General features: G+C 57.3%; 2 protein-coding genes across 10 annotated transcripts; both read left to right on the top strand.

The window, feature by feature from the left end:
• Positions 1-22,178: 22,178 nt before the first annotated feature.
• Positions 22,179-43,098, top strand: LOC122476481 (SLAM family member 9-like). Of its 6 annotated transcripts, none has more exons than XR_006295506.1 (6): positions 22,179-22,538; positions 23,795-24,193; positions 24,563-26,326; positions 26,523-26,605; positions 42,533-42,589; positions 42,728-43,098. XR_006295506.1 is itself a non-coding variant. In XM_043569228.1 (6 exons), exons 1-5 carry the CDS (start codon positions 22,466-22,468, stop codon positions 26,569-26,571), a joined length of 960 nt encoding a protein of 319 aa, XP_043425163.1. In that variant the 5' UTR covers positions 22,182-22,465; the 3' UTR covers positions 26,572-26,605; positions 42,533-43,098. The 6 variants fall into 6 exon arrangements, 2 of the variants coding, with proteins under 2 accessions (XP_043425163.1, XP_043425164.1); XM_043569228.1 differs by having other exon boundaries at positions 22,182-22,538; positions 24,563-24,859; positions 26,185-26,326; positions 42,533-43,098; XM_043569229.1 differs by lacking the exons at positions 42,533-42,589; positions 42,728-43,098 and adding an exon at positions 26,862-27,433 and having other exon boundaries at positions 22,182-22,538; positions 24,563-24,859; positions 26,185-26,326.
• Positions 35,246-57,805, top strand: LOC122476482 (SLAM family member 9-like). Of its 4 annotated transcripts, none has more exons than XM_043569232.1 (6): positions 35,246-35,438; positions 39,485-39,877; positions 55,882-56,178; positions 56,971-57,105; positions 57,309-57,385; positions 57,625-57,805. In XM_043569232.1, exons 1-6 carry the CDS (start codon positions 35,366-35,368, stop codon positions 57,715-57,717), a joined length of 1,068 nt encoding a protein of 355 aa, XP_043425167.1. In that variant the 5' UTR covers positions 35,246-35,365; the 3' UTR covers positions 57,718-57,805. The 4 variants fall into 4 exon arrangements, with proteins under 4 accessions (XP_043425167.1, XP_043425168.1, XP_043425169.1 ...); XM_043569231.1 differs by lacking the exons at positions 35,246-35,438; positions 39,485-39,877 and adding exons at positions 50,644-51,082; positions 55,122-55,514; XM_043569233.1 differs by lacking the exons at positions 35,246-35,438; positions 39,485-39,877; positions 57,309-57,385 and adding exons at positions 50,635-51,082; positions 55,122-55,514 and having other exon boundaries at positions 56,971-57,109; positions 57,625-57,732.
• Positions 57,806-67,643: the final 9,838 nt, after the last annotated feature.

Raw genomic sequence — 67,643 nt, 5'->3', positions numbered from 1 at the left:
GAATCTCCTCACTGGCCTCAAACTCAAACGGGAAGATTTGGGTTTGATAAAAAACAAATCTTGGGAAGCCTCTAACAATTACTGGGTCCAGATGAAAAAGTTTTGCATTGGCAACCTCCTTGGGTGGTAGAAGCCGGGGAGATGGGGACGGTTTGAGACCCCTTGCCCAGCACCCTCAAGGTCCCCGTCCTCTACGCCTTCACCGTGGCACCCAGTCTTCTTCTCCAGACAGGCTTCCACAAGGTGGGGGTCCTTGTTTCTGAGACACACACAGCACGAGCTTTCTGAAAGCGTGGGGGTGGAGACACTTGGGCATAGTCTGAGGAGTCAAGGCAGGTTGTGACCTCTCTCGAATTTCCACTTGCTCAAGGCCCTCTTTGTCCACTGCCCCCGCCTCCCTGCTTCCCCATCTCTGTAGCTGTTCCATAGGCCTGGGACAAGTTCTGCTCTAAATCCCGCGCTCTCCCCTCTGCTCTTGCCATGACCCCGCCACACCGTTGTTTCTTCCCCTTCAAAGAAGAGAAAAGGAACTCCTCAGGTTTATTTTTCCTTCCGAGAAACCCTTCCCGGATTGGTGCGTGCATTTGCTTGTGTACGTGTGTTTCTTCTTTGCCCGGCTTGCTCTCTTTTATGGTTCCCGTTTTTATTTGTGCCCTTCAATTCTCTACATCCCAAACCGATCTGGGCGTGTGTATGCTACAGATGCTTTCCCCTCTACCCTTGTAGGGGATTAACACGGCAGATCTGTCACTGCAGTAGATGCCATCTATGTGTCGTGAGCATGTTTGTTCTCCTCGGTGTGTTGGTGTTAGATTGCAGGCCTTCAGAAGCCAGAGCTGCGGGAGACGTCACGGTGCCCAGAGCAGTTCTGTGTCATCACTTGAAATGCCTGGTGACGGTAATCTTTGCCAACACACGGGCTGGGGTGCTGCCGGGACTAGCTTCTTCCCACCTTCCCTTAATCTCTTCTAGGTCTCCCAGTAAAAACTAGGCGGCCTCTCCCCCCCCCCGCAAAGGGCGTTCTCGCTGAACTTGGATACGGAAGGCCTGAGTTTCAGTCCCAGTTCTGCCCTTTGCTAACCGGGTCCTCTGACAAGCCGCTAAACGAGTCCTGGCCTCCTCGTCTGTAAAAGGGACGCTGTTGACGTCCTTGATGAGGACAGAGCGTGATGGCAGCTGCACATTCGCACGCTGTAAACTCGTTTTTACATTTATTTATTTTTTGAGAGACAGAGAGCACAAGTCGGGGCGGGGCAGAGAGCGAAGGAGACACACAATCCGAAGCAGGCTCCAGGCTCCGAGCTGTCGGCACAGAGCCCGACGCGGGGCTCGAACTCACGAACCGCGAGATCAGGACCTGAGCTGAAGTCGGACGCTCAACCGACTGAGCCCCCCAGGCGCCCCCGTACACTCTAAACTCTTTACGAAGGTCATGGACCGTGATGCCTCTTGCTACCAGCCCCAGACCCCGCACTGTTCTTGGTATCCAGAACTTGAACTAGACAGCCGTAATCACCTTTCACAAACCTCAAGTGAACTTAATGCTTCAGACCTGGGTGGCAATCTAACGGAAAAGAATTTTGCTTTGAGAATTTGGGTTCTTGAGTTTCTCATCCAGGCACGATATTTTTTGTCAGGCTTGCCTTGAGACAGTCCATTTCAGCCACTCTGAGCCTCAGCATCGGTATCCCCACCCGTAAAATGACCACGACAAGAAGTTTCAGAAAGAAAAATACTACACTGTTAGAACGTTATTTATATCAATAGAGCCAAAAGCTGGAGGGTGTACATGGAATAAACTTACTTCCTCTCTTTGTGACTCAGGTTCCCTTTCAGTGAAGTGAAGACAAGTGATTATGAAAGAATAAACTTCGGCTATGGATTATTTGTATTTTACCACATTGGACTCAAGCAGATCATAAGATTTTCGTGTTTTGGTTTATTTTTCCCATCAACCCAGGGTTGTTGTAAAGATAGAGGAGTTAATGTCAGTAACTTGAGTGGGGATCCCCAGATTAAAGGTTAAGTGAGCCCAAAGGAGAAGTAACTTGGCCCAGAGTCACAGCTCAGCCAGGAGGGGCAAAGCCTGTGTGTTTGTTTAGCAGTGACTCGGGGACTCAAGGACTCTCCCCGACTCCACATCTATCACAGTCCACAAATACCCCTTCCTCTCATTTCCCCTTTTCAGGTCTTGGTTCCCCCATCTCAGATCAGCACGGGGGAGACGGTAGTGAGAGATCACGAAGGAACAGAACAGGAGAACAGGGTTGACGTGAGGAACCAGCCACTCAGGCTATCTTGACTTTTTTCTTTTTCTTTTTCCTGGCAGCCCGGGACAAAGGTTCCCCTAACCAAATGTACGATTGCCAGAATCTAGATCGTTCTGAAAATTCGCTTCACCCAGGAAGCCCACTGAAGTTAACTGGAGCAGAGGGCTAGCTCCTGATCTTGACCCACCCAGGGCACACTTCCCAAGGTCCTTGCGTACCTAGTCCCCTCTCCTGTAAGCCTGAAACCTTGCCCTGTTTGCTACGTGAACCTTTTTGCTATCTTTTGTATTTGTTCACTGTTCGTGTCCGGCTCTTACTGTATACTCTTTACATCATTTGTTGTCCTAAGAGGGCAGACACTGTGTCTATCTAATTCTCATTACACAATGGCAATAAACCAGATAATCGCTGTAACAGAGACTTGGGATCATAGTCTAGCAAACGCCCGTACTAATTGCGGCAAACAATGGAACGAGGCCTCGACTCAACGTTAATTGAAAGGCAATCATCTTAAAAATACTTTTGAAAAGCTTCCCTTTAATAATTGCCCACGTATTTTCGGATGTGTAGAATCTTAGAGATGGACTGAATGTCAGAGGTCATTACCCCATCCCCTCGCTATCAGCCTCTGCCTGGACCCTTACTACTTTGTAGCTCACCACTTTGCCTAGCACCTAGTCAACCTAGTTTTCTCATTGTAAAACATATCAGACCTGCAGAAGAGTATATGGAAATCTACGTGTCAGTTGAAACACCATAATAAAACAAAGGTGCTTAAGTACCTACCATGCAGGGAAAGAAGCTACCACACCCTGGGATTTTCTTTGCTTCTCCCGTTTTCATCCACGTTCAGCGTTTAGATCACCCTAACTGTGGAAGGCTCTTCCTTATATGGAGCTGAAATGTGTCGCCCTGACATGACTACCCATGACTCCTAGCTCTGGGCACTGGGGCTGTGCAGATTAAGTGGAATGTTTCTTCCATGTGACAACCCACCAGTTCTTTGAAGGCAAGTATTAGGCCTTTTGTAAGGAATTAACTGGAAGAAACATCCTTATTTCCTTTCCTCTTCAAATGTGGCTTCAGTAACTAAACACAGCCCTCCTCTGATTAGCAAAGTATGGAGTGGGGCTGTTCTCTCTTTGTTTGGACACTCTCATTCCCTCTCTTTTCTCCCTTTCTCTCTCTCCCTCCTCTCTCCCTCTCTCCCTCTCCCTCCACCCCCCACCTTAAAATGGCCTTGGATAAGATTGACTGTTTCAGAGGCCATAGCCTACTGCTGAGTAGATAGTCAAAATCTCTATGGCTTTCTTACGAGAACTGTCGAGGTCTCCTGTTAAGTCGTCTCGAAGTCTAAATGCCAGAGTTTACATGAATTACATTACTTCTTGTCAACTTTATATGGTTGGTTTTGATCTGTTATTCATTCCAGCCTCCTGTCTATATCATCTGGATTTATTGGAATATATTATTGTATGATGTCCTGGTAGAGAGACTCTACTTAGAGCAAGCATGAGGCAGACTTCTGCAGAATGCATTAAAACGTCGACGTGAACCTACTCCAAACACAATCAAATATTTTCTGACGGGTTCAGAAGTCACTGCAGGATCCCGTAGTGTGTCCTCAATTATCATACCTTTGATCTGCAGGATGCGTTAGTGGAGTTGGAGGTGATGGGATTCCAAATAGCAGAGTGCTTAGAGCAGGAGACTCTGGTAGAGAATTAAAGCCACTGTGGAAAGTAAGAACATCAAAGGAAAAGTACTGGTGATGCTGGCCGCAGGGAGAGGGGAGTGGGGGTTCGTGTCAAGTAGTTGGACATCGTAAGGAACTGGAAATCTATCATATTTTGGCATCAATTAAGAAGGCGGAACTTCTCGATGCATGTGCCGCCAGGACATTTTTGTCTGAACAATAGATTCTTGCAATGGGCTGGGTTAATGCGCTTGCAAGAATGCCTCAACACCAGGTTCCTTGGCACAATTAAACAAACCAAAACGAAGCACCGTCATTATAAAAACAAGTCTTGATTTTGCAGCAGAAGTCTGGGCTGCTAATATTTGAAGGAGAGAAGAAAAACTCGAAACGCGGAGGGAAAACAGCCTGGCGTGCACGTCCTCCTCCTGGCTGTTGGGAAAACACCCCGGGCGCAGAGAAGGGCGCTGGAGACGCGCAAACACACACGCGCAAGTGCCGTCTTGTCCGGCTTCGACGCTGTGCAGACCGAGCCCTCTCCTGCCCCTACATGCCAAGCTGGTCCCGAACCGGGTTACTTTCTCTCAAGTTCCTCGTGGAAAATATTTTGCCCTGAGACGCTAATTGAGCCCGAACGTTTTAATTGAACCTCGTTACTTGAGCCCTGTGAAGGAGGTGTGGGTCCCCCGGGTCTGCAAAGGGTGGGAGGGGACAGCTCTGGGCGACTCGGTGGCCTCTGGGCGCGACACGCCCCGCCTCTGGGAGCCCGGTTGCTTGTGGCAACTTTCTGCGTCCCTGGTCCTCGTTTATTTCACGTACTTCACGCCTTGGCCAACGGAGGCCTTCACCTGGATGCAGAGAGGGAAGTAGCAATTACATGGGAGCCACGAGAGGCTCTCTACCGTTGGGGAGGCCAGAATTTGGGGAACCTCCACCCGATCCGCCACGTACCCCCACGGCTGATGCCGTTCATTAGTTAGGTGCTCGGTTCTTCCCTATTCTGCGGAACACGAAAGGTCAGACACGTGGAACAGTGGAGCAGTCTGTTCTGTGGAACAGAACTGGCGTCCGGCGGCCAGCACGCTTTGTGCAGCCCAGCCCGGTGGTATTCCTCCCGGGACCGCGCCGAGCCAGAGTCCCAGCCACTCACAACAGCTCAGCTGCTCAGGTTGCTGGCGTAGCCTCACTTCTCGGATGAAATAGCTCTGATATCGTGGGCCTGTTGGCCGAGATCGCGAGGACCGTTCTTTACCAGTGGAATAAAAATAGGTGACGTAGGGGTGCCTGGGTGGCTCAGTCGGTTGAGCGTCCGACTTCGGCTCAGGTCGTGATCTCGCGGTCCGTGGGTTCGAGCCCCGCGTCGGGCTCTGGGCTGACGGCTCGGAGCCTGGAGCCCGCTTCGGATTCTGTGTCTCCCTCTCTCTGCCCCTCCCCTGCATACAGTCTGTCTCTCTCTCTCTCAAAAATAAATAAACATTAAAAAGAATAGGTGCTATAAATGCCTGACGTGATAGCCCCTTTACAAGTGCTGACAGAGCAGAATGCATGCCTGGTTCTGGAAGACATTTTGTCCAGAAAATATGGTAACTCTTTAAATTTGTAGGACGATATTTTTCAAAGAGTTTTTAAAATGTATTTATTTTAAGAGAGACAGAGCGGGCGCGGGGGAGGGCAAGAGAAAGAGAGGGAGAGAGAGAATCCCAAGCAGCCTCTGTGTCGTCGGCACAGAGCACGACGTGGGGGCTTGAACCCACAAACCGTGAGCCGAAATCAAGAGTCGGTCGCTTAACCGACTGAGTCACCCAGGTGCCCCTTTCCAAAGCATTTTTTTTTTTTTTTTTTTTTTTAGTAATCTCTATGCACAATGCGGGTCTTGAACTCACGACCCCGAGACCGAGCGTCTCACGCTCTACCAATTGAACCAGCTGGGTGCCCCAGCTTCTGTACTTTAATTTTCATGTATCCATTCTTCGTCCCACAACAAGTCCTGCATCAGGTGCCAGGACACACCCTCTGCCAGACTCGGGAGGGACGCGGCTCACCGAGCTTGGTTTCCTCCGACTGTAGAAACAGTTCCGTTAGCAATACTCCCTACGGTCTTTCAAAGGTGTGAACCACAGGCTATGTGAGGCAAGCGTAGGGACAGAGGTTAATATCCTAATCGAGTGTCACATAAACAGGCTCATCTGGTTCATTAAATTCTACGTGTTCGTTGCTTCGATAGATATTGGCTGAGCACCTGTTGTGAACCAGGCACTGTGCTAGGCATTGAGGGCACACAGATGATCGCAACCCCGGTTTCTGTGTCAAAGGGCTGAGAACCCAACGGGAGAGGTGGACGCGTAAGCAGGCAGCTCGAAGCGGTGTGGCACAAGGTGCCAGAGCCCGGCAGCCCGCCCCACACGGTGCTTCCCGACACTTTCCTTCCGGCTGTCAGAGCTCTCTTCCCGTTACAAAGTGCAAATGCTTTCCCAGCTTCCCTTGTAACTAGGAAAAGGGCATGTTACCAAATCCTGCCCTGTAAATTTACTGGAAGGATTCTGGCAAAGATTTTCCCTTGAAGAGAGAGATTCCCAGAGAGGGATTTCCGACCCTGCATCTCCCACTGTTAGGACTGAATTGTCCGCCCTCTTCCCTCCTCGTTATGTGGAAGTCATAACTCCCAGAACCTCAGAACGTGACCATGACTGTAGTTGGAGATAGGGTGTCTACAGAGGGAAGTAAATTACAATGAGGCCTTGAGGGCCAAGAGCCTTGCAGACACGCTAACTTAGAACCTTGGCATCACTGGATCAACTCTGGAACCATCCGCTGTCGCGTTTGTCGTGAAGAGACAGTAAAGCCCCTGGTGTCTGAGCTGCGTTAGATGTGGGAGTCCTGAACCACGAGCATCCTGACTGATGACGCAAGGACGGAGGCCGTGTCGTACGGAGGTGGGTATGGCAGGGACACCCAGAAGAAGTGTCCAGTAGCAACTCAGCCTGGGTTTTTAAAGACACGTAGAGGGTGCCTGGGTGGCTCAGTCAGTTAAGCACCTGACTCTTGGTTTCGGCTCGAGTCATGATCTCACGGCCTCGCGGGTTCGAGCCTCACGTCGGGTTCTGCGCTGGCAGCGTGGATGGAACCCGCCTGGGATTCTCTCCCTCCCTCCCTCTCTCTGCCCTTCCCCCACTCATTGCTGGCTCTGTCTCTCCCAAAATAAATAAGCTTGATTACAAAAACCAAAAAAGTAAAGATACGCAGAAAGTCATCAAGTGAGAGGCTGGACAAAGGGCGTTTCAGAAACGCAGGGTCACCCCAAGAGCAGAAGCCACCAGCTTTTCGAGAGACATGAGGTAGCTATGAGTCTTTGGTGTCGTAGGAGGGGGTGGGCAGGGCTTGGGTTGAGGAGTGAGGCCTTGACCCCCTATGAAGGGTGTGCCTTCCCTCTGGGAGAGCCTGACTGTTCCCTCCGGGAGAGTTTGCTGTTCCTTCTGTGGCCTTGGCCAGACTGCCATGAGCAGAGGCAGGGATCCCAATCAGGAGTTTCAGGAGAGCTCAGGAGAGAGGAGGGAGCAGAATTCAGGTGGAATAGAGAGGGGGAGGGAAAACTGACAGCAGGAAGTTGAACTGTATCCCAAATGCCAAACGTTGTCCCTCTGTGTCACTTTTTATGAAAAATCTAAAAAAGGACCACGTACTTCCCTGTCTTTTTTCAACAGAGTTGGCTAGATTTCAAGTAGCCTTTTCTTGCTGACTCATGGTCGCCACTAGGGAAGAGAGGCGTCACGGCACAGGAGAAGGGTGTGCTAGACATCGTAAGATCTGCCTTTACTCCCAGCCCCACGCTCGCTAACCCGTGTGGTCAGGGAAAAGGTCACTTCGCCTCTCTACTTCTCTTCTCCTTGGCCACCTACTTCACAGGCTTGCTGTGGGCATAGACTCAGAGAATCCGTGTGGAAGGGCTGGGCCAGCCACCAGACACCGTCTTCGGAGGCATTGTGACCCTTTTTCTGGAGCCAAGCGGCCTATGACACAACGCTGCGTCCGCCCTCGACTCCTACTGTCTTTTGCTGTTGGGTTGTTGGCTTTCTCTTCCCCGACCAGACGCTTGCCTTGCTAGAAGGCCTTTTGCCCACGCCCCACCTTGACCTCCCCGGACCACGGGCTGGGAAATCAGAGGCCAGCCTCTGAATACTTTGTCCGGCGTGGCTCAGTAAGTAAGGCTCTTGTGTGGAGGCCTGAGCACCTGGCTTTCGTTCAAGAGCTTTGTGTCAGCTATTTTGGGGGCCTAAAGGCCTGGATTGGCTGCTGCATTCCGCAGAACCGAGCTCGCTGGGGCCGGGCCTCCGGGGTGCTGGGACGACCGAATGAGGTGTCCAGTGTTATCCGTCCTGCTCAGTCGGTTCTCTTTGTCTGTCGTGAGGCCGGGTGCGGATTTATCCCCACCACGGATGCACCATGACGTGGAATCGGTCCCAAACCATGGCTGCAGCTGCTCCTTGGATTTCCTTCTTGAAGGATTTAGGGTCCCCGAGTTCCCTCCTTACCGCCTTTGCCGTCTAAGGGGTCCTTGATCAGCACGTTGAGGGGCTTGCAGCCTCTCCCACTGACAGGGAACTTGGGATGTAAGGCCCAGGCATGGGACGTGGGTGGTCTGTTGAAATAGAGAATTCAGTGAGTCGGTGTATGGAGAGTGTTCAACGCCTGGTGCTCGTAGCTTAGGTGTGTTTGCATCATCTGAGTCTCAGTTTCCTTACCTGGAGTGCGCGGCCAACGCCTCGTTGCAAGGAGCCACCGTCATGAAGCTTCTAAAGCCCTTAGCACAGACCCTGGTGTGAAGTCTGCCCACGAAACGGAAGGGGGTGATGCTGGTCTGAGAAACTAGTCCTGGGAGACAGTGAGGCCGAGGGGCACAGAGTCTGAGCTCCTTAGGACAGAAGGGGAGCACGGGAGCTGTTAGGACACAGGGAGGGGTGTTCAGAGAGGAGGGCTCGGTGTCTGTGTCGGGCGGGCTCGAGACCACAGTCTGGATTTCGAATCATCCAGTGAGGTAACTCCTGGGGTCTGGGCAGGTTGGGTTCAGGGTGCAGAGAAGAAACATCCGGGAGGCTGAGGTGTTTGGGGACCATGGCCAAGTCTGAAGGTTTCACTTTGTATCAAGGAGCTCTCTGTGGCCTTTTGCATCCTGGGTGTCCTCCCCCACATCTTTCCTGCCTGGTTGCCCTGTGTGCCCGATTGCAGGTTGCCATCAGGCAGCCCTGTGTGCCCGATTGCAGACGGCCGAGCGTTCTCCCACGCTCCTCTCTGCAGAGGTGGGAGCTATTTCCACTGCTCCTGAATCTCGGCTGGTCTTCGGCTGCTCTGACCGACAAAGGACAGCCGTAGCGACTCGGAGTGAGTCCTGGCTGAGCCTTCAAGAGGCTTTGCAGCTTCTACCTGTTTCTCTCGTGGCCCGGAGCCACCGCCCGCCAGAGAAAGCACACACAGAGACCCCAGACTGCACGGACAGGGACAAGCACCAGCCTTTCCCCCATCTCAGGCAAGACACCACACACATGAGGGAAATCATCTTGGACCCCCCAGCCTAGCTGAGCCACCAGCTGAAACCACCGGGTAACTCCAGTCTGAGCAACAGGAAGCACAAGTATCGCCCCGCCGGGTCCTGTCCAAACTCCTGACCCACAAAATCATCCAATCTAGTAAAACAGCTCTTGTCTTAGGCGGCTAAATTTTGGGGTGGTTTCCTACGCAGCAATAGAAAACAGAACCAAAGAAAATAAGGCTTATTTGCAATATTTTGAATGGGAACAAGGAGTTTCAGGGGTCAGAAGGACTCCTCATGGTGTCTCCATCAAAGTATTCCCACAGATAACGATTAGCATATGGCAGGCTGTCAACCCCATCATTGTTGCTAATCATGGACTGAAGCTCACTGACCAGAGAAAGCCAATGATGGATTCGTCTCATGCCTGCTACTCAAATGATCTCACGTGTAGACGGCAGAATTTGGGAGAGAATCAGGGCATATTTGGGAGAGGAGGCCTGCCCCTCGCCTCCCACTGAATATGGGAAGAGGGTGGAAGGCATCTGGGCAGAAAGGACGGGACTCAGTTTCCAGAACTCGCCAGCTCTGTTTTCCTTCAGTCCTAAGCGGACAAATACAAACTCAGCCCTCGGAGGGCCAGCCGTAGGCACAGCCTGCGATTGGTGGGGACCACTCCGTCCCTGCACTCAGAGCCCCAAGTCGCGGACGGCTGAGTCACGGAGAAGTTCTGTGCTCGGGTCACCCAGCACGTCGGTGGGAGAGCTGGACGTGGGGTCCTGGCTCTCCTGGGCTCTCTTCCAGGGGGATTTTCTAGGCACCGTGATGCTTCCTTCACTCCCGTTGGTGAGCACAGGAGCACACTTCAGTAATAATCATCCGGCAGTTTTCTAGAATCCTGATTCCCAGAAGGTCAGCCCTCTTTTCTAAGCGTCACCTTCCGTCACTCTGAGGAGGTAGGTGGGGCGGGCGTTGGTCCTTGGTTCGCCGTCTTTGACAGGCAGTGGGCTTGCACGGAGCTCAGAGCTCAGCAAGAGGCGGCTGGGTGCCGTGGGGAGAATTTCGAAGGGGTCAGTCCAGTCCTGGGATATGGCATCTGCTTCCTCCGAGTGGGTGGGGGGAGGCAGGGAGCCGTGAGTAAGCAGGCTAAGCAATTAGAGTGTAGTGTCGCTCCTGGAACCGGGCAGGGAAGGAGGGCAGACGTGCTGGTCACAGGAGGCCTCTCGGAGGAGGTGACAGGCACGGATCGGGAAGGAGGAGTGACAGTGGGTATCTAGGAGCAAACGTTTTGTGCAAAGTTGCAGAAGCAGAGACAAGCACGCTCATGTGCGAGGCCTGATAAGAAAATCGCCCGAGACAGAGCACAGGCTGAGGAAGCAGAGACACGGCGGGAGGTCTGGACTCTGAGGAGCCCGTCCTCTGATCTGGGGGGCCCCAGGTATGAGGCATCTGGTCCCAAGGCCAAACCTCCATCCACGCCCCCGACTTCCCTCTGCGGCTTTAGGCCTCCCGCTAATCCCGCTAATCCCGCAGCATTTGCCCAGAGCCCAGAGCCGCTCCCTGCCTGAAGCCCCGTGCGCACTTCTCCTGTGACCGAGGGGAGTCTGCGCTTGGTCCGCAGGAGGCCGGAGCACGACAGCGCTGGGAGATAGGGTGACACAGGCTCGGCACCCTGCCATGCGGAGCCCTCCTTGTTCACGGTGGCAGGGGCAGGGCGGGGAAGGGGCCCAGGCTGCCGTGGCCCCCTTGGCATGGGAGGGATGGCCTGCCTAGGGCGGGCTGCCTCATTTGTGGGGCCCGGGGCTCAAACATCACTTCGGGATGGAGACGGCGAGTCCCCGTCCTCCTGAGTGAGGGACCCAGCGCCACGGTCTGGATTGCGGCCCTGGAACACAGAGGAGGGTCGCTGTGGAGACGAAGGAGGGCCAGACCTGGGTTAGCGGTTACTCAACGCTGTGCTCAGGAGATCGCTCAGCGCCCTCCTTCAGGGAGGGCGGGTGGCGGGCAGGGACCTGGTGCTACCAGATGGGAGCCGAGGGCAAGGCCGTCGTCTGGCAGACCGTCCTCAGAGGACCTGTAGCTCCTGGAAACGCGGGGGGGGGGGCTCCCCCCCGTTGAGGCTGGCCGTGCACCCAGCCGGAGTCTCACGCTGTGTGCGGGCGCGTGCGTGCCCGGGACCCGAACGCGGGAGAGCATCTGGGCACTTCTGTGAGCCCCTCTCCATTTAAGGAGCCCTTGTGGTGCGTCTAGCCCTGTGCTCAGTAAGGAGGCCAGGAGGCAGAGACCCAAGGGAACGGACAGTCAGCGTTCCTGGCCTCAAGGGATGTTTGCTCTCTGATCGTGGATATAAGGGTTCTAAACATTAAATGATTAGAAGACGATGCCAAATAACGTGTAATTACGCTGTCGGTTAAACACGACAAAGCCCCAGAGTACGGGCCACCAGGGTTACTTGCTGAGCGTGTCTGTAGAGGACAGGCCAGGTGGCTCTGACGAATCAGCGAGAGGGCTTCCTGAGCAGTGCAGCCCGGAAGGACTCTGAAAAGTGGCCGGGGCCGCTCAGAGCTGGCGTGGGAAGCGGGTGGGAGCGTTCACAGCTCGGGAAGGGAGTGCCGCGTGAGCCCTGCAGGTGACAAGACAGGCGGGGAGGGTACCAGGCAGAAGAGAAAGCTCCCAGGAGGCACAGACTTCTGGGAACCAGGTGCGTGGCCTTCGGCATCATGGCACCTCTGTGAGCCTTGACTTTCTCCTAAGATGGTAATATCTGCTGTTCAAGGGTGTTCTAAGGATTGGACAATCAACATAGAGCCTGGCACAGAGCTGGGGAAAAAAAAAAAAACCCAACAGGTTGACTGCGATGACAATTATTTTGAAGACACAGTGAGTAGGGTCAGGTTATGGAACGGTGCCCTGCATCAAATCCTGGCTCCGATCCCCGTCAGCTGGGCTCATGTGCATAATCTACTTAACCTCTGAGTCTGTTTCTTCATCTAAAGCCAGAGTCGAGAGCGTGCCCATCTTGTTGGGGGAGTAAGTGTAGAACTCTACGTCACAAAGAAACACTTAGGAGGGCGCCTGGTTCCTGGTGACCAAGAAACGTCAGCTCTCGTGATGGTTCATCCCAGCCGCACGGCGAGGCTCCAGTTGTCGAGGAGGAAACGAAGGCTCGGAGGTTAAGTGACTTGTCCAAGGGGACCCAGGCAGCTTCATCCCTTCTAGGATGAGAAGACAGAAACAGTCCACACTGCCTTCCTCCTGCCCCAGATGGAAGCAGCGATCTGTGCTGCCCAGGTGATGCTCAGTACAGTCTGACCCGCAACACGGTGACTCCCTCCAGGGTGACTGCCTGTGTCTTACTCATCCTTTGTGAACCGGCACCTGATGTCAGCCGGCCCCCCGAAGGTGCCGTTGACTTGAAAAGAAAGGAGGTGCCCGGGGTTGGAGCCCCGGAGCGGAAAGGGCCTCATGTGTATCTGGGGTGTCAGAGGAAAGAGTCAAAGGCAACTCCCAGGGACCGAGTCCAGGTCGGGAGGACAAGGGCGGAGCTGTTGGCACAGAACCAGAAGTTGGGGGAAGCTGACGGCTTGGGTCAGAGAGGAAAGTGAGGAAAGGGAGACACAAAGGTCAGGTTGAGACAGGTGGTGATGGAGAGACCAGGGCCATTCACTTAGGATTCTGGGCTATGAAAGTCCACTGTTAGCTGCCCACCCCCTCCCTGAGGACCGGCGTGTGACCTGGCCTCAAGGTCCGTGCCTTGGAGTTGTTCCTACAGGAGAGCCCTGAGACACATCCAGGAAACCACAGTGTCTAGAACACTTGCACAGCCTCCTGTCAGCGCCCAGAAAAGGAAAGGGAGTTGGTCACTCCGAGGAGAGGACGAGGAGCTGTGCATAGGGGGTGGGGAAGGGCTGGTCTAGAAGAGCTTCCCGGAGGAGGAGGGACAGGAGGAAGAGGAGGGGGAGGAAGGCAGGGCTCAGTTTTGGCCTGGAGGCAACTGCGAAGGAGGAGAGAATCAGGGGGAGATGCTTTTGGAGGGAGGATGGAGCTTCCTGCCTGTGGCTGGGACTCTGGGCATGGTCCCCAGGCCCATCCATCCCGGGGGGGGGGCATTGCTGGAGGAGGAGCCCATCACAGCTGTCGTGAGGGGGCCCCAAGGAGATCTCTAGGGCAACAGGGACAAGAATAACCATTGTAACGCACCGTTCCAGCTCAGCTTGGCTGCCTTCGCTCCCTGTGGGGGCTTTGCTTTCAGACTGGAGGACACCCGCACTCCCTCTGCCTCCCCCCCCACTTCTCTCTACTCCCCACCTCTCCACCTGGCTCCCAGTGTGCGGGATGGCTGGCCTTACCAGCTGTTTGCGCCCTCACCTCAGCCCATCACGGTCCCTTCCTCCGATCCCCTCCTCCGTGGCTGCCAAGATGGGCGTCCCACCCTCTCCCCCTCCCCAGCTCTGACTCTCTCCCTGGTTCGCTGAGAGCCACATCAGCCCCATGTCCATGAAGTGAAGGCCTGGAAGAGGCCACCTCTCTGTCCCTCTTGGGCTGCTGGCCCTGGTCCGTACCTGGGTATCTCCCAGGCCCTTCGCCCTCCTGCCACTCCCCCCCCCCCCCCCCCCCCCCCCCGCCGACTTTGCCTCAGCACCACCCTCTTCCCCAAGCCCGCGACTGTGCTGTCAGGGACACACAGCAGCTCCCTGCCCCTGGCCCAGGCCAGCTGTGAGTCCCTGGGGGATAAGGGCAGTTCAGCTTCTGGGATTTCCCCAGCCTGGGCCAGCAGGAAGTCTGCATGGAAAGGGAAACCTTATTCTTGGCCTCAGGCCAACTACGAAGCCAGACCAAAGTTCAGGCCAAGAGCCTGTTTCCCTGCTCAGCAGGGAACTCCCACTGACCCCTCCTCTTTAGGTCTGGAGGTGAGGCCTCAAGGCTCAGAGGGCAAGATAGGGTGGGGGCAGGAGAGAGAGGAGGCGCTGGGCTCATGGGTGGGAGAGACCCCGTGCTGACCTCCGCCTGCATCGCCCTGTCCTGCCCGTCCCTGTCGTCAGCTGTCCAGCAGTGAGGTGGACGAGGTGTGGGCTGCCTCTGCTCGCCCAGCAGGTGTGTGCAGGCGGGTGTGGCCCTGACCAACAGCCGTGTACAGGGGGGTGTGGCAGCAGCAATCCCCCCCTCCACCCCAGAAACCCTGTGTGTCCACAGAGCAGGACCGGAGGGGGGCATCCTCCACATGACTCTCATCCAGGACACCCAGGAATGAGGGGCAGGAGAGGAGGGCGCCTGGCAACCGGCCCTTTCCTGTGGTGCCTCAGTTTCCCCTTCCTGGGCTGTTGTCTTTGAGAGGGACAAGCCCTGTGAGTGGGGGTGGGGCCATGGCACCTTTCCCAGTGTTTCTGGCAGGTTAAGGGCCGCCTGTCACCCCACTCTTCCCTGCTCTCTACTCTGCCCTCACCCCCAGCCCCTCCACCCTGTTCCCTGGCTCCCAATGAGGCCCCGGGGACCCGCAGCAGCAAACACAAGAGGGACAGACAAGGGCCAGCCCCAGGGAGCACGGGGGACAAGCTGACTGTGCACCCTGCACCTGCCCAGGCCGCCCTGGGGACGCCCTTCCTCATCCCCCTCCCCGCTCCGCCCTGCAAACCAGGCTGGCTGCCCTCAGGCCTCTTCCCGGGGCCCAACCGGAGGCAGACACGGAGACCCGGGCAGCGAGGCTGGGAAGGGCCCTGCGCACGGGCTGGGCTGCGGTCAGGGTCAGGGTCAGGGCGCGGGCCAGGGGCGCCCCTGAGTCTCAGCCCCAGCAGGTGCAGGGCCTGCGGGCAAAGCTGTGCCGGCAGCGCCCCCTGGCGGAAGGAGCTGCAGCGGCGGCCGCGCGCGGCCCGGTCTCCCAGCCCCGCCTGCAGGGCCCAGGGAACAGGTCTCTCCTGGACCCTGAAGGTGGACGGCACAGCCCTGCACCGGGCCAGGCCAGGTCAGCTCCGGCCAGACCCGGGTCTGAGCAAGGCGTTCAGGGGACAAGTTCTCTCCGGGTGCCTCGGGCCGTGCGTCCCTCCTGTTCCCTGGTTCCTCAGCCGTCCAGCGGCTGGTGGGTTATGGGGCAGCTCCGAGGCCCTTCTGGCCCTGGGATCCCAGGATTCTAGGTCAGGATGGACCCGATCTGGCTCCCTGATACCTGTCTGATCCCAATCTCCCAACTGTCCTGTCTGGGCTCACGTATGCTCTGGGCACCTGACCTCTGGCTCCTGGAACACAACAGCCCAGGTCCCGCCTGAGGCCATGACACGGGCTGTCACCTCTGCCCGGAGAGCAGCTCCGCAGATGTCCACGGTCACTCCTCACCTCCTCTGGTCTCCTCTCAGAGGCGTCGTGGGGAGGCCGCTCCGACCTCCTGGTGTGACCTCAAAACCACATTCCCAGGCCCTGAGCCTCCCCCAACCTGCTCTTTTCTCCAGAGCCCCTCCCCCTCTGTGTTGTGGGCACCGCCCACTGCCTTTCTCCTGCCAGTACGGTGAGGGGGGCAGAGCCCGGGCTGGGTGCTTCCTGCAGGGGTCTGTGCACCCAGTAGGAGCTCAGGAGCAGGCGCAGGCGTGGAAGGAACGAGTCCACCGTGGGAGGGTCCGGTTGGGGGCAGACGGTGCACCCTGGACAGCTCGCGGTCGGTGCCTGCACGTGGTCCTGCCGCTGAGACCAAACAGGGGTCACCAGACAGGAGCGGGGGGGGGAGGGGGGGCGTCCAGGAGCTGCCCTGTGGGGACAGAGAGAAGGGGCTGGAGGGAGAGCCGGCCCCGGCCAGGCCGCTGTGGCTCAGCGTGTCCACACGCCGGCACCCGGGTTACCTGCATCGGGGACTCCGGGTGCGAGCGGGGAGGGTGAGTTCTGCGGGAGGCTCCTCAGAGTGGGGGCGGGGCACGAGGTCAGAGAAATGGGGGAGACGCAGCAGACGGGTCCCTGCTGACCTGTTCAGGGTCCGACTCCAGCGGGAACGGCGGCAATGCGCTCATCCGGGTTTCCCGTCATGGGGGGCGCGGAATTCTCACTCCTGTCTTTTGGAGCAGAGGTGCTATGGGCTCCTGCTACGCCAGCGTCCGCTCGTCGCCTGCCTGGGAGACGCCACTTTCAGGACAAAGCTCCGCGCTGAGCCGGGCACCAGGCCTTCGGGGTCGCTTCCCGTCTCTCCAATCTAGCACCCCCCCCTCCCCCCAATGGCGATGCTTCTCCTTCCCGGGGATTCTCTGTGAGTCCCTGGACCTTTCCGCCCCTCCCACCCCGGAGCCAAACTCAGCTCTCACCCCCTTTCTGCACCCCTGCCTGTATGCTGTCTCCCCCATCCCTCTGCTTACTCCCCCTGCGTGAGGTGTGTATTTGTTCCGTTGCCCCCCACCCCGTGCACCTGCTCCTGCCCCCGGGGTGGGGGGCAGGGAGGGGCTGGCTCCGGGTCCCGGTGGCACAGGAGCTGCTGCTGTGGAGCAGGACGAGTGGCCCCAAACGGAAGGACGTGCACGGCTCCTCGTCCGCAGGGACAGCAGGTCCTCACAGGCTCTGGAAGAAGGGGGCCGTGGCCCCTCCGGTTCCCCCAGGCCCCCCTGAGTCCTTGGTAGTTTCTCCCTCAGGGACCCTCCCTCCGCAAAACGTAGTGGTCTCACTACCCAAATATGACGGGATTTTCCAGTGGATCATGTTCAGGGATGAGTGTAGAAAATCAGAAAAGAGAAAATACAAGCAGCTCGGAAACCTGGGCTCATGTTCCGAGTTGCTGGTGTTCTAGACACACAAGGGCGGTGAGTAGGGAGAAGTGTGAATTGTTCCCAGTATGTTCCTTGTCACTCACATCTATGAGTAAATCGCAAAAGGAGGAAAACAAAAATCTTGGTAACAGGACAGGGATGCCCCGGCCACCCAGGAGTCTCCCTGTGTCCTCAAGAATCCCAAAGTCCCCGTCCCCAGACATAAGCCCTTGCCCGCCTCTCTCCAGTGGGACCACCTCCACAGGAGCATGAACGGGATGGTTGAGTTGGCCTGTCACTTCCCGGGATTTCTCTTGAAGAGAATTCTTGTGTTTCATCATTTTGGCTAGTTTTCTGTCCCTTATGAGATTGAAAAGTTTGTTATGTGCTCTGCACCTGTGAGCACTGCTATATTAAAGGGGTGGGTCATACACTGTCCAGGGCCTGACCCTTCCGGAGGTGTTTTTTGGAGAGGGTTACTTGCTCTCTGTTGTTGTGACTTTGGCTATTTTATTTCCCTGCTCGTAGTGATGTTTTGGACCTTCCACCAGATGTGCTTTGATTTTTTTCCTTGAAGTAGCCCTGGAAAGGAACACAAACAGACAGACAAACAGGAAACAAAAACATGCAGATTCACAAACAAACAAACAAACACAGAAAACTAAAAACAATCCAAAAGCAAAAAAAACAGAAACCCCAGCTACAATAAAGAAGAGGGTGGAGGCGGTGCTGATGGAAGAGCACATACAACAAGAGAAATGACGGGGGCAGAGGGAAAAGGAGAAAATAAACATTGGCCAGGCAGAGAGACCAAAACGCTTAATTCAGAGAGAGATAAAGGAGAATAAGGAAGGAGCCGGGGAGGGGGGGGGGGCTCTCCAGAGAGAGAGAAAGGAGCGTAAAGAAGGAGGTGTAGAACATGTGCCAAGAGAATGGATTAAATAGGTCTGTTTAGACAAACCACTAACCAGAGTCACCAGCCTAGAGGAAGGAAGAGATAAAGAGGAGAAATGGGGGGGGGGGAGAATATATGTCTGTAACAAGAATTGTCCTAGAATTAATCCAGGCACCGCTGTAGCGCTGGCCTGGAGCGGGGGGGGGGGGGGGGGGGGGGGGGCGGGGCATCTGGTTCCACACCGTCTATCCCGGTCCGGTGGATACGCAGTTATCCAACACGGAGGAGTGTGGTTTAGTGCAGGCTGGTCCCGCCTCCACAGTGGGCCCTGAGAACCAATCCCTGAGGCCCCGCCTTGGTAGTGGTGGGGAGAAAAATGGTGATCCCCCCCCCACCGCCTTTTCTCCATGACCCGGTGTCCCAAATCACTCCTTAGGAGCCATCGTCACTGTGCTGCGGGTGCAGACAAGGCTGTCTGTCTCACTCCCACAACTCTTTTGCCCTGGTGCTTGGCTGGGAATTAAACTCCTGCTCTGTGTGCCCTGGTACTGGGGAAGTGCCTCCCGGGGTGAGGTCTTGGCTGGTTTTGTCCTGTGCCGCAGCACTTCAGGGGAGGGGACCAGTTTCTCCTGCTGTGGACTGCGCCCCTGATCTATCACCGAACCCAGAGGTGGCTCCCCTCCTCCCCAGGTGTGCGAACAGGGCAGCCGGCCCCAGTCTGAAGGTGGGATCTGCAATTAGAGATCCTCTAACCTGCAGTTAGAGGTGGGATCCCTCTCCGTCCTCGTCCGAGATTTTATTCCCTTTTCCAGATACAGTTCTACGCTTCCCCAGCCACTCTTTCTCTTCCCTTTGTCTCTCCACAAAAGGGCATCCCTCCCCTCTGTACCTACACGGGCCCGTTTTATCTCCCCCAGTTTGCAATCACCCACCTGTTGTCCATCAGGTTGTCCCAGTTTCTCCCTGGTAGACTCAGTCTCTTTTCCTCCCAGACTCTTGGGGTTCAAAGTCCTTTGGCTTCAGCCCTTCTTTGAGAGATGTGGGAAGTATGGATCCCCCTACTTCTCTGCCATGTTGGCCCCTCCAGCGGTGACTGTAACTTTATAGGAGGTCTTGAAGGAGGGGGTGTCGGTTGTCCACCTTTGCTCTTCTGTAACATGGTGTGGGCTCCTCTGGGTCATTTTCTCTCCACGCAAACTGTACAATGACGTGGTCAATACCTACAACATAACTTGCTGGGATGTAGATTGCCGTTGACCAAATGTATAGATCAAGTTAGGAAGAATGGACATCTAGACAATATTGAGCATTCTTATCCATGAACATGGTCTATCTCTGCATGTATTTAGTCTTCTCTGATTTTGTTTATCAGGTCTTGTAGTTTTCCTCACAAAGATCTTGTGCATATTTTATTAGATTTGTACCTAAATAGTTCACTTTTGCATTGTCAGTGTAAACGGTACTGTGTTTTCAGAATCAAATTCCATTTCTTCATTGCTGGTGTGTAAGTGAGTAATTGAGTATCATGTAGGAAGCTCGTGTTTCCTGCAACCGTGCTATCATCCCTTGTCAGATCTAAGAGTGCTTCTTATTCTCGTGTTGTGTAGATTCTTTTGGATTTCATACATAGAAATCCATATCACTCGTTCATCAAGTTAGTTTTATTTCTTCCTACCTGTCAGTATTCCTCTTATTGAATGCTCTTGTCTTATTGTATGAGCCTAGACTTCAGGTACAACCCTAAAAAAGGGCGGTGATAAGGCCATCCTTGCCTCGTTTCTGGTCTTAGAAGGAGCACTTCCAGTCTCTCGTGGTTACCTATGATGTTAGCTGTGGTGTTTTTGATTTAATTTTTTTAAATGTTTTTATTTATTTTTGAGACAGAGAGAGACAGAGCATAAGCGGGGAAGGGGCAGAGAGATAGGGAGACACAGAATCTGAAGCAGGCTCCAGGCTCCCAGCTGTCAGCACAGAGCCCGACGCGGGGCTTGAACTCAGAGACAGTGAGATCGTGACCTGTGCTGAAGTCGGACGCTTAACTGACTGAGCCACCCAGGCGCCCAGCTGTGGTGTTTTTGGAGATGATCTTTATCAAGTTAAAGAAGTTCCCTCCAATTCCTAGTTTACTGTAAGTGTATTATCATGAGTGAGTGTTGGGCTCAGTCACATTTGGAGTCAAAGAAAACAATAAAGAAACTTAATTTTGTAGAGGAACACCACCTAGGGAGTTAATACTAATACTTATCTGCCCAGGTAGACCCTGTCTTCCCCGCTTACTGAGACACAGAGTAAAGCGGAGATTCTATTCCACTCGGACAAATAGCATATATACCTTCCAAGCCACCAAAAATAATTTAGAACAAACTAGTTTATTCATTTTAATTTTTTTAAAGTTTATTTATTTATTTTGAGAGAGAGAGAGAGCGAGAGAGCGAGCACAAGCCTGGCAGCAGGGAGGGGGAGAGGGGGAGGGAGAGAGGGAGAGAGAATCCCAAGGAGGCTCCCTGCTGTTAGCACAGAACCCGATTCAGGGCTTGATCTCATGAACCCTGAAATCATGACGGAGCTCATATCGGGAGGTGGATGCTTAACCGACTGAGCTACCCAGACGTCCCAATAGGCTGCCTTTTTGATTTGTTGATTTTCTTTGCTGTGCAGAAGGTTTTTATGTTGATGGGGTCCCAATAGTTCATTTTTGCTTTTGTTTCCCTTGCCTTCGGCAACGTGTCTAGTAAGAAGTTGCTCTGGCCGAGGTCAAAGAGGTTGCTGCCTGTGTTCTCCTCTAGGATTTTGATGGTTTCCTGTTTCAGTTTAAGTTTTTCATCCATTTTAAATTTACTTTTGTGAGTGATCGAAGAAAGTGGTCCAGGTTCATTCTTCTGCATGTCGCTGTCCAGTTTTCCCAGCACCATTAGCTGAAGAGACTGTCATTTTTTCATTGGATATTCTTTCCTGTCTATTGACGATGAGTTAACCATATATTTGTGGGTCCATTTCTGGGTTTTCCATTCTGTTCCATTGATCTATGTGTGTGTTTTTGTGCCAGTACCATACTGGGGACAGCCTTTTGGCAGTCTGTCCCCGTTACAGGACGGGAGCGGGGGAAGAAGGTGGTGTTGATGCTCTCTTGTCCGAGGAGCGCAGAGCAGGTCGGGAGCCCAGAGTGGACGGGGTGACTCTTGGAGGCCACACGGTGGGAAGGGACGGGGCTGGGATGTTGGGCCTCAGAAATCACGGTTAGGAGTCCAGTTTCTGCTCCGCCCTGCTGAGTGACCTGCGATGGTCGTCCACACCCTTAGGATGGGCTTCCACATCCCCAGAAGGGACTTCCCAGCCCATAGGCTGACTGCCTTCAGTTGGTGTCCCCGGCCATCCTGGGGTCCAGACTTAGGATCCGAGGCTCTGAGCAGCTGGGGGGAGCCTCCGTGGGCGGGGAAAGGCCACGGCCGGCGGGGAGTTACGGGGCTGCTCCCCCAGGGTCCACGGGAGACAAGGTTCTCAGAGGTCGTGGGGCCCCGTCTGGGGAGAAGAGGCCTGACCCTCAGCAGGTGGCCGTGAGTCTGAGGCAGCCGAGCCTGTGGACGGAGGAGCCCGTCCCTGCCCCCTGCCTGTGTGTGAGAGCGGGCCCAGGGCTGGCAGAGCCTTAGGGGGACGCGCTGGTGGGGTGCTGCCCTGTTGGGGGAGTTTGCCTTGTGTGGGGGGGCAGGGCGGGTCTGGGTGCCCAGAGGGCCTGGGGTGCCGGCAAAAGGGAAATGCCCGTATTTGCACTGGGGTGTGGGGGGGGGCCCTTCCCACAAAGCGCTTTGTTCTTGTGCTCAGAGCGTCTTTCTTAGACACCCGACAGTTAAGTGCAGAGAAAATCAGAAAGGAGATTTGACTCGTTCAATGGTGTTAAGACAGAGGACAGGCCCAAAGCAGGGGCGTCACTGTGTCCCTGGTACGGTGGTTTGTGCGACTTTGGGCCTGGCCATCGGCTGACCCTGGGGAGCAGGGCTGCCTGGGCAGAATGTGAACCCAGGGAAACAGGTAAGGGGTCCCGCTGGCTGCCAGCTGGGGAGCTGAGATCACCAGGCTGGTCGTGCCCACAAGATGGGGCGTCTCCCACACAGCGCCTCACCCAGGGGGGGTTCCTATGTTTATTCCACCATCGTTCCCCGAGGGTCCCTGCAGGTGCCAGAGAGAAGAGGAAGCATCTGAATGGCTTATCTAGAGCAGCCAGCTTGTCCTAGACAGTTAGCTCCGCCCTTGGGGTGGGAAGAGCCTAAGAGTGTTCTGAGCAGAAGCTCACCTCTTCTCCTGCCTCTGCCTTCTGGATGTTTCCTCCACGGCCAACTGGGCCCAGACCAAGCCTGAAGGAGGCCGCCTGTGATGGGAGCCCACTCAGAAGACCCCCACCTGTGCTGGGCCTCCCGGCTCCTGGGGTTCAGCAGCCTCGTCCTCAGTGAGTGGCCCGGGCTCCCCGGGTGGGAGGCCGGTGTGCGGGGCAGGGAGGCGGGGGTCCCGTGGGTCTGCTGTCTGTGGGGAACAGCCCGAAATACCAACTCTGTCAGGGAGCCCGAGGGGGCATCTGGCTCTGAGCCTATGGGTCTCGCTCCTGTAAACTAACAGGAAAAGCCAAGCACGGGGAAAGGCTGTAAGCGGACGGCTGACAGCTGACAGAAGAGCAGATCAAACAGTCATGTGACATGGCGACCAGGGTCTTTTGCAGGAGAGACGCTCGTTAAAATACCACGTGAGCGGATTTTCCCTCATCTATTCCGCAGAAGGCAAAAAGTTTGGTTGTTACGTGTCGGTCGCTCTCAGGACGGCACCGAGGCAGGCCTGTCCCCAGTACATGAACCTACCTTTGGTGCACTGGACTCACCCACCGGGTTATCCCAGCGCATGCACGCCTATGTGTGGTGTATGTGTGTGCGTGATGCATATACCCCCGTATACGGTGGGTGTGCACAGGTGGGTGTGCACAGAGGCTGGGGTACGTGCATCCACTTGTGCACAGTCTCCAATCCAAGGCTACTCAACGCGACAGCGTTTGTAGAGACAAGAAAAACGAACTGTCCGTCACACGTGGAGAGAACTCCAGTCCACGAGGGGACGTGTGCAACGTTAAATGAGATCCTTCCATGTGTACGGACTGTTCACACGGCTGGCCCGAGCTGCCCTCAGTCCCTGCCAATGGCCGTCTCCACAGCATAGCCCCCAACACGGCACTGGGTCGTCACAGCAGCGAGAGACAGGGTGTGAGCCAGACGGACGTCTCACTCCTGTGAGACCTGCTGTCGCTGAGTGACGGCCATCACTTTAGCTGAGCTCCCCTCCAGAGCAAGTCACAGGGCGCGGCCCCCACTCCAGGGCCGGGGCTCCCACAGCGTGTGGGCAGCCACGGTGGAAGCTGCCTCCTACGCTGGGCACTTGGCATCGGCCCAGATGTGCTTGGGGCTCTCGATCCGTGATGTCGTCACATCCAAACTCTCAGAGTTAGGCGGCGAGGACACTGTGGGAGAGCAGGTCACGACCGGATTCAAGGGGACGCCCCACGAGGACCAGGACCTGATTCCAGCATGACTCCAAATTCTTGCTCTGTCCCGCCTCCTGGAGTCAAGGGAGTCTACTGGGAGTCTACTCATGAGCGCCATGGGTTCTAGGGTTTTCTCCTTATTCTCAATGACAAAACACTCACCGTGTCTGTTTCCAAAGCCCTAGGCACCTTCAGCACTGTGGTCAACGGTTCTGGAACTCTTGGATCTCAAGTGGAGGATTCTGGAAACATAGTTTCTCTGAAGGGAACTCAAGGTGGTTCTGTGCCATTTCATGTGACCAGACGTCCAGAATTAGCTGCAGGAGTCAAGCTGGAGAAGATTTCTTGGGCCATTAAATCTGGAAGAAACTACACAATCATGCTGCACGTGTCTCCTGGGGAAGATGTTCCAAAATGGGTCAACTTCCAGGACAAGTTTGAGAAGAGGGTCCATGTGCTCAACACCACGACCCTGAGGATTGACAACCTGACCCTTGAGGACAGTGGGCAGTACTGGGCTCGAGTCTCCTTAACAGGAGGAAGAGAAACGAACTGGTATTTCCACCTCACTGTCTACGGTAGGTGGTGGCTCCTCCCCCAGTACATACTTACCCCTTTCTTTTGTCCCTGGGAGTGTCCCTGGCCCCCCTCGCAGGACCCCTTCCAGACCCCAGACCTGAGGCTCTGGCTTCTCCCTTGAAACTGGACGCAGTGTGTTCACCACAAGTCGAGGCAGAGCTGAGATCACTCCTGAGGCTGCAGACAGTGGCTCCCGTCCTCATAGCCACTCGCTGTATATTTGGGTCAAGTCTGTCTTATCTGTAAAGTGGATTCACCATCCTTGCGGGGAGGATGCCAGGGCGACAGTGAGATTCCGTCTGAGAAAGCATGAGGCGTGATGCTTCCCACTCACCTGACCCCGTGTCCTCTTGTCCCTCGGGCCCCAGAGCCCGTGCCCCGCCCCCAGATCCTGGCCAAGACTCCATCCGTCACACCAGACTGGTGCAATGTCACCCTGGAGTGCCACGCCCCGGGAACCAGAGAGGACGTGAATGTGTCCTGGGAGAGCAAGGGCCTCCCCGGGGAGCTGGAGCAGAGAGGGGTCCCAGGACCGGCCCCCAACCCCTGGACACTGGCTCTGAAGCTGCCCCTGAGCCAGCCCAGCCCCAGCATCGCCTGTGTGGTCAGCAACCCGGGGGACCGGAAAACTGCCACCTGGAATCTTGGGGAAGTCTGTGCCCACGGTGAGTGCATCCTGTCAGAGGGGTGGGGAGTCCCGGAGCTCAGGTCCCCCTGGGGGAGGGTTCCGGGTTCTGTCCCCATGTTTAGGTCACCTCCTGCCACCGTCACCCGTCCAGGAGGCTGGCAGGCACATCCCGCTTGCTTCTGCCTTTCGGTGTCTCTCTCCTGCTCCTCTGCACCCCTCACCCCTGCTGGTCCAGGCAGCCCCCTCGGGTACCTCACCCCTGCCTCATCCTTCAGTCCTTGTGTGTCCCGGGAGGTCTCGAGCCAGCGAGAGGGGAGGGTCAGTGGTCGGTGCCACCTGAGGGAGGCCGAGCCAGCCGCTGCCTGCAGGGTTCAGGCGTCGGGGCTCGTGTGCCCGTCTCCGGTCTCGGGGACACGCTTCCCGCCCCAGTGCTCGCCTGGATTCCCGGATGTGTCCTGGGCTCCCCAGGTTTCAGCCTCTGGCCAGGCTGCTGCTTCTTCCCCCAGACCTTCCAGTCCCGCGTCCTCCCCTTCCCCACTTACTCCCGTCCAGGGACCCCTTGCCTGCAGCTGTCCCACTGTGTGTGACCCCTGCCGGCCCACAGGAGGCCATGCTGGGGTCCCGTCCAGCAGGCACTGACCTCGAGCAGGGCTCCTCACCTCAGGACCCTGCAGGAGCCCCCCCTGAGCCACCCTCACCCCTCGCCTCCTCTCGGGAGCAGAGGGGCCCCCCACCCAGAGCTGATTTTGTGGCCAAGGGGACCGGAGTGGGGGGGGCCTCGGCTGCTTCTGATTTGCCTTCCTGTCCCACCTCGGCCTCCCACCTGACTTGCTCACCGTCAGCGTGTCCCCGAGTGAGCAGCGACCGGCTTCCCCGTGTGCCGCCTCGTCCCTCCACCCCATCGTCCCCTGCTGCCTCAGCATCCCTGAGTCCCCGGGGAAGCTCGTCCCTCAGTGACCCCTACCCCTCTGGAGGATCCTCTTGCCTCCTGCTCACCCTCCTCCCTCCGGCTCCTCCCTCCACTCAGTTCGGCCCTCCCCTCCTCCGGGAAGCCCTCCCTGGAGACCCGTGTACCGGCTGTGAACCTCTAGTGCACCGCCATGGCCCTGGCTGGCTGCCTTCGGCCTTTTCCCAGCCCTCCCCCCGTGGCTGAGCCCCTCAAGTGCCTGGACCCTGTCCTGTCCCTCTCAGCACCCCGGCCCCAAGCAGGGGCCCGGCGCTGGTTGAGCGACAGGACCTGCCGTGTTCCCCCCTCTCCAGCCCAGACCGGGTCCCTTCACACGTCTCCACGTGCCTGGCAGCGGGCATGTGACGTTGTCTCTTGTCTCATCCTTCTTCACTGGCTGTGTGGGGGGCACACAGGTCCACGTGGGCCGGACGGGTCTGCCCACCTGCCAGACATCTTGGCGTCTGTTGGTGTCAACGTGGGATTGATCGTGGGAGCTTTAGTGGTCGCGCTTCTGGTCATCGGGGTTACGGTGCGCATATGGCTGATGTGTGACAGGTAGGCCTGGGAGAGGCAGGTGCATTTCGCCTTCCCTTCCCCTGGGACCCTCGTCTCCCTTTCTCCTGCATTTTCCTGCTCAGGGAACATCACTGCAGAAGGCTAGTGGGTGTGGGCATGATATTGGGGGTCATGGTGGTGGGGAGGGTACACGTGTCCGACGTTCAGATGCAAGTTCGACCTGTGTGTGTCTCAGGGGCAGGATCAGAACAGAAAGGTTTAGACTCTGCTGCTGGCATCAATGAAGGAGAACACGAGACAGGAGATGGCAGAGATGAGGTGAGTCCAGGAGAGGAGGTCAGCCTGGGTTCTCCCGCGTCCCTGTGCCTGGGTGTGAGTTTGTCAAACCCAGGGATCAGCAGTTTCTGGCTCGTTGCCTCTGTATCCCTCTCCAGACAGTGCAGAGTTAACACGGGGTCCGTGCAGTGCTGGGCGCTTTGAGGGGAGGTCACGTGAGCGGCATGGCATCTGTGCGGGTCCCTCTGGGGCCTCTGTGTCCCTCAGCTGTGGCAGGAACCCTCTGTCTGCGTTCCAGCGTTCAGGGGAACCACATCTCGAACAGGAGACACCGCTCACGACAGTCTACAGTGAGGTCCGCCACCCAGGCCAGGTCTCCAGGGTGATTTAACTGGAAGTAACAGGGAATCCAGCCTCCTCCCGACACCTCTGTTGTGCGCGTGATGCCTGCGGCCCTGGTCCTGCCCCCTCCCCCTCTGGCTGCTCTCAGCAGGGACCAGATTCATCCACCCTCCGTGAATCTCTACGTGGACACGTCGTGCCCAAGTTGAGCAGAAGACACACATCGCGGCAGATCGAGGGGGACCTTCGTCGCTAAACAAGTCCAAACTGTGGTCCGGTTCCGCTCAGCCTCAGCCCCTTTGGCAACCGTCAACGGAGCCCACTCTCCCCATGTCTGTGCCCCGTCTGTCGTCCTGTCCGGACCCTCGGCCTCTGGGACCCATCGACCTGAAGTCTCAACTTCCAGCCTCGACCGGATCACCACCAGCCAATTGTCAGTATGTGCGTTTTCCTTCTGTCTCTCTCCCCAAATATATGTGTAAATAACCACTTTAAAAAAAAAAACAGACTAAATTTGTCTAAGACCTATTATGGCTTAGTAATTTCAGGTTTAATTTGAAAAAGTTTGATTTCACTCTGACCCTTGTGACTCAACTCACAGCAGGACCCCGGCCCCTCCCTATCTGTCTCTTACTGCCCCCACCCCTCCATCCTCTGCTCGTCCCCGTGGAGCCCTCGTCTCTCCCCTGCCACCACCTCTCCCTCGGTGACTCCGGCTGAGTCCGAGGCCGGAGCCGGGCCGCGCTGAGCCCGCGTCTCCAGTCCTGAGCCGACACCCTCACGCGGCCACCTGATGAACATGGGCTCTCGGAGGCACAGTCACCTGTGGGAAACCCGATTCCTGTCTCACGGGGACCCTCCCCCTCCCCGGCTCCTCCATGGGCTCTGATGACCTTTCCAGCTCCCTCGGGTCCCACTGTCTGCCCACTGGCTTCAGCAACACCTGGAGGTCCCCTTTGGTCCCTCGTTCGCTCCCCGCTGGCGTCCACACCACCGGCAGCCCGTGGGTCCCCGTATGTGCCCTGGTCTCTACACGAGGTCCTCGCCGAGCGCCCGCGTCCTACTCTGGCGCTCGGCCCCAGCTTCCTGCAGGTCCAGAACGCGGACCAGAACCCGGTACCACCTCGTCCCCGGGACCTACCTGTAGGGCCGGCCCGTGGGCGCCCCCTTCCCAGCATCGGGGGGCCTGGGGGGCTGACCTAGCAGCAGAATCCAGGCAGAGGAAGGAAGAATTCTAAGAGGAAAGACTGAGGACCCTGAGGGCACCCCCCCCCCCAGCTCTGGGACCTCAGGTCCAGGGACACTGGTTGTTCTGCACACAGGGCACAGGCAGCCTGAGAGATGCCTTATTCGTGGCCTCGGGCCAGCTGGTAAGACACACCAAACTTCAGAGCTGCAGGGGAGGCCTCAAGGCCCAGAGAGCCAGGCCGGGTGGGGGCAGGAGAGAGAGGAGGCGCTGGGCTCACGGGTGGGAGACACCCCGTGCTGACCTCCGCCTGCATCGCCCTGTCCTGCCCGTCCCTGTCGTCAGCTGTCCAGCAGTGAGGTGGACGAGGTGTGGGCTGCCTCTGCTGTCCCAGCAGGTGTGTGCAGGTGGGTGTGGCCCGGACCAACAGCCTTGATCAGGGGTGTGTGGCAGCAGCAACGACCCCCACCCCCCCTCCCCGGAAACCCAGTGTGTCCACAGAGCAGGGCCGGAGGGGGGTGTCCTTCACACGACTCTCATCCAGGACACGCAGGAATGAGGGGCAGGAGAGGAGGGCACCTGGCAGCCGGCCCTGTCCTCTGGTGCCTCAGTTTCCCCTTCCTGGGCTATGGCCCTTGGAGAGGGACAACTTGTGAGTGGGGATGGGGCCATGGCACCTTTCCCAGTGTTTCTGGCAGGTTAAGGGTGGTCTGTCACCCTCACTATTCCCTGCTCTCTACTCTGCCCTCGCCCCCAGCACCCACCCCCTGTTCCCCGGCTCCCAATGAGCTCCCGGGGACCCGCAGCGGCAAACACAAGAGGGACAGACAAGGGCCAGCCCCAGGGAGCGTGGGGGACAAGCTGACTGTGCATCCTGCATCCGGCCCCCAGGAGTCTCCCTATGTCCTCATAAACTCCAGTGTCCCCGTCCCCAGACGTGAGCCCTTGCCCTCCTCTCTCCAGTTGGACCACCTCCGTAGGCAGCAGGAACGGGATGGCCGAGTTGGCCTGTTCTGGGGGTGCACACGAGGCCGCTCACAGAGCCTGTGGTCTCTCATCTGCGGCCCCTCCCACTTGATCCCGACCTTCTTCCCGTGAGTCCTGGTGCGGGTGCCGGCACCTCTGTAGAGCAGGTGGGCAGGAGAGAACCGCGGAGCCACAGGGGGTCCTGGAGAAGGCGCGGGGCCCCCTGCACAGGGCCCTGCACGCGGGGGACGCTCGAGGCCTGTGCCCCGCACCCCCCACCCTCCATGACGATAGCTGGGCTCCCCGGTGAGACGAGATGCCCCCACTCTGCTCCGTCCGCGGAACTGACCTGTTCCGGAGGCCTGAACTGCTTCCGCCAGCCTGGGAGCTCCTCTGGGACGAGGACTCAGCTCCCTGTGTCTCCCTGCCCCTGTGCTGCACACAGTAGGCGCTCATGACCTGTGTGTGCAGGTGAACCCACGGTGGAGGCTTCTTGGCAGGAACTCTCCAGCGGCAGTTCGGTCCTCTGCCGCCAGGTGGCGGCGGTGGCCGGCGCTCAGGGCCTGGAGGGAGGCTGCTCAGGGCAACTGGGGGGGGCTGGTGGTGCTGAGGGGGGCGGGGCGGCGGATCTTCTCCCTTGGAACCCAGACCCAGCACTGGGCAGAAGGGGGAGATCAGCGCCAGACACACTGGGAGGGGGGGCAGGTGGCAGGGGGGGGCAGTGCAGACATGAATGTGCAGCCAGGAGTCAGGGATCAGGAGCCAAACCTGGAAGGTAGGAGCCCAGGTGAGCGGTGGGGGGCGAGGTCGTGAGGTAGCAGGGGTGCGTGGGGGAGGAGGGGGGGAGGGCGAGGATCTGAGGGCGGTGACTGTGATTGCGGAGGGGAAGTGGGAGGGGTATCTGGGGCTGGGAGGGGGGGGGTGACCGCTGGGAAAGGGGGATCCCTGGAGTATCCTGGGTCTGAGGTCCGAGGTCCTGATCCAGGTTTCCGGGGTGAAACAGGCTGGAGGGCAGAGTGGGGTGCCTGCCCCATCCCCTGAGACAGACCCTGAGAGGTGAGGGCCGATCCCGGGGGAAGGAGACGGGACGCAGGGGATCCCTGAGTTCGCAGGTCATGGGGGTGATGATACCTGGTCCCGAGAGAAGGTTTGCTCCCTGGAAGAGGAGTCGCTGAGAGTTCAGAGCCTGGAGCCTGCCTTGGATTCTGTGTCTCCCTCTGTCTCTCTTCCGTCCCCTGCTTGCGCACTCTCTGTCTCAAAACTAAATATACATTTAAGTAATTTAAAGGGAAAGTCTAGGGATGCCTGTCTGGCACAGTCTGTGAAGGGCGAGACTCTTCATCTGAGGGTGGTGAGATCGAGCCCCACGTTGGGAGCAGAGCCTACAAAAAAAAGTAGTCTAAGGTTTGTTAGGTTCAATTAAACAAAATGAATGTCACAGGAAGTAAATTGTTCTGTGTTCTCTCCGGAAGGTGGCTCCCGATGACAAAGATCATGTTTTACACATATGATTAAAAATCCTACTATTTCCATAAGTTCACCTTTGTGACCCCTGGGTGTTTCAGTTGGTTAAGTTTCCGACACTTGATTTCCGCTCAAGCCATGATCTCACAGATCAGGGGTCGGAGCCCCGCATTGGACTCTGTGATGAGAGCCTGGAGGCTGCTTGGGCTTCTCTCTCTCTGTGTCTCTGTCTCTCTCTCCATCTCCCTCTGTCTCTCTGCTGGGTGCTCTCTGTCTCTGAAAATATTTATATAGACTTAAAAAATTAACTTGCCTTTTCCAGAACCTCATGTAGCTGGAATCATACAGTGTGTAATCTCTTCAGATTGGCATCTTGCATGTGGTAACAGGCATTTACGTTCCCTGCAGTCTTGTTGTGGTTTGATAGCTCGTTTCCTTTTAGTGCTGGGTGACGACCCATGGTCTGGATTTAGCTGTTTATATTCCCTGATGACATATGATGTGGGGCATCTCTCCTGTGCTTTTTGCCATCAGCGTGTCTTCTCTGGTGAGGTGTCTGTTAGTGCCTTGGGCCTCTTTTCATTGTATTGTTTGTTTTCTTAATGTTGAGCCTGGAGAGTTCTTTATATATGTTGGCTAAAACTTCTTTATCAGCTGTGTCTTCTGCAGATATTTTCTCCCCGTCTGTGGCTTGTCTTTCTGTTCCCGGGATTGCCTTTGCAGAGCAGAACTGTTTCATTTCACTGAATTCCTGTTTACGTCATCTTTCTTTCATGAATCGTGGCTTTTGTGTCTTTCTGAAACGTGTTCACCGGTCCCGAGAACATTTAGATTTTCCTATGTTGTCCTGTCGGAGTTTCCCAATTCTTCGTTTATATAGAGGTACTGATCCGCTGAGTTAGTTTTTGGGAAGGGTGTGAGCTCTGTGTCGCGGTACTTTTTTTGCACGTGGACGTCTGGTAGTTCCAGCACCATTTGTTGAAGAGACTGTCTTTCGTCCATGGTATTGCCTTTGCTGCGTGTCAAAGATCAGTTCACCGTCTATACGTGGGTCTATTTCTGAGCTCTCTATCCTGTTGCATGATCTGTTTGGTTCTTTCTCACCAAATCCGTAGTGTCTTGATGGCTGTAAGTGTGTAGGAGGTCTTGAAGGAGGGGGTGTCAGTCTTCCACCTCGCTCTTCTGCAACATGGTGTGGCCTCCTCCGAGTCATTTTCTCTCCATGCAAACTGTGGAATCACGTGACCAATGTCTACAACATAACGTGCTGGGCTGCAGATTGTGGTTGACTGAATGTATAGATCAAGTTGGGAATTTGGATATCTAGACAATATTGAGCCTTCTTATCCATGAACATGGTCTATCTCCCCATGTACTTAGTTGTTCTCTGATTTTGTTGATGAGAGTCTTGTAGTTTTCCTCATAAAGATCCTTGCGTATTTTGTGATATTTATGCCTACACACTTCACTTTTGCGTTGTCAGTGTAAACGGTACCGTGCGTTCAGTTCAAACTTCCATTTCTCTGTTTCTGGTGTGTAAGTGAGTCATTGAGCGTCGAGTAGAAACCTTGGGTTTCCTGTAACCGTGCTATCATCCGTCATCAGATGAAGAGCACTTCTTGTTGTGTCGATTCTTTTGGACGTTGTACATAGAAACCCACGTCACATGTGTGCAATGATGGTTTTATTTCATTCTCCACAGTCGTGTACCTTTTATTGCATTTTGTTGTGTATTGTGTCAGCTAGGGCTTCACGTACAACCCCGAGAGAGGGTGTGGATAGGAGCCATCCTTCCTGGTTCCTGGCCTTAGAGGAAGCATTTCCCGCCGGTAGACATTAGGTATGATGGTACTGTGGTATTTGTGGAGATGATCTTTATCAAGTTGAAGAAATTCTCCTCCGTTCCTAGTTTCCTGTGAGTTTATCATCATGAGTGGGTGTTGGGCTCAGTTTCTTTTGGAATCAGAAGTCAATGGAAAAAAGTAATCTTGTGGACTGATAGCAGCTAGGGCGTTAACACTCATTTGCCCGGGGGGACCCCGTCTTCCTGCTTACTGGGACACAGAGTAAGACCAAACCCTTGTACCGACACAATAGCATGCATACCTTCCAAGCTGCCGAGGGGAATTTAGAACAAACTAGTCTAAAGGAAAGGAACCCAAGTCTCTTTTCTATACCTATGGGAGGCAGAGCAGCTCCAGGAAAGACCGGGTCCCAGAGTCAAGGCAACACGTAGGTTGCTACATGAGAAGCTGCAGGGTTTCTGGAGGACACATGATCGCCCCACTGAAACACGTGGGTGGCTTGTCTGAAGATCGTTGGCGAGTCGTCTGGAGCTCCGTTGGTGCGACTGCTGAGCCCGAAGCCCCTCTGGGAAGACAGGCGGTTGTGTGCTCGTTCTCCATCGGGCTGTTGCCGCTGGCACACTGTCTCTGGTTGTCACCCGTGTCTGGAGGGGCAGGTGCTCTGGTCTGTGTCGAGGCCCCGACCGCTTCCGTCACGGCCCCCAGACCCCGTCCCCAGCAGCAGGCACGTTTCCAGGCTCAGGGAAGACTTCCTTCGTGAGCCCGAGCACCTGTCCCTACCCACCCTGCACCTTGGCTCCCTCTGTGCCCTGTTTCTGGAAAGCGTGTCCCCTCCCCTCCCCCGTAGAGAGGAATGCGGGCAGGGTTCTGAGTCCTTGGGCTGAGGGTCACGATGTATGTTAGCTGCTCCCAGTCTGCTTCGAAAGTTTCGGGACGTGGCCAAACGTGGGAGAAGCAAGTCCCCCGGTGAGCAGGGCTGGAGGTGCTGGCCCACGTGTGACGCAGGCAGTGTAGGGGGGTGGCTGTGGTCAGCAGGGGCCTCTGTGAACCTCAGAGCCTGCAGAGTGGCAACCACAGGGCCTGTTTCCTCTGCCTGGGGGTGTGAGAAAGGAGAGAGGCTATCTGGAGGCAGGCCTGGCCTCCCTCCCCCTTCCCCTCCAGTGGGGCTTCTGAAGGTCAGGAGGGACTGAGGTCTGGACAGACCAGTGGCCTATGAGCCTGAGATGGGGGCCTGGCCCCGCCATGTCCCGGCTTCCACACCGTGGGCCCATCAAATACCCTAAATGGGCCTTGACGTTGCTCATCTGTAAAATGGACGCTAATCTTGATATCCGCCGCCTCTCGCAGGGACCGAGCCTGGGAACCGCAGAAACCAGACACGCTGTGCACGGGTGACGTTAGCTCTTGCTGCCCAGGATGGCGGCAAGTGACAGAGATCAGTATGTGGGGTCGAAATGTCCGTGGTGGGGTGCCGGCGTGGCACGTGTGTTGGCGGCCCCTCCCGTGTCCCTGACCTGCAGCTGCTGGGGGCTCCCTCTTGGGCCCTGGGCCTCGCCCCCCACGCAGTGGTTTGGGTGAGAAGACATTCTTTCCCCCGAGGTGCTCCCCGGGGGTGCAGGGACAGGGACAGGGGCATTGCCGACTTGCTCCCCATCACGCCGCAAGTGACCAGTGGTGAGCTGCCCGGGCGTGGCCTCCGTCCGAGGAGTTTCTAACCGCGAGGCCAGGGACTGAGCCTTCTGAAGGACCGTCCCCGTTACGGGACTGGAGCGGGGGAAGAAGGCGGTGTTGATGCTCTCTTGTCTGAGAGCACAGAGCAGGTCGGGAGCCCAGAGTGGACGGGGTGACTCTCGGAAGCCACACGGTGGGAAGGGACGGGGCTGAGATGTTGGGCCTCAGAGATCACGGTTAGGAGTCCAGTTTCTGCTCTGCCTTGCTGAGTGACCTGCGATGGTCATCCACACCCTTAGGATGGGCTTCCGCATCCCCAGAAGGGACTTCCCAGCCCATAGGCTGACTGCCTTCAGTTCATGTCCCTGGACCATCCTGGGGTCCAGACTTAGGATCCGAGGCTCTGAGCAGCTGGGGGGAGCCTCCGTGGGCGGGGAAAGGCCACGGCTGGCGGGGAGTTATGGGGCTGCTCCCCCAGGGTCCACGGGAGACAAGGTTCTCAGAGGTCGTGGGGCCCCGTCTGGGGAGAAGAGGCCTGACCCTCAGCAGGTGGCCGTGAGTCTGAGGCAGCCGAGCCTGTGGACGGAGGAGCCCGTCCCTGCCCCCTGCCTGTGTGTGAGAGCGGGCCCAGGGTTGGCAGAGCCTTAGGGGGACGCGCTGGTGGGGTGCTGCCCCTTTGGGGGGGTTTGCCTTGTGTGGGGGGGCAGGGCGGGTCTGGGTGCCCGGAGGGCCTGGGTGCCGGCAAAAGGGAAATGCCCGTTTGCACTGGGGTGTGGGGGTGGGCTTCCCACCCCACAAATCGCTTTGTTCTTATGCTCAGAGCGTCTTCCTTAGACACCCGACAGTTAAGTGCAGAGAAAATCAGAAAGGAGATTTGACTCGTTCAATGGTCTTAAGACAGAGGACAGGCCCAAAGCAGGGGGTCACTGTGTCCTTGGTACAGTGGTTTGTGCGACTTTGGGCCTGGCCATCGGCTGGCCCTGGGGAGCAGGGCTGCCTGGGCAGAATGTGAACCCAGGGAAACAGGTAAGGGGTCCCGCTGGCTGCCAGCTGGGGAGCTGAGATCACCAGGCTGGTCGTGCCCACAAGACGGGGCGTCTCCCACAGAGCGCCTCACCCAGGGGGGGTTCCTATGTTTATTCCACCATCGTTCCCCGAGGGTCCCTGCAGGTGCCAGAGAGAAGAGGAAGCATCTGAATGGCCTATCTAGAGCAGCCAGCTTGTCCTAGACAGTTAGCTCCGCCCTTGGGGTGGGAAGAGCCTAAGAGTGTTCTGAGCAGAAGCTCACCTCTTCTCCTGCCTCTGCCTTCTGGATGTTTCCTCCACGGCCAACTGGGCCCAGACCAAGCCTGAAGGAGGCAGCATGTGATGGGAGCCCACTCAGAAGACCCCCACCTGTGCTGGGCCTCCCGGCTCCTGGGGTTCAGCAGCCTCGTCCTCAGTGAGTGGCCCGGGCTCCCCGGGTGGGAGGCCGGTGTGCGGGGCAGGGAGGCGGGGGTCCCGTGGGTCTGCTGTCTGTGGGGAACAGCCCGAAATACCAACTCTGTCAGGGAGCCCGAGGGGGGCATCTGGCTCTGAGCCGGGACCCGCCTGGCACAGGGGGAGGCTGCCTCTGCAGCTGTGAGGGGAGCAGGGGGCCGACCCAGGGTCCCCGTCGGAGCTGGAGGACGCGGGTCCCGCTTCTGGGGCGAGAGGAGGGCACGGACACAAGGAACCAGGAAGGGAGGGCGGCCTCCGGAATTTGAGGGTGTCTGCGCCCACTTGCTGGAAGGGTGTGGATGGAACAGAGGGCGCTGATAATCAGGGCCCCGGGACAGGGTGAACGGGGCGACGGGAAGGGAAGCAGCAGGTCCCCAAAGGGAACCGAAAGAAAGACTGTCCTGAGGAAACCCGGATACCCCCGTTCGCTCTTCCCCCGAGACCATCCGCCTTCGTGAAACAGACGAAATGAAAACAAAGGACAAGACCGAGGTCTCGAGAGCCGTGGATTCCTGGGAATTTCATTTCCTGCCGTGTTTTGCTTGAGTGCCCTGGCCTCTCTGGGGGAGGAGGATGCAGGGGTTCTAGGAAATTCCCGAACCTGGGGCATCTGTAAGCAGGGCGTTTCTCATCAGACGTGAGGTTTGCGGGGACCTGGGGGCTCAGTTGAGCGTCCGACTCTTGATTTCGGCTCAGGTCATGATCTCACGGTTCACGTGTTAGAGCCCCGCGTCGGGCTCTGTGCTTTGTCAGCCTAGAATTGTCTCTCCTCCCGTCTCTGTCCCCACTGCACTCATGCTCTCCCTCTCTCTCAAAATAAATCAATCCATTTAAAAGTTTATTTAAAAAAAAAAGAAAAGGAGCTTTGAAGGTGTTGACATCTCTCTGATCTCAGTATTTTGGCCACAACAACACGTAGGCTTTCTCTTTCTTTTGATTTTAATTAACTGGAAAAATACGTGAGATGACGTAGAGTTTTCTCCGTCAACATCTGGGTTGGAAGATTTTGTAGGAAAGAAGGAAAGAGAAATGGAAGAAAGAAGGAGGAAGGAAGGAAGGGGGGAAAAGTAAAAATATATGTTCACTGCTGAATATTAAATTTTATCTTCTTCAGGGCCTCCTGGGTGGCTCAGTCGGTTAAGCTTGGGACCTCAGCTCAGTCATGATGTCACGGTTGGTGGGCCTGAGCCCCCAGTGGGTCTCTGTGCTGACAGCTGGGAGCCTGGAGCCTCCTTGGGATTCTGTGCCTCCCTCTCTGTCTGCCCCTCCCCCGCTCTCACTCTGTCTCTGTCTCTTGAAACTAAATCAATGTTAAAAAAAAACAAACAATAAAATAAAACAAATGTTATCTTCTTAAATAAATCCTGGCTCTCTGGATCACAGCTACCTGTGTCCCTGGCCGTCTGTCTCTCTGTCCTTCTGTCCTTCCTCTCTGGGATTAGCACCTTCTGCTGATCTGAGAGCCCTCACTGCCTTCCTCCCAGCTTGAGTCGGCTTCCAGCCTCCTGAAGCCCAGGCTCACCATCCAGCCTGGGGGGCAGGCCCTCCCCTGCAGCCTGAGGGCTGAGCCTCCTCCCCCCTGGTTCCCTCCTTGCCAGCAGGTGCCCGAGGTCTTGCCCTGCCCCAGGCGGACAGGTACCTGGGTGCCCTTTGCCAGGAGAATAGCTGGGGCGTTGAGAGCCCAGGACTGCTGGGAGCCGCTGAGAGTGAGCCCCTGCGCAGGGCAGGGTAGGGCAGGGGGAGAGGTGCAGGCAGCTCCCTGCAGGGGAAGCCCTGGGCTGGGGGAGAGGGAAGCCGGCTCCATGGGCAGCAGCCCAGTGGAGAGAAATGGGGAGATGCCCCCACCATGTGGAGCCACAGTACCCGGCCCTCCCTCGTCTCTAGGACGCTGACCCCCCCTGCACAGGTGTGCTCAGTTTCCTGCTGCGTGGACTTGACCGGGACCATGGAAACCAGCTGCCATGGACATGGCTCTGAGAGCTTTATGGCTCTGAGTGGAAGGCCCCGGGGGACTTTGGCTCCCGTGGCTGCCTGTGGGGTGGCACCATGGGTGTCTGTCTCCCGGGAGCCCGTCCCTGATCCCGGGAGGAGACCCCGAGAGGGCAGCTGGTGGGGAGCACAGGGCTCCATCCGGGACGTGGGAAGTTCGGGGCGGACCCCAGCTGTGCTTGTCAGGAGCATGCATCGTCCTGATGGGAACAGCTCACACCTAACGGAAAGCTGTCGCCTTCTGACACCCTGGCAATGGTTCCCTGAGGGGAGCACGGTCATTGTCTCTGCATCAGAGACTCAAGGAGAAGGCAGGGAGCTTACATGACTGCCCGAGGCCACAGGCTGCAGAGCGCGGAGGACTCCCGCCTCCCGGACCCTCCCCCGGTCCTCACCGCCCTGCTGCAAGGGACCTCCTGCTCTGAGACCCAAGCAGAGTCCCTTCCGGTCACATTCACACACCAACACTGCAACCGCGAAATTCTAGGAGGCATCCAGACCGAGTTCAAAGCACACTTTTGCTGGGGAGCCGATGTTTTTCTGCAAGACGTAAAACCAATAAGCCTTTAAGTAACGGGTACATCCAGCTTCTTGAGGCCGAGAGCAGGTCCAGAGTCCACAGACAGAGGTGATGTGCACGTTGGAGAAGAGTTACGTTATGTGTGTTAGAAAACAGGCTGATTCTCTTACGACAGGTGCGGCGGCTCCTCTAAAGTAATGGGACACAACAAGCCAAGGACACAAGCAGATCCAAACCGCAATGGGACGCAGCAGCTCGCACGTGGGGACAGGGACCTGCCGTCCGGGCCGGGCAGCGTCAGGCGGGATGCAGCCGCCTGCTGTCGGAATGAGGGAGTTAGTGACGACATCATTGCGTAGAAGGATCCGGAATCTTCTACAAGCACTACTGGCCTGAGCCCTTCTCTGGGTTCTCTGCTTCCTAGGAGAGCCAGGAACGATGTGAACACAGCGAGGGGGCAGGCCCCGCGTGAGGACAGCTCACAGACCTGGAGAGGGGTCTGGGGCCCTGGCAGGCAGCGGTCCCCCAGGCGGTCCTGCCCTGCTGCAGGGGACACATGGGTCTTCCTTTCAGGACAAGGTCGTTCTTTGCCCGCCCCATTCTTTCCTATCCCGGTCTCCAGAAGGACCCAGGGTATCAGGTCCCCTGGGCTGTGCCGCATGGGGCATTTTGGGGTCTGGAGGGGCGGCCCGGAGGCCCTTGCCTTCTGGTCACGGTCTGCAAGAGGTGACTGAGGAAGGACATTGAGGGTGTCTCGGGGACCGGCTGGGGAAGCGTGGTCTTCGTGGCAGGCACAGCAGAGCTCACCTACCCATCATATCTTCTCCCACATTTTCCAGTTCTGGGTAGGTAGCCAGGGCCCTGTGACTAGGTGGCCAAACCCATGAGCAGAGATCAGGCCGCTTCTGGAGGGAGAGAAACCCCCACGGGCGATTCCCCTGTGTGCCTTCCCTGCTGTGGCCCCGAGGGGTGCAGCCACCAGGGTGTGATGCCTCTACCTTGTGTGACAGGAGCCCCCTCAGTCTCAGAATCTCCCCTTGTCTCAGCCCCTGAGCGACTGGAGTGCGGGTTCCCGTAGCACAGCCTCCCTGAGCCTGACCTTGGGCCACTCCGCTCCAGAGCAAGTCACAGGGCGCGGCCCCCACTCCAGGGCCGGGGCTCCCACAGCCTGTGGGCAGGCACCGTGGAAGCTGCCTCCTACGCTGGGCACTTGGCATCGGCCCAGATGTGCTCGGGGCTCTCGATCTGTGATGTCGTCACGTCCAGACTCTCAGAGTTAGGTGGCGAGGACACTGCGGGATAGCCGGTCAGGACCGGATCATGGGGACGCCCCACTAGGACCAGGACCTGATTCCAGCACGGCTCCAAATTCTTGCTCGGTCCCGCCTGCCAGAGTCAAGGGAGTCTACTGGGTGGATTTCATGAGCGCCATGAGTTCTAGGGTTTTCTCCTTATTCTCAATGACAAAACACTCACCGTGTCTGTTTCCAATGCCCTAGGTGCCTTCAGCACTGTGGTCAACGGTTCTGGAACTCATGGATCTCAAGTGGAGGATTCTGGAAACCTGGTTTCTCTGAAGGGAACACAAGGAGGTTCTGTGTCATTTCATGTGATCAGACATCCAGAATTAGCTCCAGGAACCAAGCTGGAGAAGATTTCTTGGGCCATTAAAAACAAGTCCGACTACCTACTTCTCCTGCTCGTGTCTCCTGGGGAAGATGTTCCAAAATGGGTCAACTTCCAGGACAAGTTCGAGAAGAGGGTCCATGTGCTCAACACCACGACCCTGAGGATTGACAACCTGACCCTTGAGGACAGTGGGCAGTACTGGGCTCGAGTCTCCTCAACAGGAAGAAGAGAAACGAACCGGTATTTCCACCTCACTGTCTACGGTAGGTGGTGGCTCCTCTCCCAATACATACTTACCCCTTTCTTTTGTCCCTGGGAGTGTCCCTGGCCCCCCTTGCAGGACCCCTTCCAGACCCCAGACCTGAGGCTCTGGCTTCTCCCTTGACACTGGACGCAGTGTGTTCACCACAAGTCGAGGCAGAGCTGAGATCACACCTGAGGCTTCACGCAGTGGCTCCCGTCCTCATAGCCACTCGCTGTATATTTGGGTCAAGTCTGTCTTCTCTGTAAAGTGGATTCACCATCCTTGGGGGGAGGATGCCAGGGCGTCAGAGAGATTCCACTCGAGAGAAAGCATGAGGCGCGATACTCCCCACTCACGTGACCCTGTGTCCTCTTGTCCCTCGGGCCCCAGAGCCCGTGCCCCGCCCCCAGATCCTGGCTGAGAGTCCATCTATCACACCAGACTGGTGCAATGTCACCCTGGAGTGCCACGCCCCGGGAACCAGAGAGGACGTGAATGTGTCCTGGGAGAGCAAGGGCCTCCCCAGGGAGCTGGAGCAGAGAGGGGTCCCAGGACCGGCCCCCAACCCCTGGACACTGGCTCTGAAGCTGCCCCTGAGCCAGCCCAGCCCCAGCATCACCTGTGTGGTCAGCAACCCGGGGGACCGGAAAACTGCCTCCTGGAATCTTGGGGAAGTCTGTGCCCACGGTGAGTGCATCCTGTCAAGGGGGAGGGACTCCCGGGGCTCAGGTCCCCCTGGGTGAGGGTTCCGGGCTCTGTCCCCCATGTTTAGGTCACCTCCTGCCACCCGTCACCCGTCCAGGAAGCTGGCAGACACATCCCGCTTGCTTCTGCCTTTCGGTGTCTCTCTCCTGCTCCTCTGCACCCCTCACCCCTGCTGGTCCAGGCAGCCCCCTCGGGCACCTCACCCCTGCCTCATCCTTCAGTCCTTGTGTGTCCCGGGAGGTCTCCAGCCAGCGAGGGGGGAGGGTCAGTGGTCGGTGCCACCTGAGGGAGGCCGAGCCAGCCGCTGCCTGCAGGGTTCAGGCGTCGGGGCTCGTGTGCCCGTCTCCGGTCTCGGGGACACGCTTCCCGCCCCAGTGCTCGCCTGGATTCCCGGCTGTGTCCTGGGCTCCCCAGGTTTCAGCCTCTGGCCAGGCTGCTGCTTCTTCCCCCAGACCTTCTAGTCCCGCGTCCTCCCCTTCCGCACTTACTCCCGTCCAGGGACCCCTTGCCTGCAGCTGCCCCACCGTGGGTGACCCCTGCTGGCCCACAGGAGGCCATGCTGGGGTCCCGTCCAGCAGGCACTGACCTCGAGCAGGGCTCCTCACCTCGTTTGCTCAGGGCCCTGCAGGAGCCCCCCCTGAGCCACCCTCACCCCTTGCCTCCTCTCGGGAGCACAGGGGCCCCCCACTGAGAGCTGATGCTGTGGCCAAGGGGACCGGAGGGGGGGGGCCTTGGCTGCTTCTGACTTGCCTTCCTGTCCCACCTCGGCCTCCCCACCTGACTTGCTCACCGTCAGCGTGTCCCCGAGTGAGCAGCGACCGGCTTCCCCGTGTGCCGCCTCGTCCCTCCACCCCATCGTCCCCTGCTGCCTCAGCATCCCTGAGTCCCCGGGGAAGCTCGTCCCTCAGTGACCCCTACCCCTCTGGAGGATCCTCCTGCCTCCCGCTCACCCTCCTCCCTCCGGCTCCTCCCTCAACTCAGTCCGGCCCTCCCCTCCTCCGGGAAGCCCTCCCTGGAGACCCGTGTACCGGCTGTGAACCTCTAGTGCACCGCCATGGCCCTGGCTGGCTGCCTTCGGCCTTTTCCCAGCCCTCCCCCCGTGGCTGAGCCCCTCAAGCGCCTGGACCCTGTCCTGTCCCTCTCAGCACCCTGGTGCCAAGCAGGGCCCGGCGCTGGTTGAGCGACAGGACCTGCCGTGCTCCCCCCTCTCCAGCCGAGACCGGGTCCCTTCACACGTCTCCACGTGCCTGGCAGCGGGCATGTGACGTTGTCTCTTGTCTCATCCTTCTTCACTGGCTGCGTGGGGGGCAAACAGGTCCACTTGGACAGGCCGGTGCTGGTTTCTTGAGAGACATCCTGGGGGCTCTTGGCATCACGTTCCTGATCCTCGGAGCTGGACTGTACCTTCGGTGCTCACGTGGGAAGAAGCAGAGCTTGGAGCCTGGGAGAGGCAGGTGCACTTGTCCTTGCCGTGCCCACGTACCTCCCCCCGCCCCCCACTGACCCTCAGCTCCCTTCCCCCTGCATCTTGCTGCTAAGGGGTGTCCCTGCAGAAGGCTGGTGGGTGTGGGCGTGACCGAGGGGGGCATGGTGGGGGAGGGTACAGGTTTCCAAGGCTCAGATTCAAGCTCCATCCGTGGGACTCAGGTGCAGGATCCCAGGAAGAGCACAGGGACCGTTTTGGTGGCGTCCACCATGCGGGGAAGATGTCCCGAGACCACAGGAAGCAGGTGAGGCCTGGGTTCTCCTGCGTCCCGGTGCCTGGGTGTGAGTTTCTCAAACCCAGGGATCACCAGTTTCTGGCTCGTTGCCTCTGTATCCCTCTCTAGACAGTGCAGAGTTAACACGGGGTCCGTGCAGTGCTGGGCGCTTTGGGGGGAGGTCAGGTGAGCGGCATGGCATCTGTGCGGGTCCCTCTGGGGCCTCTGTGTCCCTCAGCTGTGGCAGGAACCCTCTGTCTGCGTTCCAGGGTTCGGGGGAACCACATCTCGAACAGGAGACACCGCTCACGACAGTCTACAGTGAGGTCCGCCACCCAGGCCAAGGCTTGAGGGTGATTTAACTGGAAAGAGCAGGGAATCCGGCCTCCCCCCGACACCTCTGTTGTGTGCGTGATGCCTGCGGCCCTGGTCCTGCCCCCTCCCCCTCTGGCTGCTCTCAGCAGGGACCGGATTCATCCACCCTCCGTGAATCTCTACGCGGACACGTCGTGCCCAAGTTGAGCAGAAGACACACATCGCGGCAGATCGAGGGGGACCTTCGTCGCTAAACAAGTCCAAACTGTGGTCCAGTTCCGCTCAGCCTCAGCCCCTTTGGCAACCGTCAATGGAGCCCACTCTCCCCACGTCTGGGTCCCGTCCGTCGTCCTGTCCGGACCCTCGGCCTCTGGGACCCATCGACCTGAAGTCTCAAATTCCAGCCTCGACCGGTTCACCACCAGCCAATTGTCAGTATGTGCATTTTCCTTCTGTCTCTCTCCCCAAATATGTGCAAATACCACTTTAAAAAAAATAGATGAAATTTGTCTAAGACCTATTATGGCTTTGTAATTTCAGGTTTAATTTGAAGAAGTTTGTTTTCACTCTGACCCTTGTGACTCAACTCACAGCAGGACCCCGGCCTCTCCCTATCTGTCTCTTACTGCCCCCACCCTCCCATCCTCTGCTCGTCCCCGTGGAGCCCTTGTCTCTCCCCTGCCACCACCTCTCCCCCGGTGACTCCGGCTGAGTCCGAGGCCGGAGCCGGGCCACGCTGAGCCCGCGTCTCCAGTCCTGAGCCGGCACCCTCACGCGGCCGCCTGATGAACATGGGCTCTGGGAGGCACAGTCACCTGTGGGAAACCCGATTCCTGTCTCACGGGGACCCTCCCCCTCCCCGGCTCCTCCATGGGCTCTGATGAGCTTTCCAGCTCCCTCGGGTCCCATCGTCTGCCCACTGGCTTCAGCAACACCTGGAGGTCCCCTTTGCTCCCTCGTTCGCTCCCCGTTGGCGTCCACACCACCGGCAGCCCGTGGGTCCCCGTATGTGCCCTGGTCTCTGCACGAGGTCCTCGCTGAGCGCCCGCGTCCTACTCTGGCGCTCGGCCCCAGCTTCCTGCAGGTCCAGAACGTGGACCAGAACCCGGTACCGCCTCGTCCCCGGGACCTACGTGTGGGGCCGGCCCGTGGGCGCCCCCTTCCCAGCATCGGGGGGCCTGGGGGGCTGACCTAGCAGCAGAATCCAGGCAGAGGAAGGAAGAATTCTAAGAGGAAAGACTGAGGACCCTGAGGGCACCCCCCCCCCCAGCTCTGGGACCTCAGGTCCAGGGACACTGGTTGTTCTGCACACAGGGCACAGGCAGCCTGAGAGATGCCTTATTCGTGGCCTCGGGCCAGCTGGTAAGACACACCAAACTTCAGAGCTGCAGGGGAGGCCTCAAGGCCCAGAGAGCCAGGCCGGGTGGGGGCAGGAGAGAGAGGAGGCGCTGGGCTCACGGGTGGGAGACACCCCGTGCTGACCTCTGCCTGCATCGCCCTGTCCTGCCCGTCCCTGTCGTCAGCTGTCCAGCAGTGAGGTGGACGAGGTGTGGGCCGCCTCTGCTGTCCCAGCAGGTGTGTGCAGGTGGGTGTGGCCCGGACCAACAGCCTTGATCAGGGGGTGTGGCAGCAGCAAGGCCCGAAACCCAGTGTGTCCACAGAGCAGGGCCGGAGGGGGGCGTCCTCCACACGACTCTCATCCAGGACACGCAGGAATGAGGGGCAGGAGAAGAGGGCACCTGGCAGCCGGCCTGTCCTCTGGTGCCTCAGTTTCCCCTTCCTGGGCTATGGCCCTTGGAGAGGGACAAACCCTGTGAGTGGGGGTGGGGCCATAGCACCTTTCCCAGTGGTTCTGGCAGGTTAAGGGCCGCCTGTCACCCTCACTCCTCCCTGCACTCTGCTCTGACCTCACCCCCAGCCCCCTGCCCTGTTCCCCGGCTCCCAATGAGCCCCTGGGGACCCGTAGCAGCAAACACAAGAGGGACAGACAAGGGCCAGCCCCAGGGAGCGTGGGGGACAAGCTGACTGTGCACCCTGCATCCGGCCCCCAGGAGTCTCCCTATGTCCTCATAAACTCCAGTGTCCCCGTCCCCAGACGTGAGCCCTTGCCGCCTCTCTCCAGTTGGACCACCTCCGTAGGCAGCAGGAACGGGATGGCCGACTTGGCCTGTTCTGGGGGTGCACACGAGGCCGGTCACAGAGCCTGTGGTCTCTCATCTGCGGCCCCTCCCACTCGATCCCGACCTTCTTCCCGCGAGTCCTCCTGAGGGTGCCGGCACCTCTGTAGAGCAGGTGGGGAGGAGAGAACCGCGGAGCCACAGGGGGTACTGGAGAAGGCGCGGAGCCCCCTGCACAGGGCCCTGCACGCGGGGGACGCTCGAGGCCTGTGCCCCGCACCCCCCACCCTCCATGACGTTGGCCGGGCTCCCCGGTGAGACGAGATGCCCCCACTCTGTCTGCTCCGTCCGCGGAACTGACATGCTTCCCGAGGCCTGAACTGCTTCCGCCAGCCTGGGAGCTCCTCTGGGACGAGGACTCAGCTCCCTGTGTCTCCCTGCCCCTGTGCTGCACACAGTAGGCGCTCATGACCTGTGTGTGCAGGTGAACCCATGGTGGAGGCTTCTTGGCAGGAAGTCTCCAGCGGCAGTTCGGTCCTCGGCCGCCAGGTGGCGGCGGTGGCCGGCGCTCAGGGCCTGGAGGGAGGCTGCTCAGGGCAACTGGGGGGGGGCTGGTGGTGCTGAGGGGGGCGGGGCGGCGGATCTTCTCCCTTGGAACCCAGACCCAGCACTGGGCAGAAGGGGGAGATCAGCGCCAGACACACTGGGAGGGGGGGCAGGTGGCAGGGGGGGGGGCAGTGCAGACATAAATGTGCAGCCAGGAGTCAGGGATCAGGAGCCAAACCTGGAAGGTAGGAGCCCAGGTGAGCGGTGGGGGGCGAGGTCGTGAGGTAGCAGGCGTGCGTGGGGGAGGAGGGGGGGAGGGCGAGGATCTGAGGGCGGTGACTGTGATTGCGGAGGGGAGGTGGGAGGGGTATCTGGGGCTGGGAGGGGGGGGGGTGACCGCTGGGAAAGGGGGATCCCTGGAGTATCCTGGGTCTGAGGTCCGAGGTCCTGATCCAGGTTTCCGGGGTGAAACAGGCTGGAGGGCAGAGTGGGGTGCCTGCCCCATCCCCTGAGACAGACCCTGAGAGGTGAGGGCCGATCCCGGGGGAAGGAGACGGGACGCAGGGGATCCCTGAGGTCGCAGGTCATGGGGGTGATGATACCTGGTCCCGAGAGAAGGTTTGCTCCCTGGAAGAGGAGTCGCTGAGAGTTCAGAGCCTGGAGCCTGCCTCGGATTCTGTGTCTCCCTCTGTCTCTCTTCCGTCCCCTGCTTGCGCACTCTCTGTCTCAAAACTAAATATACATTTAAGTAATTTAAAGGGAAAGTCTAGGGATGCCTGTCTGGCACAGTCTGTGAAGGGCGAGACTCTTCATCTGAGGGTGGTGAGATCGAGCCCCACGTTGGGAGCAGAGCCTACAAAAAAAAGTAGTCTAAGGTTTGTTAGGTTCAATTAAACAAAATGAATGTCACAGGAAGTAAATTGTTCTGTGTTCTCTCCGGAAGGTGGCTCCCGATGACAAAGATCATGTTTTACACATATGATTAAAAATCCTACTATTTCCATAAGTTCGCCTTCTGGGGCCCCTGGGTGTTTCAGTTGGTTAAGTTTCCGACACTTGATTTCCGCTCAGGCCATGATCTCACAGATCAGGGGTCGGAGCCCCGCATTGGACTCTGTGATGAGAGCCTGGAGGCTGCTTGGGCTTCTCTCTCTCTGTGTCTCTGTCTCTCTCTCCATCTCCCTCTGTCTCTCTGCTGGGTGCTCTCTGTCTCTGAAAATATTTATATAGACTTAAAAAATTAACTTGCCTTTTCCAGAACCTCATGTAGCTGGAATCATACAGTGTGTAATCTCTTCAGATTGGCGTCTTGCATGTGGTAACAGGCATTTACGTTCCCCGCAAGTCTTGTGGTTTGATAGCTCCTTTCTTTTTAGTGCTGGGTGACGACCCATGGTGTGGATTTAGTTGTTTATATTCCCTAATGACATATGATGTGGGGCATCTCTCCTGTGCTTTTTGCCATCAGCGTGTCTTCTCTGGTGAGGTGTCTGTTAGTGCCTTGGGCCTCTTTTCATTGTGTTGTTTGTTTTCTTAATGTTGAGCCTGGAGAGTTCTTTATATACATTGGCTAAAACTTCTTTATCAGCTGTGTTCTGCAGATATTTTCTCCCTGTCTGTGGCTTGTCTTTTCCTTCCCGGGATTGCTTTTGCAGAGCAGAACTGTTTCATTTTACTGAATTCCTGTTTATGTCATCTTTCTTTCATGAATCGTGGCTTTTGTGTCTTTCTGAAACGTGTTCACCGGTCCCGAGAACATCTAGATTTTCCTATGTTGTCCTGTCAGAGTTTCCCAATTCTTCGTTTATATAGAGGTACTGATCCGCTGAGTTAGTTTTTGGGAAGGGTTGAGCCCTGTGTCTCGGTTCTTTTTTTTGCACGTGGACGTCTGGTAGTTCCAGCACCATTTGTTGAAGAGACTGTCTTTCGTCCATGGTATTGCCTTTGCTCCGTGTCAAAGATCAGTTCACCGTCTATACGTGGGTCTATTTCTGAGCTCTCTATCCTGTTGCACGATCTGTTTGGTTTTTCTCACCAAATCCGTAGTGTCTTGATGGCTGTAAGTGTGTAGGAGGTCTTGAAGGAGGGGGTGTCAGTCTTCAACCTCGCTCTTCTGCAACATGGTGTGGCCTCCTCTGAGTCATTTTCTCTCCACGCAAACTGCAGAATCACGTGACCAATGTCTACAACATAACGTGCTGGGCTGCAGATTGTGGTTGACTGAATGTATAGATCAAGTTGGGAATTTGGATATCTAGACAATATTGAGCCTTCTTATCCATGAACATGGTCTATCTCCCCATGTACTTAGTTGTTCTCTGATTTTGTTGGTGAGAGTCTTGTAGTTTTCCTCATAAAGATCCTTGCGTATTTTGTGATATTTATGCCTACACAGTTCACTTTTGCGTTGTCAGTGTAAACGGTACCGTGCGTTCAGTTCAAACTTCCATTTCTCTGTTTCTGGTGTGTAAGTGAGTCATTGAGCGTCGAGTAGAAACCTTGGGTTTCCTGTAACCGTGCTATCATCCGTCATCAGATGAAGAGCACTTCTTGTTGTGTCGATTCTTTTGGACGTTGTACATAGAAACCCACGTCACATGTGTGCAATGATGGTTTTATTTCATTCTCCACAGTCGTGTACCTTTTATTGCATTTTGTTGTGTATTGTGTCAGCTAGGGCTTCACGTACAACCCCGAGAGAGGGTGTGGATGGGAGCCATCCTTCCTGGTTCCTGGCCTTAGAGGAAGCATTTCCCGCCGGTAGACATTAGGTATGATGGTACTGTGGTATTTGTGGAGATGATCTTTATCAAGTTGAAGAAATTCTCCTCCGTTCCTAGTTTCCTGTGAATTTATCATCATGAGTGGGTGTTGGGCTCAGTTTCTTTTGGAATCAGAAGTCAATGGAAAAAAGTAATCTTGTGGACTGATAGCAGCTAGGGCGTTAACACTCATTTGCCCGGGGGGACCCCGTCTTCCTGCTTACTGGGACACAGAGTAAGACCAAACCCTTGTACCGACACAATAGCATGCATACCTTCCAAGCTGCCGAGGGGAATTTAGAACAAACTAGTCTAAAGGAAAGGAACCCAAGTCTCTTTTCTATACCTATGGGAGGCAGAGCAGCTCCAGGAAAGACTGGGTCCCAGAGTCAAGGCAACACGTAGGTTGCTACATGAGAAGCTGCAGGGTTTCTGGAGGACACATGATCGCCCCACTGAAACACGTGGGTGGCTTGTCTGAAGATCGTTGGCGAGTCGTCTGGAGCTCCGTTGGTGCGACTGCTGAGCCCCAAGCCCCTCTGGGAAGACAGGCGGTTGTGTGCTCGTTCTCCATCGGGCTGTTGCCGCTGGCACACTGTTTCTGGTTGTCACCCGTGTCTGGAGGGGCAGGTGCTCTGGTCTCTGTCGAGGCCCCGACCGCTTCCGTCACGGCCCCCAGACCCCGTCCCCAGCAGCAGGCACGTGTCCAGGCTCAGGGAAGACTTCCTTCGTGAGCCCGAGCACCTGTCCCTACCCACCCTGCACCTTGGCTCCCTCTGTGCCCTGTTTCTGGAAAGCGTGTCCCCTCCCCTCCCCCGTAGAGAGGAATGAGGGCAGGGTTCTGAGTCCTTGGGCTGAGGGTCACGATGTATGTTAGCTGCTCCCAGTCTGCTTCGAAAGTTTCGGGACGTGGCCGAACGTGGGAGAAGCAAGTCCCCCGGTGAGCAGGGCTGGAGGTGCTGGCCCACGTGTGACGCAGGCAGTGCAGGGGGGTGGCTGTGGTCAGCAGGGGCCTCTGTGAACCTCAGAGCCTGCAGAGTGGCAACCACAGGGCTTGTTTCCTCTGCCTGGGGGTGTGAGAAAGGAGAGAGGCTATCTTGAGGCAGGCCTGGCCTCCCTCCCCCTTCTCCTCCAGTGGGGCTTCTGAAGGTCAGGAGGGACTGAGGTCTGGACAGACCAGTGGCCTATGAGCCTGAGATGTGGGCCTGGCCCCACCATGTCCCGGCTTCCACACCGTGGGCTCATCAAATACCCTAAATGGGCCTTGACGTTGCTCATCTGTAAAATGGACGCTAATCTTGATATCCGCCGCCTCTCGCAGGGACCGAGCCTGGGAACCGCAGAAACCAGACACGCTGTGCACGGGTGACGTTAGCTCTTGCCGCCCAGGACGGCGGCGAGTGACAGAGATCAGTATGTGGGGTCGAAATGTCCCTGGTGGGGTGCCGGCGTGGCACGTGTGTTGGCGGCCCCTCCCGTGTCCTGACCTGCAGCTGCTGGGGTTCCCTCTTAGGCCCTGGGCCCCGCCCTCCACACAGTGGTTTTGGTGAGCAGACATTCTTCCCCCCGAGGTGCTCCCGGGGGTGCAGGGACAGGGACAGGGGCATTGCCGACTTGCTCCCCATCACGCCGAAGTGACCACTGGTGAGCTGCCCGGGCGTGGCTTCCGTCCGAGGTGTTTCTAACCGGGAGGCCAGGGACTGAGCCTTCTGAAGGACCGTCCCCGTTACGGGACGGGAGCGGGGGAAGAAGGCGGTGTTGATGCTCTCTTGTCCGAGAGCACAGAGCAGGTCGGGAGCCCAGAGTGGACGGGGTGACTCTCGGAAGCCACACGGTGGGAAGGGACGGGGCTGGGATGTTGGGCCTCAGAGATCACGGTTAGGAGTCCAGTTTCTGCTCTGCCTTGCTGAGTGACCTGCGATGTTCGTCCACACCCTTAGGATGGGCTTCCGCATCCCCAGAAGGGACTTCCCAGCCCATAGGCTGACTGCCTTCAGTTCGTGTCCCTGGCCATCCTGGGGTCCAGCCTTAGCATCCGAGGCTCTGAGCAGCTCGGGGGAGCCTCCGTGGGCGGGGAAAGGCCACGGCCGGCGGGGAGTTATGGGGCTGCTCCCCCAGGGTCCACGGGAGACAAGGTTCTCAGAGGTCGTGGGGCCCCGTCTGGAGAGAAGAGGCCTGACCCTCAGCAGGTGGCCGTGAGTCTGAGGCAGCCGAGCCTGTGGACGGAGGAGCCCGTCCCTGCCCCCTGCCTGTGTGTGAGAGCGGGCCCAGGGCTGGCAGAGCCTTAGGGGGACGCGCTGGTGGGGTGCTGTCCCGTTGGGGGGTTTGCCTTGTGTGGGGGGGCAGGGCGGGTCTGGGTGCCCGGAGGGCCTGGGTGCCGGCAAAAGGGAAATGCCCGTGTTTGCACTGGGGTGGGGGGTGGGCCCTTCCCACAAATCGCTTTGTTCTTGTGCTCAGAGCGACTTCGACCACGGACAGTTGAAGTGCAGAGAAAGTCAGAGACGAAACATGACTCGTTCATGGTCTAAAGACAAAGGACAGGCCCAAAGCAGGGGGCCAGGAGGGGCGTGTGCTTGGTACAGTGGTTTGTGCGACTTTGGGCCTGGCCATCGGCTGGCCCTGGGGAAGAGGGCTGCCTGGGCGGAGTGTGAACCCAGGGAAACAGGTAAGGGGTCCCGCTGGCTGCCAGCTGGGGAGCTGAGATCACCAGGCTGGTCGTGCCCACAGGTCGGGGCGTCTCCCACACAGCGCCTCACCCAGGGGGCTTCCTATGTTTATTCCACCATCGTTCCCCGAGGGTCCCTGCAGGTGCCAGAGAGAAGAGGAAGCATCTGAATGGCTTATCTAGAGCAGCCAGCTTGTCCTAGACAGTTAGCTCCGCCCTTGGGGTGGGAAGAGCCTAAGAGTGTTCTGAGCAGAAGCTCGCCTCTTCTCCTGCCTCTGCCTTCTGGATGTTTCCTCCACGGCCAACTGGGCCCAGACCAAGCCTGAAGGAGGCCGCCTGTGATGGGAGCCCACTCAGAAGACCCCCACCTGTGCTGGGCCTCCCGGCTCCTGGGGTTCAGCAGCCTCGTCCTCAGTGAGTGGCCCGGGCTCCCCGGGTGGGAGGCCGGTGTGCGGGGCAGGGAGGCGGGGGTCCCGTGGGTCTGCTGTCTGTGGGGAACAGCCCGAAATACCAACTCTGTCAGGGAGCCCGAGGGGGGCATCTGGCTCTGAGCCGGCACCCGCCTGGCACAGGGGGAGGCTGCCTCTGCAGCTGTGAGGGGAGCAGGGGGCCGACCCAGGGTCCCCGTCGGAGCTGGAGGACGCGGGTCCCGCTTCTGGGGCGAGAGGAGGGCACGGACACAAGGAACCAGGAAGGGAGGGCGGCCTCCGGAATTTGAGGGTGTCTGCGCCCACTTGCTGGAAGGGTGTGGATGGAACAGAGGGCGCTGATAATCAGGGCCCCGGGACAGGGTGAACGGGGCGACGGGAAGGGAAGCAGCAGGTCCCCAAAGGGAACCGAAAGAAAGACTGTCCTGAGGAAACCCGGATACCCCCGTTCGCTCTTCCCCCGAGACCATCCGCCTTCGTGAAACAGACGAAATGAAAACAAAGGACAAGACCGAGGTCTTGAGAGCCGTGGATTCCTGGGAATTTCATTTCCTGCCGTGTTTTGCTTGAGTGCCCTGGCCTGTCCGGGGGAGGGGGGTGCCGGGGTTCTAGGAAATTCCCGACTCCGGGGCATCTGTAAGCAGGGCGTTTCTCATCAGACGTGAGGTTTGCGGGGACCTGGGGGCTCAGTTGAGCGTCCGACTCTTGATTTCGGCTCAGGTCATGATCTCACGGTTCACGTGTTAGAGCCCCGCGTCGGGCTCTGTGCTTTGTCAGCCTGGAATTGTCTCTCCTCCCGTCTCTGTCCCCACTGCACTCCTGCTCTCTCTCTCAAAATAAATCAATCCATTTAAAAATTTATTTAAAAAAAAAAGAAAAGGAGCTTTGAAGGCGTTGACATCTCTCTGATCTCAGTATTTTCGCCACAACAACACGTAGGCTTTCTCTTTCTTTTGATTTTAATTAACTGGAAAAATACGTGAGATGATGTAGAGTTTTCTCTGTCAACATCTGGGTTGGAAGATTATGTAGGAAAGAAGGAAAGAGAAATGGAAGAAAGAAGGAGGAAGGAAGGGGGGAAAAGTAAAAATATATGTTCACTGCTGAATATTAAATTTTATCTTCTTCAGGGCCTCCTGGGTGGCTCAGTCGGTTAAGCTTGGGACCTCAGCTCAGTCATGATGTCACGGTTGGTGGGCCTGAGCCCCCAGTGGGTCTCTGTGCTGACAGCTGGGAGCCTGGAGCCTCCTTGGGATTCTGTGCCTCCCTCTCTGTCTGCCCCTCCCCCGCTCTCACTCTGTCTCTGTCTCTTGAAACTAAATCAATGTAAAAAAAAAAAAAACCAATAAAATAAAACAAATGTTATCTTCTTAAATAAATCCTGGCTCTCTGGATCACAGCCACCTGTGTCCCTGGCCGTCTGTCTCTCTGTCCTTCTGTCCTTCCTCTCTGGGATTAGCACCTTCTGCCGATCTGAGAGCCCTCACTGCCTTCCTCCCAGCTTGAGTCGGCTTCCAGCCTCCTGAAGCCCAGGCTCACCATCCAGCCTGGGGGGCAGGCCCTCCCCTGCAGCCTGAGGGCTGAGCCTCCTCCTTCCCTGGTTCCCTCCTTGCCAGCAGGTGCCCGAGGTCTTGCCCTGCCCCAGGCGGACAGGTACCTGGGTGCCCTTTGCCAGGAGAATAGCTGGGGCGTGAGAGCCCAGGACTGCTGGGAGCCTCTGAGAGTGAGCCCCTGCGCAGGGCAGGGTAGGGCAGGGGGAGAGGTGCAGGCAGCTCCCTGCAGGGAAAGCCCTGGGCTGGGGGAGAGGGAAGCCGGCTCCATGGGCAGCAGCCCAGTGGAGAGAAATGGGGAGATGCCCCCACCATGTGGAGCCACAGTACCCGGCCCTCCCTCGTCTCTAGGACGCTGCCCCCCCCTGCACAGGTGTGCTCAGTTTCCTGCTGCGTGGACTTGACCCGGACCATGGAAACCAGCTGCCGTGGACATGGCTCTGAGAGCTTCATGGCTCTGAGCGGAAGGCCCCGGGGGACTTTGGCTCCTGTGGCTGCCTGTGGGGCGGCACCATGGGTGTCTGTCTCCCGGGAGCCCGTCCCTGATCCCAGGAGGAGACCCCGAGAGGGCAGCTGGTGGGGAGCACAGGGCTCCATCCGGGACGTGGGAAGTTCGGGGGGGAACCCAGCTGTGCTTGTCAGGAGCAAGCATCGTCCTGATGGGAACAGCTCACACCTAACGGAAAGCTCTCGCCTTCTGACACCCTGGCAATGGTTCCCTGAGGGGAGCACGGTCATTGTCTCTGCGTCAGAGACTCAAGGAGAAGGCAGGGAGCTTCCATGACTGCCGGAGGCCACAGGCTGCAGAGAGCGGAGGACTCCCGCCTCCCGGACCCTCCCCCGGTCCTCACCGACCTGCTGCAAGGGACCTCCTGCTCTGAGACCCAAGCAGAGTCCCTTCCGGTCACATTCACACACCAACACTGCAACCGCAAAATTCTAGGAGGCATGCAGACCGAGTTCAAAGCACACTTTTGCTGGGGAGCCGATGTTTTTCTGCAAGACGTAAAACCAATAAGCCTTACACGTAACGGATACATCCAGCTTCTTGAGGCTGAGAGCAGGGCCAGAGTCCACAGACAGAGGTGACGTGCACGTTGGAGAAGAGTTACGTTATGTGTGTTAGGAAACAGGCTGATTCTCTTACGACAGGTGTGGCGGCTCCTCTAAAGTAATGGGACACAACAAGCCAAGGACACAAGCAGATCCAAACCGCAATGGGACGCAGCAGCTCGCACGTGGGGACAGGGACCTGCCGTCCGGGCCGGGCAGCGTCAGGCGGGATGCAGCCGCCTGCTGTCGGAATGAGGGAGTTAGTGACGACATCATTGCGTAGAAGGATCTGGAATCTTCTACAAGCACTACTGGCCTGAGCCCTTCTCTGGGTTCTCTGCTTCCTAGGAGAGCCAGGAACGATGTGAACACAGCGAGGGGGCAGGCCCCGCATGAGGACAGCTCACGGACCTGGAGAGGGGTCTGGGGCCCTGGCAGGCAGCGGTCCCCCAGGCGGCCCTGCCCTGCTGCAGGGGACACATGGGTCTTCCTTTCAGGACAAGGTCGGTCTTTGCCCGTCCCCTTCTTTCCTATCCCGGTCTCCAGAAGGACCCAGGGTATCAGGTCCCCTGGGCTGTGCCGCATGGGGCATTTTGGGGTCTGGAGGGGCGGCCCGGAGGCCCTTGCCTTCTGGTCACGGTCTGCAAGAGGTGACTGAAGAAGGACATTGCGGGTGTCTCGGGGACCGGCTGGGAAGCGTGGTCTTCGTGGCAGGCACAGCAGAGCTCACCTACCCATCATATCTTCTCCCACATTTTCCAGTTCTGGGTAGGTAGCCAGGGCCCTGTGACTAGGTGGCCAAACCCATGAGCAAGATCCCGTGGCTTCTGGAGGGAGAGAAACCCCCACGGGCGATTCCCCTGTGTGCCTTCCCTGCTGTGGCCCCGAGGGGTGCAGCCACCAGGGCGTGATGCCTCTGCCTTGTGTGACAGGACCCCTCTCAGTCTCAAAATCTCCCCTTGTCTCAGCCCCTGAGCGACTGGAGTGCAGGTTCCCGTAGCACAGCCTCCCTGTGCCTGACCTTGGGCCACTCCGCTCCAGAGCAAGTCACAGGGCGCAGCCCCCACTCCAGGGCCGGGGCTCCCACAGCGTGTGGGCAGCCACAGTGGAAGCTGCCTCCTAGGCTGGGCACTTGGCATCGGCCCAGATGTGCTCGGGGCTCTCGATCCGTTATGTCCTCAAGTCCAGACTCTCAGAGTTAGGCGGCAAGGACACTGCGGGACAGCATGTCAGGACCGGGTTCAAGGGGACACCCCACTAGGACCAGGACCTGATTCCAGCACGGCTCCAAATTCTTTCTCGGTCCCGCCTGCCAGAGTCAAGGGAGTCTACTGGGCGGATTTCATGAGCGCCATGGGTTCTAGGGTTTTCTCCTTATTCTCAATGACAAAACACTCACCGTGTCTGTTTCCAATGCCCTAGGCGCCTTCAGCACTGTGATCAATGGTTCTGGAACTCATGGATCTCAAGTGGAGGATTCTGGAAACGTGGTTTCTCTGAAGGGAACTCAAGGAGGTTGTGTGTCGTTTCATGTGACCCGAAGTCCAGAATCACTTCCAGGTGTCACGCTGGAGAAGATTTCTTGGGGCATTAAATCTGAGTCACACAACACGATCATCCTGCTCGTGTCTCCTGGGGAAGATGTTCCAAAATGGGTCAACTTCCAGGACAAGTTCGAGAAGAGGGTCCATGTGCTCAACACCACGACCCTGAGGATTGACAACCTGACCCTTGAGGACAGTGGGCAGTACTGGGCTCGAGTCTCCTTAACAGGAGGAAGAGAAACGAACTGGTATTTCCACCTCACTGTCTACGGTAGGTGGTGGCTCCTCTCCCAATCCATAAATACCCACTTCTTTTGTCCCTGGGAGTGTCCCTGGCCCCCCTCGCAGGACCCCTTCCAGACCCCAGACCTGAGGCTCTGGCTTCTCCCTTGACACTGGACGCAGTGTGTTCACCACAAGTCGTGGCAGAGCTGAGATCACGCCTGAGGCTTCACGCAGTGGCTCCCATCCTCATAGCCACTCGCTGTATATTTTGGTCAAGTCCTCTTCTCTGTAAAGTGGATTCACCATCCTTGGGGGAGGATGCCAGGGTGACAGTGAGATTTCGCCCAAGAGAACAAGAGGCGTGATGCTCCCCACTCACGTGACCCTGTGTCCTCTTGTCCCTCGGGCCCCAGAGCCCGTGCCCCGCCCTCAGATCCTGGCCGAGACTCCATCCATCACACCAGACTGGTGCAATGTCACCCTGGAGTGCCATGCCCCAGGAACCAGAGAGGATGTGAATGTGTCCTGGGAGAGTAAGGGCCTCCCCAGGGAGCTGGAGCAGAGAGGGGTCCCAGGACCGGCCCCCAACCCCTGGACCGTGGCTCTGAAGCTGCCCCTGAGCCAGCCCAGCCCCAGCATCACCTGTGTGGTCAGCAACCCGGGGGACCGGAAAACTGCCTCCTGGAATCTTGGGGAAGTCTGTGCCCACGGTGAGTGCATCCTGTCAAGGGGGAGGGACTCCCGGGGCTCAGGTCCCCCTGGGTGAGGGTTCTGGGCTCTGTCCCCCATGTTTAGGTCACCTCCTGCCACCCGTCACCCGTCCAGGAAGCTGGCAGACACATCCCGCTTGCTTCTGCCTTTCGGTGTCTGTCTCCTGCTCCTCTGCACCCCTCACCCCTGCTGGTCCAGGCAGCCCCTTTGGGTACCTCACCCCTGCCTCATCCTTCAGTCCTTGTGTGTCCCGGGAGGTCTCCAGCCAGCGAGGGGGGAGGGTCAGTGGTTGGTGCCACCTGAGGGAGGCCGAGCCAGACGCTGCCTGCAGGGTTCAGGCGTCGGGGCTCGTGTGCCCGTCTCCGGTCTCGGGGACACGCTTCCCGTCCCAGTGCTCGCCTGGATTCCCGGATGTGTCCTGGGCTTCCCAGGTTTCAGCCTCTGGCCAGGCTGCTGCTTCTTCCCCCAGACCTTCCAGTCCCGCGTCCTCCCCTTCCCCACTTACTCCCGTCCAGGGACCCCTTGCCTGCAGCTGCCCCACCGTGGGTGACCCTGCCGGCCCACAGGAGGCCATGCTGGGGTCCCGTCCAGCAGGCACTGACCTCGAGCAGGGCTCCTCACCTCAGGACCCTGCAGGAGCCCCCCCTGAGCCACCCTCACCCCTCGCCTCCTCTCGGGAGCGTCTCCAGCCGAGTTGGTGCCCCTTCACACGTCTCCACGTGCCTGGCAATGGGCATGTGACGTTGTCTCTTGTCTCATCCTTCTTCACTGGCTGCATGGGGGGCACACAGGTCCACATGGGCCGGATAGGTCTGCCCACCTGCCAGCTATCCTGGGGGCTCTCGTGGTCGTGCTGCTGATCCTCGGAGCTGGACTGTACCTTCTGTGCTCACGTAGGAGGAAGCAGAGCTTGGAGCCTGGGAGAGGCAGGTGCACTTGTCCTTGCCGTGCCCACGTACCTCCCCCCGCCCCCCACTGACCCTCAGCTCCCTTCCCCCTGCGTCCTGCTGCTCAGGGATGTCCCTGCAGAAGGCTGGTGGGTGTGGGCGTGACCGAGGGGGGCATGCTGGGGGAGGGTACAGGTTTCCAAGGCTCAGATTCAAGCTCCATCCGTGGGACTCAGGTGCAGGATCCCAGGAAGAGCACAGGGACCGTTTTGGTGGCGTCCACCGTGCGGGGAAGATGTCCCGAGACCACAGGAAGCAGGTGAGGCCTGGGTTCTCCCGCGTCCCTTGCCTGGGTGTGAGTTTGTCAAACCCAGGGATCAGCAGTTTCTGGCCTTGTTGCCTCTGTATCCCTCTCCAGACAGTGCAGAGTTAACACGGGGTCCGTGCAGTGCTGGGCACTTTGGGGGGAGGTCAGGTGAGTGGCATCGCATCTGTGCGGGTCCCTCTGGGGCCTCTGTGTCCCTCAGCTGTGGCAGGAACCCTCTGTCTACGTTCCAGGGTTCGGGGGAACCACATCTCGAACAGGAGACACCGCTCACGACAGTCTACAGTGAGGTCCGCCACCCAGGCCAGGGCTTGAGGGTGATTTAACTGGAAGGAACAGGGAATCCAGCCTCCCCCCAACACCTCTGTTGTGCGCGTGATGCCTGCGGCCCTGGTCCTTCCCCCCCCCCCCACCCCCCCCAACTGCTCTCAGCAGGGACCGGATTCATCCACCCTCTGTGAATCTCAACGCGGACACATCGTGCCCAAGTTGAGCAGAAGACACACATCGCGGCAGATCGAGGGGGACCTTCGTCGTTAAACGAGTCCAAACTGTGGTCCGGTTCCGCTCAGCCTCAGCCCCTTTGGCAACCGTCAACGGAGCCCACTCTCCCCACGTCTGTGCCCCGTCTGTCATCCTGTCCGGACCCTCGGCCTCTGGGACCCATGACATGAGGCCTCAACTTCCAGCCTCGACTGGTTCACCACCAGCCGGCTCAGTCTGTGCTTGAGAGCTGTGTAAAGAGAATACAAAGTCGCACAGCCGGGGCTTGCTGAGTCCCGGCCCCGTGACGGGCACTGATCTCGTCACCCTCCTCGTTCGTCACTCACTGGGCCCTCGAGACACTGTGTGAGCTGGGTGTCGTTGTGCCCACTTTGCAGACGGAGAGCAGGAGGCCAGAAAGGCTGAGTCTCAAGGCCGCATAGCTGGGGGAGCCCGAGCCGCACCGCAGCCAGGGCCTGGGTCCCAGCCGTCCTCTGGTTTCCTGAGTCCTGGGAAACCTCCTCCCTTCTGTGCGTACGTGCTGGCACCTGGCACGGCTCCTGTTTCTCAGGAAAAAAGCAGAAGTTTCTAGTTCCTACTAGGTAGCTGTCAACTTACTAGTTATTAAAACCTGCCTCTGTCCCACAAGGCCACAAGGGCACTGTACACACCCCAATCGTGATGGGGCTCCCTGGCACCGGGGACCACCCCCTCTTCATCCCCTTGTGCGCGACCACATGCCCCACCTGCCCCCGCACACCTGCTCAGGGCCTCCGTGACCGCCCCCGGCCTGGAGCACAAACTGTTACGTGTCTGTTCCATCCTGCTGGTACAATGGCCCGTCAGTCCCCTCCCCGTTGGCCTCTATCCTGCCCTCTTGGCAAACTCGCTTACTTCTCTGGGGAATTTTCTGTAGATCCCTGGGAGTTTCTACGTAGACAAACATAAGTAATGTCTGTGATCAAGACAGCTTTTCTTTTCCTCTTTCCAATCTATATCTCACTTTATTTCCTTCTCTTGCCTTAGTGCATCTGATGAGACTTTCCCTAGAGCTGCAGAGGAGCGGTGAGCACAAGCACCGTTGGCTCGTTCCCAACATTAAGGGAAACCATCCAGTTTTCCGCCTTCAACAGTGATGTTCGCTGTCGGCTTTTCCGTCAATACGTTTTATTACGTGACTCAGTTTCATTTTCTCTACCTTCGTTCTTCTTATTTCCTCTCTTCCACTTGCTTTGCATTTGTTTCGCTCTTATTTGTATAGGTTTGTAAGATAAATGCTTAAATTATAAATTTGGAGCATTTCTCCTTTGGTAAACTATGCTTTGAATCATGTTCATTTCCTTATAAGCACCTTGTTCGCGTCTTTTCCCACGTTTTGATGTCTTGTATGTTCATTTCCGCTCACTTCAAATGTTGAGACATTTCCCTTCAGGCGCCCTCTTTGACATTTGGCTATGGAGACTTGTTTTGTTTCCTCTGTAAGTGTTTGGAAATTTCCCGTCATCTTTCTGTTATTAAATTCTACCCGAGGTCTGTCCCAGTCCGAGAAAACACATTATTTCAGGATGCGAAAAATCGTTGACGTTTGTGTTCTGGCCCAGGGTGGGACACTGTCTTGGGGGCTGAGAGGAGTCTGCAGGCTGCTGGTGGGGCCGAGTGTTCCTCAGACATCGGCCGGGTCAGGCTGGTTCGTGGTCGTGTTCAGCGTCGCGTGTCCTTGCTGACCGTCCGCCTCTCGCCGCGCTGCCGGGACGGGAGTGCTGGGCCCTCTGGCTGCGATGGTGGACGCACCTGTTCCTCCTTTCAGTTCTGCCATGTTGCCACGTGTATTTGGTGCCGTGGCACCACGTGCCGTCTTCAGGTGGGCACACGTCGGGGGTTCTCATCACGTCTTGCTGAACTGACCTTCCGTCATTGTCCACTATTCTCCTTTGCCCCTGGTAACTTCCCGGGCTCTGAAGTCTACTTTCTCTGATATAATTTAGCCCTTCTAGTTTTCTTTGGATTCGTGTTTGTGCGATCTGGTGGTTCATTTTATACGTCACCCGGCTGGGCCACAGTGCCGAGAATTGCGGCCAAGTATCATTCTCTATGTTTCCGTGAGGACATGTGGGATGAGATAAATTGAAAAGGATAAACTCTGAGTAGAGCAGGCTGCCCTCCACATCGTGGGCGAGCCGCATCTCATCAGGTGAAGGCTGGAAGCTGCCAAGTCTGACCTCCCCTGAGGAGGACAGATTTCTGCAGCAGACGGTCAGGGGACGAGACCTCCAGCACTGGCTCTTCCCCGTGTGTCCAGGCTGATGACGTTGGCCTAAAACTCAACAGCAGGCCTTCCCTTGTCTCAGCCTGGCTCCCCCACCCTGCAGACTCCAGGCCCGCCAGCCTCTCTAAGAATGTGAGCCAAACCTGTACAATGAATCTCTCTAGACTTGCAAGCATCCCTTTAACTCTGCTTCCCTGGAGAACCCGAGTGACACCACGGCATGTCTGTTCCTATCCTTTGACTGTGAACCCAGCTCTGTCGAGCCAGACGGGAAGTGTGGTCGCAGAGGGAGCTGACCCCCAGCCGTGCGTGCAGCTGCCCGTCCGTCCCCGGCCGAGGTGCCCCCTGGCCATGCCCTGCCTGTCCTGCTCCTACCCCGTCCCGGCGCCCACACTGAAGGCCCCACACAAATCTCTCTCCCCGCTGCGCACTCGTGCCTTCGGTCCTCCCGGCGGCTGATTTTCCCGAGATCCTCTCCTCGCCCTCTTTTCTCCCTGCTTTTCTCCCACTCTGACTGACCGTCCCAGCGAGAGTCACGGTTCCCTTGTCCCAGGCGTCCACCCAGCCTGAGGGGACTCCCGGCGGACCTTCTGTGCTGGCGGGACCTCGGCCGCTGCGTGAAAACCGTGCTCCGGAACTGGAGGAAGAGGGCGGAGGGGTGAGGGGAGGGAGCCTCCAGGTCACGAGGGGACCGTCCCACCCTGCCTGCTCCTGCTCAGCTGTGGGACAAGGAGAACGGAGGCGATGGGGTTGCTGCTGCTCGCGGGAGAGGATGTTCCTGTGCTGAGTGTTTTAGAAAACGCTGCTGAAAACGGTCAAAGGGGCGGCAGCGAGAGGGGGAGGCAGACGAACAGGAACGCTCGTGGAGCCGGGAGCCGGGGTCCGGCTCTACCCGCCTGCCTGAAGCCACAGGCCGCCGAGGAAGGCCGGAGGACACTGGAGGTGCAGAGGCCCTGAGAAGGCGTCGGACACGTGGCCTCCGTGGGGTGCGGCTCCGACCGTCCAGTTACAGGGCTGCAGGGCGGGAAGTGAGCGGCTGCATGATGCAGGAGGCGAAATCTGGGTGGATGAGCCCTGGGATGCTCAGTTGACCTCATTCCCTCCTCCCGCGTCCCCATCCAGGGTGGAGGGGACAGGGCCCCGGTCCTGGCCGGGGCCGCCCAGTGCCAGGGTCCTGGCGCCTCGACTCCCTCTGCCCTCTCCCCCCTTCCCACCTTCCACGTGGGCGGGCTTTAATGGGATAGACCGGATGGTGGGTCCCAGTCAACTCTCCCCCGGGAGCGTCTCTACGAGACTAAAGTTCCTGCCTCCCTTACTTCTTCTGCAAACAGCGACCAGATCGAGTTTGGGTGAGGATCTCTCTCCTGGGTTTTCTTCCCTTCCACACCCGGTCCCCGCACGGCTGGCAAATGCTGCTTGTGCGCGGGGACGTCCTTAGCTTCCGCGTCGTTTGTCCCCCCCCCCCGCACCGTAGGCAACCGGAGGGCAGAAGCCTCACCTCGCCCTCCGCCACATCCCCCGTCCCTCCTACAGAGGTGCGTCGCAGAAGCAGTTGAGTACCTGCGGCCGGAAGGTGGCGAACATTTGCCCCGAGAGAATCTGTCCCTCGTCTGGGCTTGTCCGGGAGCCCCCCGGCCCCCACGTCAGCTCGCCCGAAGTTGAGTGTCGTTGTCCCTGCGGACAAGCTACTCAGAGCTGCCCGCTCGGCTCTGCAAAGGGCACCCGCCGGGGTCTCCTAGGAGCAGACCTGCTCGGGGTGCATCCGGCCGTGGGAACGCGGCTTCTGCTGCTGGGGCCAAGTGTCAGTCCGTCTCCCGTCTTGCGGACCCACCACGGGCATCCGGCCTGTGTCGCGAGCAAGTGAGAAGGACGTAGCGGGTATCCTGGAGCCCCGGGCCGCAGCAAAGCACCAGGATGTGGACCGTGAGTCTCCTGAAAACCAAGGTTCCTCACATTCTGTTACAGGTTCTAGGGGTCCAGTCACTTAGGGAACATCAGCACATCCCTCAAAGTTATTTAAATGTCTTGCGATTTTCATTCTTCTGTATTATTTTCTCTGTTTACCGAATTTTATAGAATCAACATGGATTATTCTCTTCTGAGCAAACCTATGGGGCATCTGGGGGACTCAGTGGTTAAGCATCTGATTGTTGGTTTTGGATGAAATCCATGTTCTTACCATTAGTGGGATTGTGCCCCTCACTGGGCTCTGCAGTCGTCTCTCTGTTTCTTTGTTCCCCTCCCCTCACTCATGAGTGTACGTTCTCTCTTTCAAAAGAAATTAATAAAGCTAAAAAAAAAACAAGGAAGACACCTTTATTTTTCAACTCTGTATGTCTGTAGCTCTTCAGGCAAGGAGAAACCAGCAAGGAGGTCTGGGATTCAGAGGCAGGAGGGACCTTGGGGCACTGGGCACCAGGGGAACGGGTCAGGGTGGTGGTGGGGAAGAGAGGAGGGAGTGATTGGGTTGCTGGGACAGCAGGGGCAGAGCAGGAGAGGAGCAGGTGTGACCCGGGGCCCAACAGATGGGGACTCCATGTGTTAGCTGGTTTCCCGCCCAGTCCCCGATGGTCCAGATCTGCCTCCTCCTGGGTGGCTTGGTGGGGGGCAGAACAGAGGGGCGGCTCCCGGGTGGGTGTAGCCAGGGGCCAGGAGGCAGGTGTGAGGGAGGCAGGTGGGGGGTGGGGGCTTCCTGGCGTCAACATGCTGATTTTTCCAGAGTCTTGAAGGGTTGAGGGAGAGGGATGGGGGGCTTGGCCCTTTCTGGGATGCCCTCAAATTCCCCAGGGCAGGGAAACCGCCACCAAATGTCTGATTGGAAAGGCAGTTATTTGCCCTGCTTTGGCTGAGATCATCAGGCACTCAGAGCCTCCCTTTCCAGTGTCCTGTGTTTTCTGTGGATCTTTCTCTACAGTCTGAGGGTCCCCTTTGCACCCCTCCCCATCCCTTAGCCTGGTTGCCTCTGCAGCAACCAGGCTGAGGACGGCATGTGTGAGCGAGGGGCCAGGACGGCCCCCCGTTAGCCCAGCATTAGGGACAGCCAAGCTGTGGCTCTGTCTTCAGGGGCGGGGTGGGCAGGGTAAGGGGGGGCCTTCCCTTCTTATCGTCCGGTGACCTGTACGTGTGGTTACAAACTGTTTCCAGGCTCTTGCGGGGGAAGGGGCTGGGCTGCAGATATGGCCTTCCTGAGACCCAGACTTGGTAGCCTGGCCCCCGCCCTTGGCCCCAAAGTCCCCAGGGGTGGAGAGAGGGGCTGAGTTCTGCAGTCAGAGCCCCTGGGTCCCCAAGTCTGGTTCTGCCACCTTTGGCCCTAAGATTTGGGACACATTGTCCCAGATCCTGGAACACCGGCTGTCCCTTCCTGAGCTTTGTTTTGCCTCACCTGTCAAATGGAGAGAATGACACCTAAGCCAGATGTTGCTTGGGACATCAAATGACCCAGTGCAGCTTCCGAGCAGGGCCTGACACGGGGACCCAGCTCCCTCGTGTGTGTGGAGTGACATGTCGTTTCCTTATTGACAGTTTTACTCATGATCCAGCAGTTTACAAATAGAGAAGGGGTTCCCGTGGGGCCTGAGGGGTTGAGGTGACACAGGGACGGCGCCCGTTCCTACGTACCCCCGCCTCTGTCCTCCGCGCACGCAAAGGGCAGGGGTGCGTGGAGCGAGCAGAAACGGGTCGGGTGCACGAGCAGGAAGGACGGTCGTCCTCACAGGTGCAGACCCATGCAAATAAGATTCTGCTCGCCCTGTTTGCCTAGCAAACGAGCACAGTCGGGTCTGTTTTGTCGACAGTCCTGAGTGCGGGGACAGGCGTGGGCAGGTAGGCTCGCTGCCCGAGGCAGCTGGGGACTCAGAGCTTCCTGGCTGTTCCTGGGACGCCTCAAAGACGCTGAACCCTTCCCAGTGCTTGCATTCTTCCTAGTCCGCCTGTGGCGTTTGGCCTCCAGGAAGAGGACTTCGTGCAGAAGGAGTCTGAGCAGAGACATTCATTTTGTGGTACTCACAGCAGCCACGGCCCCGGAGCCAAACTAGGGGGTCAGTTACCGACGGGCCCGCGCTGGGTGTGCAGGGCTGCTGGGTGATGGGGCGCCAGGACCTGTTCTGAGGGGGAGACAGGAATAACACAGGCCGACCGCACCCGGGCTGTAACATCCGTGGTCTGGTCCAGCCTCGCCCACTATGTGCCCCCGTGGCCTGCAGGGACAGCGAGGCGGGAAGGCCAAGGCCATGCTAGATCCCGCCCAGCACGGGGTACCCAGACCGGGTCCAGATCCTGCATAGACAGCAGCCCCACTAAGCAGACTCCCTGCTCTGCTTCTGCGTGGGAGGTCTACTCCCCACTCGACAGCCTGCTCCTTGCCCTGCCCCCCTGCCCGCTGAGCTGGCCGTCTCCCAGCATGCACTTGGGGGTATACCTTCAACTGGGTAGACTTCAGCAATATTTGAGGACACCCACAGAGACACGCTAATTTTTCTTGGATATTGATGATTGAAGCCTGATTCATATTCCTTCACCCACTGAAAATAGTTGATACCAAACATTCAGATAAACCAAATAAATGCCTAAAAAAAATAAATGCCTAAATAAAAAGCAAATAAATGCCTAAAAAAAAAAAAACCATAAGTTCTCTAAATACCTGTCTCCTAATACTTTGTAAAAGACATTCCATTTAATTTTATATTTAAATTGTCTGTTAATTAATCACCTATTTTAAAGAAGGTACTTAAGGGGCACCTGGGTGGCTCAGTCAGTTAAATGTCCGACTTCGGCTCAGGTTATGATCTCACGGTTTGTGAGTTCAAGCCCATGTCAGGCTCTGTGCTGACAGCTCGGAGCCTGGAGCCTGCCTTGGATCTTGTGTCTCCCTCTCTCTCTGCCCCTCCCCTGCTCCTGCTCTGTCTCTCTCTCTCAAGAATAAATAAACATGAAAAAAAAATTGATGATAAAAAGAAGCTACTTAAAAGTGTCATCTTCCTCAGACACATGATCAGTGGGTGTTGGGAGGGGCTACAGATTTGTATTTTTAATGATCCCGTGATCAGGGGTTGGCAGAATGTAGCCATTGGTCAGATCTAGCACATGTCTGTTTTTATAAATAAAGTTTTATTGGAACACAGCCACATCGCTTCATTTACGTGCTGTATTTGGCTGCTTTCTCCCTATAGTGGCCAAGATGTGCAGTTGGGACAGAGACCATATGGTGAATGACTCCTAACAGATTTCCTATGGGTTTGCCTGCCCTTTCCCGGATGACGCTGCAGACGCTATAAATCCAGGTAACTGTGCAGGTTACTATGGGGATTAAAGAGGCTAATGGAAAGCCCTTGGAGCTGTGCCTGCAAACATATACCGGGTCGATAAATAAATGCTATTTTTTTCTTTTCATCGGCTCAGGGAGTAAATTACACTAATAAGTTTCCTAATTATACTATCCTTGTATTCCTATAATAAATTCATGATCGTGATCGATGGTGTGATTTTATTTGCTAATATTTAATTTAGGAATTTTAAGTTCTCTGTGTATAACCGACTTTAATCCATGGATTAACGTGTGTTTGTCTTGTTTTGGTTTCTGGATTCTCCTTGTCTCATATCAGCATTAGAGCTGAGCTATACTTCTGTGATCTGGAACCCCCTCTGCCTGTTTCTAAGCTGGAACGCTGTAAATAGCACGGGCTTTTTATTTTCTTTGGCCATTTGCTAGTGCGCATCCCCGAAACCGTGTGCCCTTCACGCCTTTTATGAGGACGGATCTTGGCAACCTGTCTAATCTCTTCTAAGTCGGTGGGTATAACCAGGTTTCCTCCTTCGTCTTAACAGAAGTTTGACCAGTTCACTTGCCTAGAAAGGCATTATGTCACTTACATTTAAAATTTTTTAATGTGTAGTCACACATCGTGTTTCTTCATAAATTTTAATGTTTCTTGTCTATATTTATGCCTTGATCTTCATTCCTAATGACAATTAGGTATAAGTTCAACTTTGTGGTCAGACATCAGTATTCTGCTTTGGGTTGGTCTTTTAGGAAAATCAACTTTTGATTTTGCTCATTAAATCTCCTTCGCTATTGTCATCTGTGCTAGGACTCGGTCTGCCGGCAGCTAGCATACAACTTGGCCTTCGAAGGCTTAAGCAGGTGCGGGTTATTTTCTCCTGTAACAGGAAGTCAGGCGATGGCGGTTGCTGGTGTCGGGCCAGCTGCTCAGCACGTCCCCGGGCACCCAGGCTCGCCCATCTTTCTGCTTCCCCATCCTTGGCACGGGGGCTTTGTCCTCCGGCTCGTTGACTTACGGTCCCAGACAGCTGTTGCTGCAGACACAGCGCCACGGGGAGTGTGGCAAACCAGAAGGATGAAGGCCACGGTCTCTTTTGTCCTGAGTTCTGTCCTTCCAGGAATAAAGACCTTCCTCCCATCCAGCCGATGTTCCCGCTTTCATGGTCAGCACCAAGGCAGCTGTTAGAAGGTCCGGGAAGCTCTCTGGGTTGTGCAGCTGGTGAGCGAGGACAGTGAGGGCCCTGCGGCTGCGTGTGGAGGGAGACACTACCCCCCCCCCCCGCCGCCCCCCCGCCCCAGGCCGGCCAGTGGCCGTCAGTGTCCGTGGTGCCCTTTGCTCTGCTCTTCCTGCCGTGTCACCAGAGCGAAAGAATCCACCGCGGTGAGAGTACGCTTGCTGATTCACGCTTGGATCTCCCAGGGTGTTGTGGTTTGGATTTTTTGTTTAGCCTGAGAACATTCCCACATTTCCAGGCCCTGCTGTTGGGCACACAGGAATTTAAAGAATCTCCAGTCGGCTTGCTTAATGCTTTCCACCTTACAGATCGTTTGGTCTGCAGTGACCCCGTCACACCTGTGATGATTTTGCTGACGTTTCCCTTCTGTACGGTTTTCCATTTCTTTCTTTTCAATCCTCCTGTGTCATTAGGCAATCCAAGGAGCCTCACGTGGCTGCATGTTCGGAATCGGCGTCTTGGGTTTTTACGAGGGGGTGTCATGCACCCCGACTTCTTCCATGAATGGTCCTACTCCCGACAGTTAACGTTCTTTATTGACCGCCCTCTGGATTTTATTCTTGCCTCTTGTTGGATTGAGAGAGTTTCCTTTGGTCCAAAGATCTCTAGTATTTGGAATTTGTACGACCTTGTATTTGTTTTTTTTTTTTCTGAATGGACACGAAACGTACGTTTTTACTTCAACATTTAAGGTTAACCGGTATTTCTTTTTCTGAGCAGAACTTTAACGTGTTTCCCGCCGTATTCTCGACTCTTGTGGTGTTCCTTGTACGTGAGGATAGATATAATTATTCTGTTATGTATCATCGTCATGTGTAGATGTCATTATAGAATCACCATATACATCAGGATTACTGAAATAACCAGACAAAACTGAGCTCGGAAGGGCCTCGGCCACGCGCGCCTGGGCTGGGACTCAGAGCCCCTTGGCCCTGGTGGTAGGATCCTTCTCCAGGCCTGTAGTTGGGAACCTCCCACAGCTGCCTCACT

The sequence above is a fragment of the Prionailurus bengalensis genome, chromosome E4, assembly GCF_016509475.1.
Source record: "Prionailurus bengalensis isolate Pbe53 chromosome E4, Fcat_Pben_1.1_paternal_pri, whole genome shotgun sequence".
In the NCBI taxonomy this organism is placed as follows: domain Eukaryota; kingdom Metazoa; phylum Chordata; class Mammalia; order Carnivora; family Felidae; genus Prionailurus; species Prionailurus bengalensis.
Note: the sequence above shows the minus strand (reverse complement) of the source record. Positions and strands in the feature narration are given on the sequence as shown.

What these genes read in the sequence shown, in the direction of transcription:
- LOC122476481 (XM_043569228.1), top strand. Translation starts at nt 22,466, where the DNA reads ATGGGAGCCCACTCAGAAGACCCCCACCTGTGCTGGGCCTCCCGGCTC. An exon ending in TTTCCACCTCACTGTCTACG is followed by an intron (nt 24,194 to 24,562) that starts GTAGGTGGTGGC and finishes CTCGGGCCCCAG; the next exon opens with AGCCCGTGCCCCGCCCCCAG. An exon ending in ATATGGCTGATGTGTGACAG is followed by an intron (nt 26,327 to 26,522) that starts GTAGGCCTGGGA and finishes TGTGTGTCTCAG; the next exon opens with GGGCAGGATCAGAACAGAAA.
- LOC122476482 (XM_043569232.1), top strand. Translation starts at nt 35,366, where the DNA reads ATGGGAGCCCACTCAGAAGACCCCCACCTGTGCTGGGCCTCCCGGCTC. An exon ending in TTTCCACCTCACTGTCTACG is followed by an intron (nt 39,878 to 55,881) that starts GTAGGTGGTGGC and finishes CTCGGGCCCCAG; the next exon opens with AGCCCGTGCCCCGCCCTCAG. An exon ending in GAGCTTGGAGCCTGGGAGAG is followed by an intron (nt 57,106 to 57,308) that starts GCAGGTGCACTT and finishes ACTCAGGTGCAG; the next exon opens with GATCCCAGGAAGAGCACAGG.